This window comes from Nuphar pumila, chromosome 7 (genome assembly GCF_984573655.1).
Source record: "Nuphar pumila chromosome 7, dmNupPumi1.hap1.1, whole genome shotgun sequence".
Taxonomy (NCBI): Eukaryota; Viridiplantae; Streptophyta; class Magnoliopsida; order Nymphaeales; family Nymphaeaceae; genus Nuphar; species Nuphar pumila.
This window is the reverse complement of record NC_143255.1, coordinates 24,673,375-24,745,463: the sequence shown is the minus strand read 5'-3', so window position 1 is coordinate 24,745,463 and position 72,089 is coordinate 24,673,375. Positions and strand designations below refer to the sequence as shown.

The 72,089-nt window shown below is 36.8% G+C and overlaps 1 protein-coding gene across 13 annotated transcripts; it reads left to right on the top strand.

Annotated features, from left to right (window-relative positions):
* The first annotated feature begins 30,014 nt into the window (after positions 1-30,014).
* On the top strand, positions 30,015-59,129 carry LOC149831566 (uncharacterized). Of its 13 annotated transcripts, XR_016433299.1 has the most exons (13): positions 45,308-45,620; positions 45,737-48,664; positions 48,752-48,859; positions 48,937-49,037; positions 49,239-49,329; positions 49,643-49,753; positions 49,851-49,916; positions 53,661-53,720; positions 53,858-54,412; positions 55,098-55,217; positions 55,325-55,444; positions 58,213-58,377; positions 58,882-59,129. XR_016433299.1 is itself a non-coding variant. In XM_090013971.1 (12 exons), the coding sequence occupies exons 3-12, from the start codon at positions 45,761-45,763 to the stop codon at positions 55,583-55,585; spliced, it is 4,377 nt and encodes a 1,458-aa protein (XP_089870097.1). In that variant the 5' UTR covers positions 39,744-39,809; positions 39,906-40,268; positions 45,737-45,760; the 3' UTR covers positions 55,586-55,785. The 13 variants fall into 13 exon arrangements, 12 of the variants coding, with proteins under 12 accessions (XP_089870101.1, XP_089870102.1, XP_089870093.1 ...); XM_090013971.1 differs by lacking the exons at positions 45,308-45,620; positions 58,213-58,377; positions 58,882-59,129 and adding exons at positions 39,744-39,809; positions 39,906-40,268 and having other exon boundaries at positions 55,325-55,785; XM_090013972.1 differs by lacking the exons at positions 45,308-45,620; positions 58,213-58,377; positions 58,882-59,129 and adding exons at positions 39,744-39,809; positions 39,906-40,268 and having other exon boundaries at positions 45,713-48,664; positions 55,325-55,785.
* The last annotated feature ends 12,960 nt before the right edge of the window (positions 59,130-72,089 follow it).

The window sequence follows — 72,089 nt, the reverse complement described above, 5'->3', positions numbered from 1 at the left end:
GAAAATGACAAAACTGCCCTCCATCGATATCGCGGGAAAACGTTCCGCAGGTGGTTGTAATGTATCATTGAAGTTAAAATGGGGAATAAAATGACAATAGAAATCACTGAAAATTTACAGAAATAAATGCCCTTCTTCTAGAAAACTGAATCGTCGGTTCCTCTTCCTCGGACGGACATAAATGCCCTCCTTCTAGAAAACTGAATCGTCGGTTCCTGAAAATGACAAAACTGCCCTCCATCGATATCGCGGGAAAACGTTCCGCAGAATGGTTGTAATGTATCGTTGAAGTTAAAATGGGGAATGAAATGACAATAGAAATCGCTGAAAATTTACAGAAATAAATGCCCTCCTTCTAGAAAACTGAATCGTCGGTTCCTCTTCCTCGGACGGACATAAATGCCCTCCTTCTAGAAAACTGAATCGTCGGTTCGTGAAAATGACAAAACTGCCTTCCATCGATATCGCGGGAAAACGTTCCGCAGAGTGGTTGTAATGTATCGTTGAAGTTAAAATGGGGAATGAAATGACAATAGAAATCGCTGAAAATTTACAAAAATAAATGCCCTCCTTCTAGAAAATTGAATCGTCGGTTCCTCTTCCTCGGACGGACATAAATGCCCTCCTTCTAGAAAACTGAATCGTCGGTTCGTGAAAATGACAAAACTGCCCTCCATCGATATCACGGGAAAACGTTCCGCAGGTGGTTGTAATGTATCGTTGAAGTTAAAATGGGGAATGAAATGACAATAGAAATCGCTGAAAATTTACAGAAATAAATGCCCTCCTTCTAGAAAACTGAATCGTCGGTTCCTCTTCCTCGGACGGACATAAATGCCCTCCTTCTAGAAAACTGAATCGTCGGTTCGTGAAAATGACAAAATTGCCCTCCATCGATATCGCGGGAAAATGTTCCGCAGAGTTTGCGTATGTAGCAAGCGTTATGTTGTATGATACAAATAGTTCAAAAAAATCCTTTCTCGCTCTAAGCACTCTACCGGAGATTCTTTGCTTTCATCTCGAGTGGCAGGAGCATCCTTTCCTTTTTACCAGAGCATCTGTTTCCGTCTTACGCGCAGTCGCAGCATCGTTGCCACCTTCTGTTGCATATTAGTTGTTACTGTTGCTTACTCTACAGTTGGAATATCCAAATTCCCATCGTTTCGGTGAGTTTCGTGTAAGTTTTCTTTCTTCAATCTGAAGATTGGTTCTTATACAAGGATTTGTATTATGAACTCAAATATTCTGACGATTTCTAATGATGATGATCGTGTATTGTGTTGTACAGGTTAGCAATGTCTGCGCCTCATCAGATTAGAGATACCCCGTCGTTCTATGGGTTGTCTATTAGAGAAGTGATCCGCCAGTCCCATCTATCTAAAGTTTTTGAAAGATACCAAAATATACTTAAGATTGAGAACGATGAAGACAGGGAAAAAGCCTTGGAATCCTATTTTGCGGAGGATTATCCATCAGATATCGAGGCTGCGGACCAAAGGAAGAACTCTGAAGAACGAAAGATGCAAAACAAGGATGACGAAGAGAAGGCAAAGGCCAGAAATATTGATGAGAATATAAATAGAAGGCGGAGGATTAACGCACAGCAGATGGAAAAGAGGAAGAAGAAGGCGGAGGAGTGGGAAAGGGATGTTAGCAATATGATGGCGGAGGCTCATAGGAGAAACTTTGAGAGTAGAGCAATGCGACACAAGGCAAGGCTACTGAAGGAGGCGGAGGAGAGGCGAAGGCAAATGAATAAGGAGGAGGAAGAGAAGGAACAGAATATTCCTCAGTTTGAGGAAGAAAAGGAAAGGCGAAGGAGGGAGTTGGAGTTCGAGGAAGCTAAGGAAATGCAAAGGCAGCAGAAGGAGAATGAGGAAAAGAAGGAAAGGCAACGGAAGGAGAAGGAGGAGGAGGTAGAGAAGGAAAGAGAAAGGAAGAAGCAGGAGGAAGAATTGCAGGAAAGAAGGAAACAACAACTGCAAGAGAAAGAAAGGCGGCGGAAGGAGGAGGAAGAAAAGGAAAGGGAAAGGAAGAAGCAGGTGGAAGAACTGCGGCAAAGAAGGAAACAAGAAATCGAAGAGAAAGAAAGGCGGTTGAAGGAGAAGGAGGAGGAAGAAAAGGAAAGGGAAAGGAAGAAGCAGGAGGAAGAGGCGAAAAGGGAGAGACAAAGGAAGCAGAAGGAGGAGGAGATAAAAGAGAGAGAAAGGAAGGAGAAGGAGGAGAATGCGAAAAAGGAGAGAGAAAGGATGTAATAGGAGAAAAGGGAGAGAGAAAGGAAGGAGAAGGAGGAGGAGAAAAGGCAGAGAGAAAGGAAGCAGAAGGAGGAGAAGGAGAAAAGGGAGAGAGAAAGGAAGGAGAAGGAGGAGGAGAAAAGGCAGAGAGAAAGGAAGCAGAAGGAGGAGGAGGAGAAAAGGGAGAGAGAAAGGAAGGAGGAGGAGGAGAAAAGGGAGAGAGAAATGAATCAGAAGGAGCAGGCGGAAAAGGAGAGAGAAAGGAAGCAGAAGGAGAAGGAGGAGAATAGGGACAGAGAAAGGAAGCAGAAGGAGGGCGAGAGAAAGGAAGGCGACGGTGGAGCCGGTAGAGATGGAGATTGAAAGGCAGTTCGAGGCAGTGGACCCACCAGAAAGTCCCAGGTTGGAGCGAGAACAACAGAAAATAGCAACCAAGGTAAATATATCTGTCCTGTCTGCGAAGATTTAATAATATGTTTAGCGATTTTGGTATAGCGATTACTGTGTTAGGTATTGATATTTATAGCGATTACTGCGATAGTATGTCTGCAACCGATATTATTTATAGCGGTTAGTAGAATAGTATTTATAAGTACAAATGGAAGTAATTTATAATTTGTAGGAATAATATGTTATTTTGTGTTACAAGGAGGTCACAGGAGAAGTAGAGCACCAGGTGAAAAGCTCGGAGGTCGCTGTCAATGGCCTGTAGTTCTGTCTTGATATGGTCAACTGAGTGCATATCAGAAGAACCGACTACGAAATATGCACTTCGGTGGTCTTTTGGACCAGCAATATTTTGAAACTTGCTGGAATACCATGACTCACCTGGTAAATAAGTGGAATGATAAGACTAACACATTCCAGTTTGATTCTTTTGAGATCACCATGACTCTAGAAGATGTGGCGAGGATCACTGGCCTTAAGTGCGATGGCAGTGTTGTCCTATTACGGCATTCAAACTATAACGCAAGGGAAAACTGCACTGCCCTTTTAGGAATGTCGATGGACGAATGGAGTCAATGTATTTCTGGTGGAAGCAATTCCACATCAATGAAGGTCTCAGTTTTTCGTAATAAATGGGAAGGCCACTCCGCTACTTGTGCATCTGAAATAGCTGACCAAGAGTTGCGCGGCTTCCTTCTATATTTTTTTGCTCTTACATTATTTTCCGATTGTTCTGGTTCGAGAATAGGTTCCATGTGGCTGCAGTACGTGGCAGACTTAGACGAAGTCGACAACTATGCTTGGGGTGCCGCTATGCTCGCACACCTGTACAGTCAACTCCACCGTGCGAGTAATGGTACGAAAACAGTTGGCGGATGTATTTGTTGATTACATACTTAGTATTTGTAGACAAATCTCATTGCAGTCTGTGGCGTTGCTAATAATATTTTTTTTGTTAGGCCTGGGCGTTGGAACATATTATCCCATTGCGTCCACGGTGTGGCCCTCCGATTTGTGGTTTTCCAAAGATCGGTCGCTGGGCCAGAATAAACGTCGCAGTTTATAATGCTAAGTCCATTTTTGATGGGCTGCAATTAAACGAGGTAAACGTTCTAAAATTGTTTATAATCGCGTCAGCATTTACCATTGAGTATTATAAGTCGTTGTAATGTTCAGCATTCTTAAGTATACATCGCTGCAGGATTGTCTTCTGTAGTGCATATCGTTGTTGCTATATCATGCGTAAATAAATTTTAATATATTTGTCATTCGTTATTAAAAAGAATTACCAATGTACAGGTTTTGTGAAGACCTTATGGAGATGGGGGCGATGATGAAGACGTTGTTGCGGAGGCTTCCAGATTGTTTAACCGCGATTTGTGGCTATTCTGTAATTTTGAAGCCGAGTTGCAGCAAGGTAGTCGAGTTCTCCTACATTCTGGCTTGGGGCAGTCTATCCCAAATAAGCCTTTGGAGGTGAGAAGGAAGATGAATATTGGTGGGGGCAGGCACGTGAATTGGAGCGATCGCTACAGGGATGAATTATTAAATTGAAACTCAAGTGGTGTCCCTGCCGTACCGTATGATCATGAAGGACGACAATTTGATCCCTTCTATTTCGAAAGCTATTGGGAACCAATGCGGCGAAATCGGAAGATTGAGAAAATTGTCAACCCATGCCTTCCAACTGTCCCTTCTCATGTTGTAGCCCAGCCTCTACAACCAAAACGTCGTCTCGCTCTGGTTAATACGACTAGTCCATCAGTAACAAATCACGAGGAAGACCGAACACTTGCTCCAAAAGAGAAGACTGTCTCTGCCGCAAGGTTCGAACTTATTGAGATGGAGAATAAGAAATTAAGGACAGAAGTAAGCACTATGGGGACCCAATTGAATGCAGTGGTGGACATGATGACCAGTCTTCTTAGGCAAGGTTTCGCAACGAGGAGGTCACCTAGGATAGACAGTCCACCAATAAAAAGTGAGAGACAAGTCTATGAAATTTTATCAGATTCGTCCAGTGACTCGGAATAAATCCTAGATTTTTCATTTTTATCACGCTATACATTTGTTGTAATTGTATAATGAGTTGCGGTAACGTGAAATTCTTTTACTGTTTAATTCTTTATTATTACATCTTTCCGACTTTGGGTCTTGGTAATAAATAAACTTTCCTCTATGAGAGGATTAGTAGGTTGATAAGAAGGATGGTTGTCTTCATCTATATTTTCTTTTTTACTAAACTAATTAAGTTCATCATCACTAAAAATATCATCATTTCTATATAGTAACTTAAACAAGAAAGAGTAATCCATATTCTCTTTATGGGATTCATCCTTCTCAAAACCACTAACGTTTCCTAAGAAAGTCACATTCCTAGAAACATATAGTTTGTCGTTCTTAACATCATAGCATGTAAATCTTTTTTGAGTTTCAGAATATCCAAGAAATGCATAAGGAATGACTTTTGGTGAGAGTTTGTCATTTTTGTCGGTAAGGACAAAACATTTACATCCAAAGATTCTTAACCTATTTTAGTCGGGTTCCTTTTGGTATAAAATTTTAAAAGCTGAAGTTTTGTTTAGATTTTTTGAAGAAAAGTGATTTATAAGATAAACGGATGTAAGAGCCGCCTCGGCCCAAAAACTTTTTGGAATGTTTTGAGAAATGAGTAAAGTTCTAGTTGTTTCAATAATATACCTATGTTTTCTTTCAGCTAGACTGTTTTGTTGTGGTGTTTTTGGACAAGATCTATGATGAACTATTCTATGGTTTTCAAGATAGTTTTTAAAATCATTTGAAAGATACTCTCCTCCGGAATCAACTCTAAAGATTTTTAAATTATCATTAAATTGATTTTTAATCATCATATGATATGTCTTAAACGATGCAAAGACTTCATGCTTATGTTTAAGGAAGTATATCCAACAAAATCTTGAATAATCATAAAAAAAATAACATAGTAAGCAAATCCTCCCTTAGATACTACGGGTGTCGGTCCCCATAAATCCGAGTGCACAAGTTCAAAAGATTTGTTTGTAAACGTAGATCTTTGTTCAAAAGTCAAGCTTCTCATTTTTCCAAAAATGCAATGATTACAATTGAAATTACTTTTACATAGATCTTTGTCTTCGCAATCGCTGTATTTGTCTTCGCCTTGAAAGAATAGCGCACAAAGTATTGGCGATCTAAGCCATAAACAATAATTTAACGAGTTCTGACGGCACAAAGGTTTGTATCCATATACGATAATCGTGAAAAGGTATTTGTGTTAAATAATCAATAGATAAGAAAAGGATTTGTTGCCATCGCTGGATACTTCGTGCTTTGAGTCGGAGAGCAATCTGTGCCATCACATCATAGTGATTTGTGGGTATTGTTTGAATGTCTAATCACACGTGGAAAACGTATTTTTGAATATTTAAAACTTAATGAGCGGCATGGAAAGACGTATTTTTGAATACTTCGAACGCAAGCATTTAATTTGGAGGCGGTTATCAAAAAAAGGCGGCATGCGAAAACCGTATTTATATTTTTTTTAAACGCAATCAATTAATTAGCTTCGTGCTTTGAGTCGGAGAGCGATCTATGGCATCGCAGCATAGTGATTTGTGGGTATTGTTTGAATGTCTAATCACACGTGGAAAACGTATTTTTGAATATTTAAAACTTAATGAGCGGCATGGAAAGACGTATTTTTGAATACTTCGAACGCAAGCATTTAATTTGGCGGCGGTTATAAAAAAAAGGCGGCATGCGAAAAGCCGTATTTATATTTTTTTTAAACGCAATCAATTAATTAGCGGGCTGTTTTCAAAAAATGGTTGCACGTTAAAGGACTTTACCTTTGTAGGTGAGGACGGCGTTTCAGTATCTCCGTTGCAAAGGTGCCATCGATATCTCCGTCCAGGCATGACGCCGAAGAAGGGGACAATCGGAGCAGTACGACCAGTCATGGCGGACAAGAAGAGGACTAGTGGAGCAATACGACCCGGCACGACGCCAAAGACGATGGGAGCACTACGACCGGGCACGGCGGCAACAGAGAGGACGATGGTAGCAAAACGACCAGGCACGACGCCAGAGGAGTGGACGAGGGGAGAAAAACGACCAGACACGTTGCCAATGGAGTGGACGATGGCAGCAAAACGGTCACGCACGGCTCTGAACAAGAAGACAACCACATCCACAGTACCAGGACTAGCGCTTAAGAGGTATATTCTTTGAAACGCCTGAGCGGTTTAGTGAACATTTGGCTTTTTCATGTCGTATTTGGACTAGTGTTGTTTACTGTAGACAATAATTTCAATGTCCAATCCTGAATACCACGCTCATGGTGCACTCAGTACAACATCCACAGTCTCGGGTGGGCGGCAACGCCTTGACGAGTTCGTAGATGACATCGAGCAGATGCAAGATGAATTTGCAGATGGGAACACTATTAGTAATTTTGTAAGTATTTGTCCACTATCAATTTCTAGGTCATCGGTTTGCATGTTCTGAAGTTCGTAACTTTGTGCAACCAGACAATGTATGATTTTGTCAATTACATTCAGAGCAACCCAACGAGAAATACAGTACGCATCATCAGCCCGTATTTCATGGTATGTTTGTGCCGCTGTTGTTCTGTTTGCTTTCATGACGTACTCACGTTTCTTGGTGGTTAAACCTTGCTATTTCGTGCAACAGATGTACGTCCGGCGAAAGCCATACAACATAGGATTCGAAGATGCACTACCTTGTTGGAACAGCGATGATGAGTGCATAGACATTTCGAAATTTGGAAAGGTAAGTGAACAAACCTCTTATCCAAGGTTTATTCGTAACATCCCCATCACGATAAGTCTCTTGAACGAAAAATGATTTTATCGATTCGCAGATTTTACTTCCTACACTCTGGCAACATCCAGACCATTGGGTCCTATACGAGATGAATTTTCAGCTAAAACAACTATGGTGCTACAACTCATTGGACTGCCACAGTGGCGTAGAACGCGATGCTATGCATTTGGTAAGCTTGTACCCAAAGGTGAAGTAGCTATTCGAGGTGGACCGGACTGTAATATATTATCCCTTTTTCACAGGCGGGATTCCTTAACGGGCAAATGGGTGTCGACATTGGTGAGTGGATGTTGCTCTGTGCTGACGATGCTCCGTTACAAAGTAATGGGGTCGATTGTGGCATATTCGTAATAAAGCATATTGAAGCAATATACAATGGAGAACAACCTTGTTTCAACGCTGTATGAGCTTCGTATCCGATGTTATTGGGTATCCCTGTTATATATTGGTTTCACATTACCTGTTTTGTTGCAGGAACATATGCCGGTAATACGCGACGAAATATGCGGAAAATTGATTGAGTTTAAAACGAACGGCAGACAGAATAGTATAAAGTGAAACCTATCGATTGCTCTGTCTGTACAACCTAACGAGGCCCTCCATCACCGTTCTCGCCGTCCTCCTCGACAGTAACCCAGTAGGTGCAGTCGCGCTGAGGGTGGCCAGCAGGAGCTCCGCCAAGTCCTCTTCCTCTCCCTAGCGAGGTCTAAGCGGATTTGTCATTCCGGTGACGGGTGTTCATCTCGTTCTGTTGACGGGTGTTCTATGAAAAGTAAATTGTATTCAGAAATAGTTTTCTGTTGTATACGCATAACCAATGCTGGTAAAGTTGTTCTTAAGCAATAAAGAATACTGTACGGCGAAAGATATTTCTAAATATCGCATTACGTGAACTTATCAATAAGAAAGGTTTGTTCTTAGAAATCGCTGTATTGATGAACCGACGGTAATGTACACCTAAGGCGATTTCTTTAGACGTACTTGTGGATTTATTTGAGACCCAAAGATTCGGTCCAATTGCATTGACTACCATTCAAAATAGCCCTCTGGCATGACATTGTTTTCATTAATGCGGAGTGCTTTTTTATTTAAGATTTGCTTTTGATTTAATGAAACTGACGTATATACTCGAAAACTGACGGAGGGTGATAGGACGTTTCATTAATATTTGAATGACACAACACACAATTCCACTTTGCTTCGCGAATAAGGAACCGACATAATCGACAATTCCTGCATACACGACTTATTCTTGAATCGAGTGCATAGGCGGCTTCGACGCAGTTGTCGTATCCGTCTATACCTTTTTCATAGGTCTGTAAGATCATAATTGAAGAAACCGTTGTTTAAAATTCAAGCAATTTTCAAATGCTGGCACAGGTTTTCATGGTCGTAGCACTGTAGTTTGTCGTTAGACCACCAAGCGTATCGCTTTGTACTATTCGTAAAATACGAACGCGACATTAAAGCGATGTTTAAGCATACAACATTTCATAGCGATGTTGAATATTATCATTTCGAACATTAGAAGTCTTTGTTCATTGCACACATCGCAGTCTCACCCTGCGACTGTCAATCACGCGGGTTGAGCGCACATCTTTTATCAATTACAAGCCTTTTAGATCCCCGCCTCCGTCAGTTTCTCCTTCGAAATTAGAAAGGACGTCAACTTTTTGCAGAGTTCTTCGCAGAATCCGGGTATATCAACCTGCAAAAACAAATTGTAAACTAGAAGCAATAGACATGCCCTTAATTCCCAATAACAGAGGCCAAGGAATGGCATACAGCGTCGAAATAGGGTTCTGCACCATTGTATATCGCTTCAATGTACTTCATTACAAATACGCCGCAATCAACGCCATTATCTTGTAAAGGAGCATGGTATGCCGTGCGATAGATCCACTCGCTGACATCGACTCCCAAAATGGCTATGAGGAAACCGATCTGAGAATAATGCGACCGAAAGTAAATTCATGACCCCAGTACACTACACGATACTCATATAGATGGAATCTTACGAGATGGGAAATGTCTAGCCGTAAACCACTGTCAACTTCCAACGAATTGTAATACCATAGTTGTTTTTCGTGTAAATCCATCACGTATAAGACCCAATGCTTTTCAGACTGCCAGAGTGTAGGAATCAGTATCTGCAAATAGATCGAAAAAATGTTGTTACCACTGTCATGCTGTAATATTGCACTGTAGGTTTGTTTGCTTACCTTTTCACTTGTCATAAGGTCTCTGCAGTGATTACCGTTAACCCAATAAGGTTTGCCGTCTTGAAATCCACTGGAGTATGGCAAACGACGTAATATAGTCTGCAAACCGAAAGAAACATTGCTAACACCAACGTTAACATACGAATCAATTGGACTAAATCAATAATGAAAAGCAACATAAAATACAACCGATATACCATGAAATATGGGCTGACGACGCTCACAGTCTGACTTGGTGCGTTGCTTTTAATATAATTTACGAAATCGAATATAGTCTGTTTGCAACAAATATGGTGTTGTATTGATCATACGTACACATGGCTTACGTTTATAGACAACTACTACTAGTTTCATACTAACAAAATTACTGATCATGTTGCATTGTGCGAATTCACTGCGCATTCGGTTGATGTCCTCTAGGAGTGATTGACTAAGTTTTCGCCCAACTTTGTCGGTGGATGTTCGACTGAAATGAATGCGGACATTGCAACGACCGATATTTAAATTACATTATATAGTACACAAAAACAAATCGCAAAAAACGCATGAAAGAGACGGATTTTGCTGAACATGTAGACTATGTGTAGACAATATACCCATGATTCGCCATTGTTGGTCGTGTAGCTGTCTTCGTCTGCCTCACCGACTATAATTTTCTATGTTCGAGGGCGGATCTCCAAGTTTATGAAGGAACCGTCGGTTTGGTTGTTGCTGGTTCACGAAGTAGAAGACAAACACACCTTCCAGTGCTTGTGCGACTATTTATGACCTAAAAGATGTACTGCTCAACCAACATGATCAATGAATACTGTACGACAACTCAAACATTTATGGGTATCCGTTGGAAAATACACATTGAGTAGCCTTTTATTTATAATATATGGATACAACTTTTCACAAGATAACAATAATGATTTCAAAAGGCAAGTGGAGGTGTCGGGAACGCGAAAGATTTGCTGGAGAAGAAGTTGACTGGAAGTGTATGGCGATTTGTGGTTATCGTTGAATAGCGATCTGTGGCATCGCAGCACAGTGATTGACAGTCCTACGCTGCGATGCCACACATCGCAGCACACTTGAACAATCCTTCGCATCACGCTAAGATTGACAGTCCAACAATAATCAACAACGTTCTACGCTGCGATGCCACATATCGCTATTCAACGATAACCACAAATCGCCATACAGTGATGTCATCAATCGCCTTCCTGTAGAAGCAAAACCCCGCTATCTATCGATTTGAACAAATTCAACCACGAACCGCAAGTCGTCAATGACAAACGACTATAAACTCTCAAAAAATCCGGCATTGTGGAGATCGGGTCATGCAAAGAGGCATGTCAACTAAGTTAATAGCCCACACGACATTCCTGTGTCCCAAACCTATCTGTCGACTGCATCATAGTCTGTCATGAAAGAGAAAATATTAGACACTGAATTAAGTTTCACAAGAAATGCATACCTCCTCGCAACATCGATTACATACCAAAAGCCTTGTAAAACTGTAGCGATCGTTGCCGGAAATCTGGTCGGGAGGAATGTAGGTTTGAACGTTTGCCGGTACTTCTGCAGGGTATTGCTGCATGATGGACATTACACGAGTTAGCTATTTGACAAGCTTCACGCAATGGGAATCAATATAATGTTTTACATACCTGTTCATTCGAAGGGCTTTGTTGTTTTTTATTACAGGTTGGTTGTTTCTTAGTCCTTTTCTTGCCAACCAATTCTAGTGCACCCTTTGCCCTCCGACGACTGCGATCAGAGGCAGGTTTTCTTTTGATACCCTTTGCTTCATGAATATGTCCATCATAATCAACAACGTTCACTACTGACTTGTTGAAGATAATGTTTACGCTTCGGCGCAACTTCTCGGGAGTGTCAAGCGAGACATGATTTTGACCTACGTTGTTCGATCCCATTATCTTCGGCTGGTATTCATTCGCTGCAACAGACTTGATGTGAATTAACTCCACGTTTTCAAGTAACTCTGTTGCAGCTTTTCTCACACATGCATAGCCTTCTTCGCTTCTCGATGCCAAATCAGCAATATGCATGAATGACCTACACAGTTGTTGGTAACGGGAGGCTATGTGGCACTTCTCGTCAACACCAGATTTACTCGCATTGTCCATAACGAGCATTTCAATCTTCGCGCGTCTCGTCCATCTTCGCATTACGTAAGACTCAGGTATTTCTTGTATCTTCTCTTGATTGAGTGCATTTAATGCATGACAGCATAGGATACCTTTGAATTCATACATTTTGCACGAACATTCTACCCTTCCGTTGTCGACATTGTACGTGACATGCGCTTCTTGCCTTTTCTGATATTTTTCACCCTGACAAAAAATATGGTATTTGTGCATATTCTCGGTTTGCACCAGTTCTTATATTTTGCAAATCATGATATGCAACACCTCTTTCTTGATCCATTCAAATACAGTTAGTGTATACAGAGTTGCAGGTCGCATCAATATTTTCATGCCAAAAGTTAGAGGTCGTGTATTGAAGCATTTCACGTCTTGTTCAAGCTCATTCTGTCTTAGATCGGCTACAAATAATTCATATTGTTCCATGAAACGAAACATTGTTAAACATGAATACAGGGTTTTCTTTAGCGTGGCATGCATAGATTCGGCTCTTTATGTGCTTATCATACCTGCACAAAAGTATTGTCTTCCATATGCCAATGCCCACTTCTCTTTTTCTGCATATAAATTTTGTAACCACAGACAGTCAACAAGGTCATATGTCTTAATCATTTTGTCCCAATCTGACTGAAAGGTGACCTCGTCTACGCTATGAAGTACACACCTTGTAAAATGTTTGTCAAACCTTGTATTCTGATTAAATATGTGTCCTATGTTCTTTGCTGCATTTTGAAAGATATGCCACAAACACAGGCGATGATGTGCATCTGGCCACACATGAAGCACTGCAGCCGCAATTGCGTGATCACCATCTGTAAGTACAGTTTCAGGATGCTTCCCGTTCATTGTCTGTGTAAATACTCTGAACAACCACTCAAAGGTTTCCTTGGTATGGTCATACACAAAAGCACCGCCTAATATACAACTCTGTGCATGATGGTTAACTCCCACAAACTGCGCAAATGGCCACTGTTCAGTGTTAATCTTTACTGTAGTATCAAACACAAGCACATCATTGAAGCATTCATAATCTAATCTAGACCTTGAATCTGACCAAAACATATTCACGGCATATCCATCTGCGTCCACTTGCATTGCACTAAAGAAACCATGTTCATTGCTTGATTTATTCTGTAAGTAACGAACCAAACAACATATTTCTCCGTTCTTCATGTTATCTGTCCTCTTCCTGCTCAAGTGGTTTCTAAGATCCAAACGTGTGAATGGCACATTTTCGCGACCACCATCAATGCGGGTAAACAAAGTGTATGTCTTCCTTGGTGCAATGTCGGCGCTATCGACTATTTCAGCCATTGCAGCATGAGCTACAGTTACTTTATGATGTGACCTTAGCATAGGAGTCATAAATGATGTAGATAAATCATGATTATGATCACTGATTAAAGTACGCACGACAAATTTCCCATTCGGATGTCTTCTCAAAACCAATCTCGCCTGACATCCACATCTTGATTCTGGCGTGCTCCTAGTTGGATTTCCCATTGATTTCTTCCAACCTTGCTTGGAACAGACATATGTCTTTCTAACCAAGAGACCCTGTGCATTTTTTGACCAAGAAAACCTTCTCACACTGAAGCAAACTTTTAAGGCATAATCATTGTAAAATTTATATGCATCTTCTTCGTTATTAAAATGCATTCCTTCTACAGGAACATAGTCAAGTGCAATTCCATGTACATTCCCAGTTCCTACGGTTTTATTAAGTGTACTGACATCAAAATCAGGATCATTATTGAATTGCATTTCTTCTCCTGGAACATTGAAGTCAGGTGTACTTCCGTGTATATTCTCTGTGCATACACTTTTATTATGTGCGTTGTCATGGTAGTCTACCTCATCATTGAATTGCATTTCTTCCACTGGAACATTTAAGTCAATAGTGGGTCTAATGCCTGCACCCTTCTTTTCATGTGCATCGTCAGTGAAGATGTTCAATTCTTCAGTTGGGTCATAAGTATAGATATTCAATTCTCCAGATCTTTCTATTGATTGAGCTACATCGTCTTTATTACAACCTGATGATAAGCTCAATAATGTTTTAAGCAATATATCAATTTGTGTTTGCAGTAACATGGCAAACAAGTCGATATTATCTCACAAAAATGAGAGTCTGTTACTAATACAGCGGTTTGAGATACAATGCATATGATGAGTGAATGTAGGATACCTGATGGGGTAGAGGCCCTTCCTAGCATCTGCAAACAAGCATTCCTGTCAACAGGTCCCAACGTCTTACAAATATTGATAAGTTTCCAACCTTCGTAAGAACAAGATATACCTGCAATAACCAAAAAAAAGCCTTAATGACACACAAGACGACATGCCTTCTTCATCGATAGCATGATGTTGGGAAGCTACTCACGCCGCCTTGATGGAACTGGTTGGAATGTTTGTGCATCATTGCTTTCTTCCTTAATGCCTAACAACAACGACAAATAAAAGAAGACAGTGGAATGTTTTGTAAGCAATATATCAATTTCCGTTAGCAAGCAGCATAGGTTTACTACGATTTAATCAGGATGCATATAAGAACGGATACCACTAGGGTTACGCAAGTCAAAGCAACGATTTAATGAATGAAAGTATCAAAGCAAGTGCGGTTTGATGTTTGCTTATGCTGAGCATCGACGTGTCGCTTACCATGCCAATAAAATAAACATGTCGTACATGTGTGTTGACGATAACGCTCTCATAATATCCACGAGGCTCTAAAGCGAGTTCAATAGAAGTCGCTGAGAGAGCAACGATATGCATGCGAAAATCGCCCCGCCATGCGTGTCAAGATGTGTTTCTGCACCCAAACGTTTTCAAAGTCTGTGTATAAATATCTTACAAATACATATTACAAAACATATAATATCTTACAAAACGATATGTATAGCGATTTGTCAGATATTGAAAATCGATACGGCAGTTCAGTATTTATAACTTATAACTCGACGATACAAAAACATACTATCTAAAAGGTCGATAAATATATCGCACAATAAATTACAAATCGATAAGGAAGAACTTGAACATAATAGCAAACAAATCGATATTAACTAACAAAAATGTATCTCACAAAAACGAGAGTCTGTTACTAATACAGCGGTTTGAGATACAATGCATATGATGAGTGACTGTAGGATACCTGATGGGGTAGAGGCCCTTCCTAGCATCTGCAAACAAGCGTTCTTGTCAACAGGTCCCAGCGTCTTACAAATATCGATAAGTTTTCAACCTTCGTAATAACAAGATCTACCTGCAATAACCAAACAATGCCTTAATGGCACACAAGACGCCATGCCTTCTTCATCGATAGCATGATGAGATGAAAAGCTACTCACGGTGCCTTAATGGCACTGGTTGGAATGTTTTTGAATCATTGCTTTCTTCCATGATGCCTAACGACAACAGAAATTAAGAGAAGACATTGGAATGTTTTGTAACACAAGGCAGGCACGAGAAGGCGACAGTGTGTTGTACAACAGGATAAAAAACAAGGCGGAAAGCTCGACTGGAGACGAAGGCAAAGTTTGCGTTGATAATGGGAGCACTGTTACAACAGATGGCGCAGGCGAACGTCTCCACTTTAAATGGTTAACATCAAACTTTCTGGAAGGACTTTTTTGTCCTTTTCCCCACCCGTCGTTTCACAACTTTTGAATGGAGGATATTTTTGTCATTTCCTCGAACCGTCATTTCAGGGCAAGAAAAGCAAGTAAGGGTGATTAAGTCTTTGCAACAACACCAGAGTCCGATGCAAAGTTATGTCAACATACACGGGAATACGAGCCCCATGTGCATGAATACATGGCGCTCATTCGATTCCCCGAACACGGACGTGGGATTCAGTGAATCATCGGGGGCGAACATACACAACCCTACCCGGAATGTTTGTTCCCCATTTGGTTGGCGCATTCACAATGTCAACTTGTGAAAAAAAATCCGTCAATATTAGACACCGTCCTACCCAAAACAACTGAAAAAAGGCTCTTTAAATCAAGGGATTAGTGAAAAACAAGAAGGCTGGATGGCCCATTTTTTTCATGTGGAAGACCCAGAATGATTTTCTTTTTTGGTTCATATCGCCGACCCCAATTGTTTTGGGATGAAGGGCCAATACAGTTGAATCGGTGTCCCAATGATTCAGGGCCGATACTGATACTGACAACATTGAAAAAATCTTCCATTAGCGACTGCACAATGGAAGGCCTCTGGTGCCCTTGAGGTTCCCCCCTACCAACATGGAAGGATGTAAACTGTTTGGATTCAGGTTTGGCGTTGCATATCCAACGGATTCCAATTTGGATTTACATATTTTTTCTCAGTGAACAGCTGATTCCATTAATTTACATATTTTTTTATTGGATTGAAAGATAATTAGGTTTATAATATGAATCATATGAATCAAGTTGAAATCCAAGCCCATTAGGACCCAAATTGATCATACCCAAACCCGTTAACCCATATGGGTCTACATTTTTCAATCATACCTAGATCTAAACCCCAAACCAAATGATAATGGGTTTGGGCCTGGGTCTAATTCTTATACCTAATTAAAAAATGAGTCTATCAAAGACCCAACCCAATACATACTTTAACACATATGGGTCTATAATTTCCAGTCATATCCGAACCCTAATTAGATTGGGTCAGGTTTAGATCTAACTTTTATACCGGATTTAGAATCAGGTCAGATAAGACCCGACCAAGTTACACCCCTAAGAATAAGGATATCTATCAAGTATTAGTAGTAAAATTCAAAACCCTGTTTGAATTAGATTATAATTGGATATAGTTTGGTCTACTAAATCTTGCTAAACGGTATTAGATTTTGCTGGATATCGAATAAAATCTGTGGCAAGGGATGGCTTTGGTGGGTTTCAACCGTGAGCATTCCATGCCAAGTGACAAACAACGGTCACCCATAACCAGAAAATCTCTCTCTCTCTCTCTCTCTCTCTCTCTCTCTCTCTCTCTCTCTCTCTCTGGGATTTTTGATGTTGGCGTGAGAGTTTAGTGACAGGGAAGGGATCTTGAGATTTTTCTGTGTTGGTTCGTAGGGTTTATGGCTTGGTTTAGCTGAATCTTGATGCCTCTTTCTTCTGCGGCATGGGGTTTATTTGGGGATGACGCTTTTTCGATTGTTATGAATGTTTGAAAAATTTTCAAGAAAATAAAAATAAAAGCGTGCTTGTGTGATAGCAGCACCGGCTACATACTTACAGACCGTCAAAATACAAGCTAAGATTCTATCACAAAATCAAACTTTTTTTGTATTAAGAAATAATTGACAAAGAAAATGACTCTTCTGGGGCACATTCTTCCTTCAAAAAAACGAAAAACAAATATCATCTTTCTTTTAAGCACCAACCTCATCACTCATAAACTGTGTGTATAATCTAAAGACCAGCAAAATAAAAAATCCGTTCACTGCCTAAAGAATAACACCATATACGCTGCCTTTTTAGTTTCTTCTTGTCGACGATCCACCTCTTTATAACGCCTTGCCGCATTCCAAGTAGAAAATGAAAAAACTCTCTCTCTCTCTCTCTCTCTCTCTCTCTCTCTCTCTCTCTCTCTCTCTCTCTCTCTCTCTATATATATATATATATATATATATATATATATATATATATATATATATATATATATATATATATATATATATATATATGCAATCTCCAACCTATACTTTCTGTTTTTTACTTTGGCATCAGAACCTTGATTTTGAAGAACTGAATAAATATAAAGGAGAAAAAAAATGAAAAGAAAGGAAGCTGTATTTGCTAGGGCCTTTGATATTGATGACCTTAATCTTTTTGCAGAGTATCAACATGGGCAGATAATGATAGCCTCAATTGGATACGTAGGCCTTAGGGAGGGGATTAATACTTGAGCCATGGACTACACGCCCACCAGCAAAGTTCATCTCTTTGAATGGGCATGGAGTTGGGACATTGGTGTTACATGAAGGCCCTGATGGAGTCATAGGTGCCTTCGGCAGCGACTCAAAAAGCAACCAACTTCTTTCAATCTCCTTCATATCTTCAAGTGGCCTGATGCTTTCAAGAGGCTGAACCCACACGCAGAAGAGTACGCAGATCATAGCGAACACTGCAAGCAATTTTCTCATTGATGCCTCCATTAATGAATCTCCACAAACAAACTGAAGATGAAGGAGATGGTTGAGAACTTAAGATTGTGAGTGGTGCATGGTATGATGTGGGGTTTAAGCATGGCATATATATAGGAGGGAGCACTGAGACTTTTTTGTTCATTAAATTCTTTTTCTCAATGAGTTTGTCTGTTTGTGTACAATGTTTGTTTATTGACTTTTTTTGTTGGTGGATTCACAGGAAATTAAGTTGGGTCCGCAACAGGTTTGACACGTAAAAACGCGTGGACGGACCCAGCCATTTTCATCCTTTGAATTCAAAATAATAAACCTGATACGTCCAAAAGACTAGAAATCTAAGTCTTAGGGGCTTTTAGTTTTAGTCTCTCTCCTTTAGGCAGTCTTTTTGCATTTAATTAATTGTATTCGACTTTGTCTCGCATTGCACTTAAATCCATGTCACAGATTTTTTTTTAACTTTCAATCAATAAAAAGAGATTTGTTGGTATTTTAGTGTTAAAAAACATTTTTTAATAACATGTTCTTAAAATATAATAAAAATTATTAAACAATGTTAGAATAATGACCATATGAATCAGTGTCTAAACCAGCGTGTCCAGTGGTGTCACCTCGGACACATGGCGATCAATTTGGCATGTCCTAATTGGAATATAGATTTAATTGCCATGAATCTTAAACTGTATGTCACGGGATACTCCGTGACATGATCGTACATGTGGACATGGATACGGACAAGTACAATTGTTATTTTAATTGTTAATAATTTTAATATTATATCAATAAAAATATTTTTAAATATTAAAATATCAATAAATAGTTTTTATTGATTCAAAAATTAAAAAATTCACACCTCACTAGCAAATTGCAAAACGTTTATAAAAAACGGGCAATTTTTAGTTATTGCTTTCAGCATTCACCTACTTTTTTTTCTTAATGCATTTCAAACACCACTTAATGAATAAAATGACCTAAATTTTTAATTTTGGTTTTTAAGTGCTGTGATAAAGGTGCCAGATCTAACCCCACTGGTGCATGGGTGTACTCGTAGCTTTTAGAAGTAGGCCACTTAAGGGGGGGGCGGTCGCGGCCCCCACCCCGGGTTTTCTTGGCTTGGGTGAGAGTTTCTAGTCATAAAAATTAACAAATCACAAAAAAAAAACTTGTCCCTCAAGTCACTCATTTGACATTGTTTAGACAAGCAAAATAATTAAAATTCCTTCAATATTTATCAATTCATCCCAAAAATTAATCCGCAGGAAACCTTTGGTGCTATACAGGCAAACAAAAACTCTACTGGTAGAGGTTTGTGAATTAGCAAAAAAAAAAAAACAGGTATGGTCTACCTAACCCCAGCGTATCAATCCAAATATATATATATACGGGCATGCACTTAATATTTTGGATATGGGGAGTAGGGGTAGATTAGATACCTACTCCAATCTGTGCCTACGGCTAGCCTACCAGGCTTTTGAAGTCTCTCTCTCAAATATGATGGTACAAATGTGTGTTCTACATGCTTGATTCTATAGGAATGGAGGGTGTCTGATTCCAACATATGTAAGTTTTTATAAGGATCGAAAATCAATGGTGATCTATAATTTTCACAAGTACTGAAGCTCAAGAATTCATGTTTTTTTTTTTTATCAAAACAACACGATCCATGTATTATTTTCTGGTAAATTGACCATGCAGAGCGCATTTTTAAGGTCAGATTTGTGAAAAACGCCTTGAAAAGCCTCATTCACCCGTGGTAGGCTCCTAACTTTGGTTGGCACCTACTCCCCACTCTGGAAATAGGTTCTCAAATATGGGGTAATGCAATTTTCTATGACCGAATCCTCCATGCTTTCATATGAACTGGGATTTGCAAGTCTGTTTTTTTTTCCTTCGAAAATCTGATTATATGAATACTTTCTACGTGTTTTGTTTTTTAGAGCTTAAAAATCAGCGGCTCAGAAGTTTGGATAATATTTAGACTTAGTACTTTTGGATATGGTGCAGATTTAGGAAGAAGTACGGAAAATGCCCAGTTTGTACGCAGTAGGCAGACTAATCCTAACCATCCAGATGCATTTAGTTGGACGGTTAAGATTGACATATGATGAGTGCCGTCATATAACCGAGGATAGAATCCTTTTACCAAACCCAACGACCATTTTTTTTTAATGTCCATATAGCGCAATAAAGCTATGCGGCATTGGTTCAAGGCTTGAACCAGCTGCAGCTGACTAGAGTCCAGTCAAGAGTTTCGAGTCTTTTGCATGACCTATGAGCCAAGTAAGTCAATTTTTGAAAATATTTATTGACTTTGACCAATTCTTGCATATGACAAACACTTTAATATTTTTTAAGACAATTTTTGACAAAAAATTAAAAATGGCAATTAAATTATGATATGTTAAAAGCAATGCTTGCTAAAATCGATTCAATAAATGAATCGATAAAAAAAAGGTTCAAATCGAGTCGAATTGGGGTATAACAAAGATTACTTTATTTTATTTTATTTTTTGTGAACACGCATAAACAAAAAAAACATGTGAATGAATTCAGGTAGAATTCAGGCTGATTCAACTAAAAATCTGCTAATTATTGAAGGCGGACTTTTTTAACCCTACATGTAATCCGCGAATTTAGGCAGATTTTAGCAACATTGATTAAAAGTATCATGATTAAAAGGCTTATGTCAAAAACAGAACACGATGCTTTCATTTTTATTAGCATTTTCTTAGGGAGAACTAGTGTTTGACATTTGTTTTTTTTTTCAAATTTAAAACATTTGTTTTCTTTTTATTTTATTTAAATAATCAATTTGTTTCTCCTTGATGAGATGGTTTTGAAAAACCATGATAAATTTCAGAATTTCAAGAATCTCCCAACAAATACATGGTTGATAAAATGGAGTTTTTCACTTTTGTCAAAGTGGGTAGCACTCGGCCAATTGAATGATTTTGCTATTTTCTAGACTTGGACTTGGGGGTGCGAATGGATCAGGTTTATTGGACCTTCAAAATCCAAATCCGACAATTTAGTTCCTGATATCGGTGCAATAAAGTAAGACTGAAAGGGGTATTTGGATCAGATTTGGATTTGCACATTTAATGCTGCTTGTATTTGAATCAGATGCATGTCAGTTATTTATATAACAACTATGTTTGTATTCAGATAATATCTGATTTATTTGCACATTTGACATGTAAAAGCCTTGATATCAGTCTTTTTTTATGGGGTCCAATGCCACCAAATAAATTTCAAATCCAGACACAATCTTGCATCGATCCATTGAATTTATTTGGATTCAGAATCCAATTCAGATAGACCTCACAAAATTTGGATCCAGATTAAGATCGATCAGGCTGCATCCAGCCTGAATTGAACGGTTTACATCCCTAACTTGGAGCAACATGTACAGAGTATTACTAGCAATTTCTGATTCTATAGAGCTTTGACACAAGCTTCAGTAGTCCCCTTATCTTTAAACAAGAACTATCTTAAGCCGCTTTACATAAAATGGGTGTTCGGGCCTTTGGATCAAGTTTCATGGATACAAGTCTTGGACTTATTTTACAGTGGTCCCACTCTGTTCTAATCAGGTTCACCAATTGGGTCTTTCTTGGGCTCATGAGGACCCTGCCTTCCTGGTTAAGGGTGACCATGGTCTGTCACTTAACATGCAAAGACCATGGTTTGAAACTCATGGGGGCATCTCTTGTCACAAGGTCAAAGCTAGGTGTACTCCCCTCAATATTCTCAGGTAATACTCTCTCTCTCTCTTTCTTATATTTGATGAAACGGAAGGCTCATGGTTTCTTTTTCAGAAGAGACTATTTCGTTTTTATTCTCTATTTTTTAAGTTTATAAGCGGATTGTGTGTGTTTTTTGTTACAAATAATGTCATTTTTTTATTTATTTTTTTCCTTACTTAATGTGCAATAGAACACATGATCAAATGACAAGGGTAAAACCAAGGAACATGACTGCAAACTTCCTTAGCCTTCTTTAAATCAATTCAATTGACATGATGCTCTAATTCATAGAAAACTACTAAAAGCCGAGAAAAACCAGAAAACATATCTTTTTCTCCCTAGAACCCAAAACCAATTAATATATAAAAATATAAAGAATAACATTTACATAACCCTCAACAATTCATACATTTATATCACCTTTTATACACAAACAGTTAATCAATGCATAAGTTCATCAGCATGATTAAATATCACTTTAATGCATGAGTAACTTCTCATCTTTTTTATTATCTTTTCTTACTTAGATGATGCATGCAATACTTTAACTACATACATAACACAAGATTGTTTCTCTATCTGCACAGTCTTCATCGAATAAGAAGGCAATGACTCAGGGTCTGTTTTCAACTAATTTGTGACTTATTAACTTGGCCTTGTATATATTCTCAGGTCCTGAGGTGGGGCGATCTAATGTTGAGAGATTCTCCAACACTTCAACCTGATATATCTCTATTCGTTTAGCGAAAGTACATACATACCACCCCGTAGTTGTAGTGGTAGTCTAGTCCATTCTCTATAGAAAAATAATATTTCATGCTATAAGTATTGCTTACACTTTCTTTGTAAGCCTCAAGAGAATTAATGCACATTTTACTTTATTTAATTAATTCTCTTGCCATGCATGCATAAACATAATTAACCACACAGAGTTAATTAATGCATGCATGCATAAACATAAATAGCCACCAATTAGAGCACAACATTAGCCACATTTTGAGCACAAACATTGCAACCTTTTTGGCACAAATATAGCCACTTTTTGAGCATAAACATAGCCATCTTCTGAGCACAAGCATGCATTAATTCAAACATAGCATCAACACGTAAGTCACCTAGTGTTTGCATTGCAACATTCATTCAACCATGAATTCATTACATATAAGCATATTATCATGCTTCATATATTTCATATTATGCTACATGTAAGCATATCATAACATTATGCATACATTCTATAACACTATGCAAGCATATCATAACATCATGTAAGCATATTAACATAACATGCAGTCCATTTTAGCATTGAATAGAAAATTACTGCTTAAAAATAAACACATGTTCATAAGTGAAGACACAATCATAGAGCTTCATTAGGCCCACACACTTTACACTAACAAGTCATGCGTTCAGCTTTGGAACCAAACCATGCCCAACTGGTTGACTTCCAAAACCATGACATACAAGAAAACACAAGTTCCAAATTCATAATTGTATTAACAGAATTTCTCAGTTAGTAAAAATTTTGTCATAACCTCTATAAAATGAATTTAAATCCAAAATTTTTACTGTATATGCAAACACATGCTAGCTATCTATAGGGTAAAACCAAGATCTCAACTCATTCAGAGAATAAAAATTTTGTAAGTGCAACCTATTTTCTATTTACACAACATTTCTAGCTATTATAGTCTTTTTGGAGAAACATCAATCATGTATTACATAGAATGAAATAAATTTTGATATTTTTGCGACGGGTAGCTTGACATGTCTGACATAAGCTCAAAAAAAACCTGAATGAAAACTCGTTTCTAATAGAGAATTAAAATCCATGCAACACAAGCTATACATGTTATTTAACAGACTATTTTTCAAAAATTATTGGTTCTAGAATGATATTGCATGATTTTTAGTTTCCAAACCATAAAGAATCAGACTACAAAACTTTTATCTTGGGTTCTTCAATATACAGACTAATACACATAAAAATATCAACCATAAATTTAAAATACTATGTGAGCAATAAATTTTATAAAATTATGCAGCTTACACAGATTTTTTATCAGAACAAAAATTTTATGTCGACTTATAGAGGTCGTATCTTCCAAGCAAGAATATAATTGAGCCTATTTTTTTCAAATTGCTTTCATATATCTGGAGCAACTTTCTAAATTTTTAAGATTTATGATTTCACCATTTTAGAGAGCAATTTTTTTCTTTAAGGCTGCTCAGAATAAAAATATAGAACAACATTCAGTTTTCAAGAAAACATATCAAGAACTTTATATTTTTCATCAAAAACACCAAGAACATGCATCCATTGATTTTGATTTATCAAAAACACATCATATTCATGTATATACGCATCTAAACATGTTGTAAATACAAAAACATCATACAAGTCATGAATCAAACTCAAAATATAATGTTTTTACATACAAAAACACATTTTTCTCAAAAGCAATTTCCAAAAAAGATTTTGGGTTTATGAAAACCTTCAACGAGATTTATAATTGATCAAAGCCATATTCAATCAAGATATAAACATTTTCAGCATTCTAAATACATAAAATAATACAAGATTCAAATTTAAGATAATCTGAAATCCCAAACTACATACCGTAATAGTGTCATTTTATATAGTTTCATGAAAACTGACGCAAAATCTACTCAAAGACTCAATTCAGGGTTGTAAACCATGAGCTTAAATCAAGATCTGAATTCACATAAATCAATTCTAAACCTGAATCTATTTGTATAGATTTCTCATACCTTTTTTACAAGAATCTACCAAAAACTCTACACTAAACGACTTCCTCCAATATACGTGCACCACCAAATGGATGCAACCACCACCAAGATCGGCTCTTTCTTCAAGAAGGGGCATGGGGGAGGAAGAAGGAGAATAGGGAGAGAGATATAAGTGATAAGGGTTTTAGAGAGAGAAATAAAGAAAACGATAGGGAATGTGGGTTAGAGAGAAAGAAGTAGGGAGAGATTATAGGGGGCGTGTGAGAGGAGGTTGGAATAATTCTCTTTTATAATCTCTTTCTTGAGTTTCTTATTTCCATTAGGAAACTCCACCTTAGTCTCATATTAATTTAAATTTTCTTATATTACTTGTGAACTTATTAAACCTAGGCTAATTAGGATTCCTACATGAAATAGGAAACAATTAAACCCATTAGCAACCAAGTCTCCTAAGAAATATGGAAACTATTGACTTTAGCTTAGGTAGAAGATGTTGGTAAGTAGGAGGGGCTCACATAGGGGGGGGGGGGCATCTCACCCTATGGCTCATATTTAATTGATAAATCCCCAAATTAAAATTCAATCCAAATTCAAATTCACATTCTATTAAATTCCCAAATTAAATTCAAATTAAAATCCAATCCAAATCAAATTCCAAATTCAAACTCAATTAAATTCTAAATTCAAATTTACATTCAATTCAAATATAAATTCAATTAAATCTCAAATTTAAATTCATATTGTAATTCAAATTCAAATTTAAATTAAATCTCTAATAAAATTCAACTCTAAATTGAAATCAAATCCCAAAATAAAATTCAAATTCAACCCAAATTCAAGACATAAAATTCATCTTTAATTATTAAATAAACACAAAAAGTTTACACATATTACATTAAAGATGCTAGAATAAATACATCTTTGTTTATCTATAAGATCCAAGAAAGTGAGATATTCATCTTGATTTATGTAGATGACATAATTACCCCAAAAAGTTCTTGTCAGGTTCAAAATCTTATTCATCAAGCAGAAACTGAATTTTCCATTAAAGATATGGGGTCTCTACATTAATTCTTGGTTGTAGATGTAATCCCCACTGAAGATAAACTTCTCCATCTCAGGGAAAATATGTTTGTACTATTGAAGTGTGTGAGGATGATATGGGCAAAACCAATTTTCACACCTATGTCAACATCAACTTCTTTGTCAAAGTACGTGGGAAATCCTGTTAAAAATGTAGCTTAATACAAAAAGTATTGTAGGGACTCTATAATACATTACAATAACTTGTCTAGATTTATGTTTTGTTGTAAATAAGGTTTTTAAATTCGTTCATGAACCAACAGAGTCTTATTGGACTGCAAAAAAGAGATTTTTGAGGTACTTAAAGAGTATAACTCATTATGGGCTTCTTATGAAGTTGTTTGCCTCAATGGACTTGATAGTTTATGCATAGATTGGTGGTTATGCAGTGTTTTTAGGAACAAATCTAATCTCTTGGAGTGTTTGAAAACAATCTATCATATCACGGTCCAATACTAGGGCTGCATACAGGGGTATTCTAATTCAATTGCAAAAATTATTTGGGTAAAATATTTATTACAAGAATTGGGTTTTAACTCAGCAAGGGTTCCACCTTTCTTATATGATAATGTTGGAGCTACTAATTTAGCAACTCATCCTATATTTCATAATCGAAATAATCACATTAAGATATGTCTTCATTTTTGTAGAAAGAAGCTTGCCAAAAAAGACTTGAAAATTGAATACATCTCTTTGAAGGGTCATATTGCTGAAATACTTACTAAACCATTAGCTATTTTGAGATATAATGAGTTATGCAGTAAGCTCAATGTCCTTTCAGGACCCTTGAGCATGAGGGAGGTTATTAGAACAAATGGTCAATCCAGGCATATTGTGAAAGAGTTCAAACTGAAACCAAAGTGCTAACCAAAACCGGTTTCCATGCAAGATGAGTCCTAGAAAATGAAGTATGTGTTAACAAGGATTCTCAAAATTCATAGACTAGGAGACACAGTCAATGAGGCCTTAATGAGCAAGAAGTCTATCTCAAAAAGAGGTGTATTACCTCCCATGTAAGTTGTTGATGATATATATGTATATATATATATATAGAGAGAGAGAGAGAGAAATAGAATAGAACATATTAGGCCTCATTTCTCATTCTGCCCCATTTTGCCTCATCGTTTTGAAGTGTTTTATGATAGATCTGAACCTTTAAATGTGTTTATCATGCTCAATTTAGTGGGAATTGACTCTTGGATCATGTTTTTTTAACGAAAAGCGTATTTTTATGAGCTGAAAAAAACTGGTACCTTCATATCTATTGATTTTGAATCACTAAAAAACTTGTATATAGGTCAGATTTCAGTGATCCAAAAACTGGTTCCCACTAAACAAAACCTATAGACTGGGCCCACTTGCCTCTTTGATATTTGAGGTGCAATGTCCATAAATGTTTTGGGCTTTTTAAGAAATAATAAGGGATTATTCTCAGTATTTTTATGACAAATTCATGTACAATGAATAATCAATAAACTTTTGGTTATTTACCAAATTATTTAACTTATATGAGATTTTTAGACACCTTTGGATCTGGATCATAATGGGGGATCCATGAGGATCGACCCCCCTATAAAAACCAATTCAAGTCATACATTTCACATTCATAGGATCCACTTAATCTTTTAATTAAATGTGTTTGGATCTAGTATATGAACCAAATTTGTGAAACATCATAACAAGGACTCAGATCCATTCAATGGACCCAGTTCGGGTTTAGAATAATTTAGAGCCGGATCTCAGAAAAGATCCAAATCACTCAAAACCTTCTATGTGTAGGATGGTATCCATTAGAAGGATCCATTCTCAAAACAAGTTGGATCCAAATGAGATCCATATTGATAAACACTATGGGTCTAGAATTGGATCCAAAGATATATACTAGTTCTCAACACTTGTAAAGACCTATATATATATATGTGTGTGTGTGTGTGTGTGTGTGTGTGTGTGTGTGTGTGTGTGTGAATGGATTATTTGGATATGAGATCCAAATAAAGCCCAAAGTGGGTCTCACATAAAATAGCTTAGAGTTTGCGTCCATTCATACCCAACCCAACAACAAACACAACACTATTGCATTAAAACTAGAATTGGATCCAAATTGGATCCCATTCAATCTCAATTCGATGCACTTACCTTAAAATAAGGTTGTGGAATGGATTTGGATTTTAAGGATCCAAATCCAAACCACACACACACACATATATATATATATATATATATATATATATATATATATATATATACATATTCTTGAGACTTTGTGATTAAAACCAAATTCAACCATTTGAAAGGTCAAAACTGCCGTCAATGTGAGTCCTACTTCCCATTCTTGAGACTTTGTGATTAAAACCAAATTCAACCATTTGTAAGGTCAAAACTGCCGTCAAAGTGAGTCCTACTTCCCAAACAAATCATTTTCGAAATCTAAAACCTTGTTTTGACTATAACTTTTTACATTGATTTCAGATCAAAGTGATTTTTGGCTCATTAAAAAGCTAAAAACCTCTACTTTTTTATTGAGTGGTTGAGGATGTTATTTTATAGATCAAAAGTTTGTAAAAACTGGATTACCTTTTGAAAATATCAAAAACCCTTAAAAATTATATTTTAAAATGCATTTTCTCAAATGGGATTTCCAATATACCCTTTTAAAAGGTTGGAGTGTGCTTAGTAGTAGTTGGGAGAATAGAAAATTCCTTCTTTTTGTAGAAAAATATTTTGTATTCTCGATGAACAATGAAGTATAAGCATTTTACACCTTGAAAATTGACACATGTGAACGAACATATCCCGAATACTGACGAGTCATGAGTTCAAGACTTGAACCTGAAGATGACTCGATATCGACCAAGAAGTCTTTGCATGACCATGCTCCCAAGGAAGTCGGTTCTTGATAATGTTGGCAGAATTTGACCAATTTTTGGCACATGTGACAAATACTTCAATATATTTCTAAGACGAAAGCATAAATTGGTGAACAAATTATGACATGTTAAAAGGTTTCATGGTTTGACCATAAAGAAAATTATCATGATTTCTTTATTAAAATGAATATATCTCAAAAAGACTACTGTATTTATTTCTATTAAGAATTTCTTAGGAAAAAATTACAGTTTGATATTTGATTTTTTTTACCACCACGAAAGCCGCATAGCAAGCAGCGTGGTTGAGATGGTAATGAGATGAAGTCACCATGCACCAGATCAAACCCTGCTGATACATGGGTGTGTCTGTAATTTTGATATTTGATATTTGATATCATACTTGAAGTATTTTTTGCTTTGGGAGGAAGGGCAAGTTGAGCCCTAGATATATTTGAACCTTTGAGGTGTTAGAGAGGAACAATGTGCTAGCTTAACGAGTGGCTTTGCCGCCACATTTCATACCAGTTCACAACATTTTTTACATCTCGATATTTATGAAGTATGTTAGTGATCCGTACCACATGATTCAACATAAGAAGATTGAAGTGCGAGAGAATTTGATAGTGAAAGACAACCCAATTGAGATTGTGGATCGTCAAGATAAGATCTTGAGGAACAAGGTGATTTGACACGTCAAAGTGAGATGCCAATACCATGGGATTGAAGGATGCACCTGGCAACCAGAAACCAATATGTGTAGTTGATACTCTTCATTGTTTGCTTGAATTTCGAGGACAAATTTTTTTGTATTAGGGTAGAATGTAATATTTGATATTTTTTTTATTTTTCTATTATTTAGATAATAAAAAATTTGACTTATTTTTAATGTCTTTTCTGTGTATGGTTGCAGTCTTACACATTTTTCAAGAGGAATGGACTTTGTTTTGTCAAAATCAGAGTTAAATTGAGCTTGAAGCATGCCTCACAAGTTTTAGACGCACTGTAATCATTTCATGAGTATTCTTGGAGCAATTGTGTCTCGAGGATCATGGTCGTATGACTCAGAGTTGACTTAGCTTAGTCAACTGTGAAAACGACATGACTAATAATTTTTTTGTTTAAGTGAGTGGCATTTCTATGATTTCTGGTTTGGGAGAAGACACAAATGGGTCCATAGGGCCCATTTGGGCTTTTCCCCCCAAGCAAAGGCAATTTCTTCCTTACACAGACTAGACTATAGCCCAATCTAGCCAACCGTAACAGGTCAAACCCTGCTAGGGTCAGCTAGACCCAGCCAAGTGGTAGGTTCTCTTGGGAGTTGGTTCCAACTCAGTTGAATCAATTAGGTTTGAACCTAGTTAGCCAACTAAGTTGGCGAACTAGGGTTCCACACCCCTCCTTGATTAGGATTCGGTTGGATCCTGGATCCGAACTTGGGCAGCATGGACCTGTACCTAGTTAACTCTTAAAACCCCCTATCTTCCATTTCTTTTTCCCTATTCACGAGTTCCCTTCCTCTCCCTCTCTCATGCCCTAATCCCCTCTCTCACCCACGCGCCTTCTTCTTCCCCATGCTCTCTCTCTGCTTGGGTGTCACTGGAGGGGGTGCTCCTCCTCCTCCTCCCATTCTTCTTCTTCCTCATGCTTCTTGGAGAGGACACCCTAGCCGTGGAATGCCCCTCCCCCCATCTTTGGCTGCTGCGTGGTGGAGCGCCCTGGCCATGGTTCACTGAGCGAGGACTGACCCTAGGTAGGCTGTCTCGACCCCCTTTTTCCTCTTCTCATTCTTGGTTCTTCTTCTTCCCTCTTTCTTTCTTTAGCTTTCCTTTTTTTTGTCTGGTTTTTCTGCGTTTTGAGTATCCTCAAGGAGGAGGATTAGCTGCAGCCTTGAGATTGCTTGGGAGGCTCAAAATTGTGTTCTTGGTCTTGTGCCTATTGGATTTTGCGATTCAAGGTAGGAACACGACCCTCTCTCGTGTTTAGCAACATGTGTTAGGTGCTTACATGGCTTGAATGTTGAATTTTTTTCTATTTTATGTCTATGAATTGTTGTATGTAGCTTGAATGTAAAGAAATTTTTTCGTTTTATGTTTATGAACTGTTGTGTGTAGCTTGTATGTTGAACAATTTTCTATTTTATATTTGAGCTATTGTATATTAAGAATTTTTTTGTTTTATGTTTATAAACTGTTGTGTGTAGCTTGTATGTTGAAAAATTTTCTGTTTTATATTTATGAGTTGTATGTAGCTTGTATGTACAAAAATTCTCTTTTATGTTTATGAACTCTTGTATGTAGCTTGTATATTGAAAAAAATTCTGTTTCATATTTCTGAGTTGTTGTATGTAAATAAAATTTTATGTTTTATGTTTATGAACTGCTCGATGTAGTTTAAATGTGTTTATGGTTTTGAAAAAAAATGTTGTAGTAAAGGTAATTATTGTCTATGTGTTTAGGTTTCAAAAAAAAAATTGTTATGAATGATCATGCTCCAAATGTATTTATGGTTTAAAAAAAATTTCGTAGTGAAGGTAATTGTTGTCTATGTGTTTAGGTTTTGAAAAAAAAAACTCTATTATGAATGTTTATGCTGCCCATGTGTCTTATTTGAGAAAAAAATTCTATATTTGAGATTATGATACCCATGTTTCTTAGTTAAAAAAAATGTATTTGTGATTATGCTTCCCATGTTTCTTAGTTTAAAAAAAAAGTTATGTATTTGAGATTATGCTACCCATGTGTCTTAGTTGAAAAAAAAATGGATATGTAGTATACTATGTCGTTCATGTGTTTGTTGATTTTTTTTTTGGATATGTAGTATACCATGTTGTTCATGTATTTGTTGAAAAAAAATTGTTTTGCATCCCTATGCTGCCAATGTGTTAGGCTTTGTAAAATTTTCTGTGTATGTGCAGATTCTTGGTAAAGCCATGAATCTAAAAAAAAAAAAATGTTGCATGTGTGTGTATGTGCATTGATTTTGACCAAAAAAATTATGGTTTGCATCTCTATGTTGTCGATGTGTTAGACTTTGTAAAATGTTTGTGTGTGTATGTGCAGATTTTTGTTAAAGTCATGAATCTGCAAAAAAATAAAGCTTGGTATGTGTGTGTATGTGCATTGGTTTTGACAAAAAAAATTGTATCGTACCTATGCTGCCTGTGTATTGGTTTGAAAAAAAATTTGTTATGAATGGGCTAGGATACCTATGTGTTTTAATTTTGAAAAAAAAGAATTTGTTATGTAGTTTTCTTAATTGCCCATGTGTATTAAACTTTTGGAGAAACTGGACATGAGGTTGTTTAGTTAACTATGTGTTTGATTTTAAATAAAAATATGTTATGTGCATGCTTAGTTAACTATGTGTTTGATTTTTGAATAAAATTTTGTTATTAGAATTCTTAGTTAACTATGTGTTTGATTTTGAAAAAAAAAAATGTTATGAGCATGTTTAGTGCCCATGTATATTGGTTTTTTAAAAGAAACTTGTTATGAGAAAGCTTAGTGCCCTTGTGTCTTGATTTTTTAAAAACAAATCTGTTATGAGATGCCCAGTGGTGCAATATTGTCCATGTTTGTTCTAGAATTGAGAATGTGCCTTATTCCTAGGAAGCATGTTATAGAAAATTTATGTTTTAAATATTGAAATGTTCCTTTATTTTTGGCGAATGTTACTTGTACTGAAGGCCATGAGATTGTGCATTAAATGAATAATAAACTATTATTGAACTGTTCTCTTATTTTTGTCGGATGTTAATTGAACTGAAGGCCCAGAGGTTATAGCATTAAATGAATAATAAATATTATTGAACTGTTCTTTTATTTTGGCGGACATTAATTGAACTGTAGGCCTAGAGGTTGTGCCATTAAATAAATAACGAGCATGTTTCTTATGTTTTGAATGGGGATTGAACATAGTCTAGAATTTTTGTGATTTTGATGCTTTTGGATGGATTTGGTTGATCTTTTGATACGTGAGCCTTAGTAGGCACGTGTGCTATATTGGAATTCATAAACTTGAGTTTTACGAGGTTTATCAAGTTTTCTCGTAGTATGGATATTGGAAAATGATTTTCTCAAGTATGAGCCTATTAAAGGATACAATGAGGCCTTAGTTGAACATGTTGCTTTTGGGGCACGTAGGTGACCCCATGTGTGCAATAAAGTGATTGCACCAGTTTGAAAAACAAATCTCATAAGTTAAAAAAACTTAATATAGCTTGTTGGGCAAGGCCTTGTGTATCTAGAAGGTGCATTGTGAATTAAAGTAACTACAAACTCCAATTAAATATGGAACAAGCTACACGGAGATGTTTCGTTACACCCTAAAAGATGAATTAACTTGTCACCTTGAGTGACTTTGTACTATTGTGAGCGAGTTTGCACCAATCCCGCGAGATGTACTGAGTTGTCGATAGACTCCTTCTTAGCTAATGGTGGTGTGTTGTTATTGTGGGCCCCATCTTGGTTAATATACTAGACCAGTCCCAACCACAGTAGCTTAGAGGACAATGACTCTTTTGTTTGAAAGGTCCAGCTATGTACACTGGCAGTAGTGCACTACGACCTTGTCCGGGGAAAGGAACGCCTTGACAAAGGGTTCTGGACCATAGTGTTGGTATAACCGAGTTTTTTTGAGGTTAATAAAAGATGTAAAATACCCATGTTCAAAAATGTATCCCCATGTAAACTGGTGAGCCTATAGTGGCCCGAGGCAGCGGTGCCCACATGAAAACAATAATTAATATCAAAACAAAAGTAATTGTGTGTGCATAAGCAAAATAATAACTTAAATGCAAAAAAAATTAAAATATATTTATGCATATAGGTTGTGCATGTGGTGTTGGGTTCCCTCTCGAGTTAGAGGTTGAGTCGAGTGTTGGACTTGTGTTGAAGTCCAGTTTGGCTCGTCGACCTATCCATGTTCGCTATCATGTGATGGGAGGTTGAGTTTTTTGGTGAGACGTGTTTGGTCTTACTCCTGCTTACATTATCTTTTTTAGGTGCCCACGGTTAGACATGCCTTAGTGGCGATAGATGCACTCATTCTAGTCTTGAGACTTTTGTGTGTTTTGGGACTATCATTGATATTACATGATTTGAAAATTTTATAAAAGAATATTTGTAGTTCACCCAATTTTGTAAATTGAACTTGAAAATCAATAGATATAATTGTTTTGATTCACTGTGTATGGTATTGTTCATTTTCATTGAAATTCCTTTTATATGGTTTTCAAAAAGATTCTAAAATAGTTTTTCTTCTGCTATGTGCTCATTTAAAAAAAAATGGCTCAAATTTTCGGTTATTTTCGATTCTTATAGGTGGTGCACTCTGAGAGAGAGAAAATAAGAAAGAGAGAAGATTCATGCGAGAGGCCACAACGAGGCTGCCCTCCCCATCACCTTCTTCTTCCTCATCTCATCTTCCCTTCCTCATCCTCTTTCATGGCGGAACAAAGGAGAGAGGAAGAGCAGAACCACGGTGAGAGAAAAGGGGGTTTTTGGTTGGTTCTCGTGAAAGGAGAAACAAGAGAGAGAAAGAACCAGACTTAGGTGGTGGTGGCCGAAGGAAGGTCCAACAGTTCAGTGGTGGTCGGCTGAAGAAGGGCCGCAAGTGGTGGTGGCTCTCATAAAAGGGAAACAAGGGAGAGAGAAGAAGGAGGTACTTAGGTGGTGGCCGGCATTGACTGGTGGCTCCTCGATATACGGTGGCCAACGAGTAAGATGGTATGCGATAGTGGTGTGGTGTGGTGTGGTGTTGGCTAACCCAAAAGAGAGAAAAGATGGTTTGTGAAAGAGAGAGCATGAGAGAGAGATGGAGAGAGAGAACGGAGAGTTCAAGAGAGGGGAGGGAGAATAGGGAAGACGAAGAGAGAGGGAAGGGGGTCGGGTGTCGACCCAAGGGAGAGGAGAGAAAGGGGGCTGCCACATGGCAGCCCCCATGGAGGGAGGGGTCCCCTCTATGGGAAATCCCCAATTTGTCCCTCTTCTTCAAAATTTTTTTTTTCTTCTTTCTTCCCAGAATACCCCTCCTACACTTCTTTCTTTTGTAAATACCCTTTTTGGACTTGAGTTATTCAAATTGAAGTTCAAATCTAAGTATGCAGTCAATCCTTTTTCTGTTAAACAAATTTTTTGGAGTCTCGGTAGATCCAAATCTAATTCAGATCGATTATCTCGATTCAGTATTTTCCTGACTATGGTTTAGACTGAATTTCTCAGGTTTGGATCATTACCAACTTGTATTTAAATCAGAATTTAATGGGTTTGGGTCGATTCCAGATTCAAACTTATGTAATTTTATGTAAATACCCCTGATTTTACATTAAAAATTTTAAGATATTATAGCTGATGTCATCTTTGCAGGAGACTCCACCTACATGGGCACAAATAGACTCTCTTTCATCTGCACAATCTTTTGGCAAGTAGCTTACACTTCTGCCGAAGATTTTGTGCTCATCGAGTGAGGGAAAGTGCAAATGTTTTTTTCAATATTTGTAGTGTTCAAGAGCCTCTTTCTAAGAGACCTTACCTTCTTAAAGTCCACTAAGGTCCATCCTTCTTCCACTTTCATGGTAAGAAAATACGTTTTCAACATTTTCTTTTAAACATAAGAAAAACCTTTCAACATCTCTTTCTTTGAAAATATATAGGAGGCTTTTGGCAATCTACTATTTACAGTGGTGGAGGAGCCTTCCAACATCCTCTTGACACAAGAGCCTTTCAACATCTTATATTTTGGTGAAAGAGGAGCCTTTCAACATCCTCTTTGCATGAGAGCCTTTCAACACCTCACTCTTGTTTGTGGTGAAGGAGCCTTTTGGCATCCTCTTTGTTGGAGAGACTTTCGTCATCTCACTCTTGTTTTGGGTGGAGTCTTTCAACATTGTTTTTAAGAGAATCATTGACTCAGAATGATGATTTTGAAGCTATCAAAGGATGTCGAGACAGCCCTTGTTTTGCCTATGGTGAAAGAACCCTTATATGCAGAAGCAAAAGAAGTACTGGTACCACTAAGTTGGCTTGCAAGAAGTATTGAAACCATTAAGTTGGTTCGCAAGAACCAACTTGGTCTTTGCAGTCTTGTTTCCTCTCCCTATAGTTGCAGCTCTTTAAGAGAAATGGAAAGCCAACAAAGGTTTCATCGGTCTTGCCAAACTGGAGTGTTAATTTTCTTTTTTAGATGCTCAAGTAGAGATTTGGAAGCTTGAATTTTTTTTATGGAGCTCTTTGCTTTTACAACGACTTCTAATTCTTGGAGCCTTGAGTACACAACGAGAAGGAAATTGAGAGAGAGAAGGGGAGAGGGAGAATGCTGGATGATCGGCTAGCTCCTTGTCTTCGGTTGCCTTCTATGCATGAGCACTTGAACAAGGTCACTCTTTTTTCGACTTGCACTTTATACCTTCAACCTTTGTAACCTTTCTTTTTTATAGGTATGCAAAGCTTCTTCCTTAATTTTAGCATCCCATGATATAAGTTATTTCAGTGTCGACGCTATCTTAGCTTGACAGTTGCCATGTGTCCCTCAGTCACACCACTATTCCATACATTTCTACTTTATGGAACCAGCCATAACATACTTGAAAGTTAGAGTGGGCAATCTATTCTTTGCCTTGCAAGCAAGGTAAAAGTCTCTTATTTTTCACCTTAATCAGCATGGTGCAAACGGAGGATAAAGTGAACTTTCACCTCAACTTGCATAAGTCGAGGTAAATATCTAATACTTGGGCAGTACAAGTTATGCTTAAATATCATTTTCCCTTTTACTTGACTTGCAGATAAGTTGAGATTTTTAGCCCAACTTGCATCGGTAGTGCAAGTGGGGTAAAGGCTCATGATAAAAAATGCAAAAGTTTTTACTTTTGATTGCAATTCGATGAAATTAATTAGAACATGATGCAAGTCATGTTAAAATCATTTTAGTCTTTACTGTATAACAAGGGTAAAAAAAATATTCCTTTTGCTATCACTTGCATAGGATGTGTAAGCTAACCTTTTTTGTTTTTATTATGTCATTTGCATCTGTGCAGATGAGTGTACACATTTGACGTGTTCAATTTATATAACCTTGTTATTTTTTTTTATTTAATTTTTTTACATGCAAACAATGTTGTATTTCCTTTCCAGCATTGTGATCACTATTAATTTGAGCACAAACACAATCTTGCTTGATAATGAGTGATTTCCCAATAAAAAAAAGTAGCCGATTCTCCATCAACATTCTCGTTCTTAAACAAAAGTGCAGGTTTCACAAAAGGTAAAGTTTCTTTATCCGAAAACAAGATGATGAGAAAAATATAAATTTTCAGAGGATATGTGCACTTAAAACCTTTCACACTATATCCAAGGAACACAACAATTATTTCGAATCCAATTTAGTTTTGTTACTTATCAAGCAAGTATGAAAAACAATGCCATCCAAAAACCCTCAAGAAGGAGCAATGATGATAATGGGGGTCTATTTATTAAAAACACTAGTACTTTTTGCCGTATTAGTCATATCTAGGGGTGTCAATGGGTCAAGGTTTGGTTCGGACCCAGGTAGAGGCAGACTTAGACCAGATCTTTGTGTATGATATCAGGTATGGACTCGAGTCTACTACAAGAGAAACCATACACCAACCCTATAAGAACTACATGAACCAGACCTGGAGCATATTACATTGAAAAATTGAGGGTCATAATCAAAACTCGGGTTAGGGTATGGTATAAAATTTTACAAACTATACCCAGATCTATGTATTAATCAGACCTTTGAATCTGGACCAGGGTCTTAATCAGGTCTTCTTATTTGTGATCTTACCCAGACCCTGAAGGGATTGGTAAACCCAACTCGTTAACACCCCTAGTCATATAGCTGATATTTTGAAAATGCTAATGTCTAGAGTTTACAACCAAAAGGTCAAAAGACTTTACAACTAAAATGCCAAAAATATTTTCATATGAAAATACAGAAAAAAAATAAATCATGACTTATAGGTCCCACTAAATTCCAAAATATTCGTTTAATGCTCAAACAACCGGTTCCATAGTAGCTCCCGCTAACACCATCTACGATAAAGTAAGGTCATCTTTCATTCAGGCCGTCATACGGTTCGACCAAGGGGAGCATAGACTTATCAACGTAATTACCAAATTAAAAAAAAAACTATTATAAATAGAAACTACCTTTCTCCCCCTTTTAGCTAATATCTATAACTAAAAAATTCAAAACTGATTCAGCCACGAAGGGTTGCTGGACCACATGATTCCAAATCAAATTTAATTCGAAATCATATTATTAAAAGCAACTCTCATTTTATAAAGGCAAATGAAAGTCCATTTCACACACACAAATTTTCTCATGTTTGTTTGGCTAGCTGATCCCAATGAGACTATTCTCTCATTTGCATGAGAGTCAAATTCTCATGATCAGGGGTGTCAATGTGTTGGGTTAATCCTAACCTGACCCAAACTAAACCTTATACGGCTTGGGTATGGTGATAAATAAGAAGACCCGATTAAGACCTTGGTCCGGATTTGAAAGTCCGATTAATACTTGGACGCTGTATAGTTTGTGAAATTTTATACCAGACCTGGGTCTAACACGAATTTTGATTAAAACCCATAAATTTTCAACGTAAAGATGATAAAAAATATTGTTTTACTGGGTATGATGTGGGCCTGGCTCATGTAGTTCTTATCGGGTCTGAGTATAGTTTATTAGACTCGAGTTCGGACCCTTACCATACCCAAAAATCAAGGCCAGGTCTGGTTCTACCTGGGTCCAAACCAAACCCGACCCGTTGACACTTACTCCTAAGACAACCAAACGTGATGGAAACGAAATTCAAGCTGAACCTTGTCTATTTAACGCCAAGCTTACACTTGACAAGTCCCTAGCGACGATTCGACTCTCTCACCTCTCCTCTAGCAGTAGCAGACGACTGCAAGAGCCCGCGACGACACTCTGGTGTTACAAGTATCTCTCTCTCTCTCTCTCTCTCTCTTGAACGCTTCCAGTCTCTCAGGCTCAGAGCTCTCTTTCTCCTGTCTTTACCAATTTTTAGGGTACCGATTTTGAGGACCTTGGATTCTGGGCATGGTTGAATGGTGAAACAATGATGGTTTGAGGGTAAATAACTTATATGCAACTCAGCCCTCTTAAAGGAAATAGGGAAAAAAATTAAGAATTTTGGAGAGGGTTAAGAAAGGAGAGAGCAAGAAGAAGAGCGCCACCACCGTTATTATCATAATATATGCTGTGTGGCCGCTTCAGCTTTTGGTGTCTAGCGGCAACCCAAAAGCTGCTCTCTGCTCTCTGTGAATTTGTTTGGTGATTGCCTCGACTTTCCTCTCCAACCTCATAGATTTAGGGTTTTGCAAATCAACATTCTCCTTTGACTGCATTTCTTTCAATGGGCAATCGGTAACGTTTTTCTTTTCTACTTGGACGATGATTTTAGATGTCTCCTTCCCTTTTCTTTTCTACACTTCTACATTGATTTCTGTGCGTCTCTAATTCATGACTCGTTCTTCCTCTCTCTCTCTCTCTCTCTTTGATTGAGTTTCTTTGCTTAAGAAGAATGGAGTGGTGAAGAGTTTCTCGCTTTTTCAGTGTTAATTTTGGTGTATCCATTTTTGTTGATCTCACAACAAATTTATGCTTGTGATTTGGTTGGTGCTTGTTTGATTCATTTCTGCTGGGTCTCAGTTCCCATAGAGTTGATTGTTTTGTCGTTGAGTTTGTTAGAAGGTATGATTGATGATGGTTTGGGTTAGTTTTTTCTTGTCCGATGCTTGTTTGTCTTTTGATTGACTTGCTGTTTTTAGCTGGTGAAGTTTTGCAGTTCTTGTTTCTAAGCAGGGGCGGTGGCCAGGGTGGGCAACGGAGCGGGGAGCGGCTATGTGCCATAGACAATGGCATAACAGCATTTTATGTGGGACCTGCACTGTGGGCCTTATGCATAGGTGTTGCCCATGCCCACGCTGACCCGAAGTTTGCCCACCCTGACCTCAAATTTCCCAATAGGGACTAGATCAACGTTGCCCGCCTTAGATTTTCGAAATTCTTGAGTTTTTTTCCGCAATATATATTTTAAAAGTTAAAAACGTCGTTTTTTCTCGCGATAATTACAAAATCTCGCGGTTTTATGGTTTGTTAAAATATATCTCGAAAGTAGCGCAATATTTTGTAAATATCGTGGCGTTTGTTTGAAACACTTCTCGTTTTTTTTTAGAAAAGGCCCCTTCTCGGCAGAGCCCTAACCCCTTTGTCTCTCAAACTCTCACAGACACTGATCCCTCTCACCGTGCCTGAAGGATTCCGGCCAATCAATCGGTGAGTCTCTCTCTCTCTCTCTCTTCCCTTCTCCTTCTCATTTTCGTCTTCTTCTTCTTCTTCATCTTCTTCTCATCTTTTTCGTTTTTTTAACAGAAGCCCTAAGGCTCCTCACCCCCTTCTCTCTCAGAATCTCACGGCATCACTCTCACCGTGCCTGAAGGATTCCGGCGTGCTGCTGCTGTCCGGTCAATCCATCGGGAAGTCTCTCTCTCGTTCTCCTCTTCTTCTAGCTTCCAATCTCCTCCTCCTCCTCCTCCTCCTCCTCCTTCTTCTTCTGTTCTGTCCTGTTTTTCTGTGTCCACAGGAAAAGGGCCTCAGGCTTGGCCCTTTTTTGGTCGGCTAGCTGTGTTATGGCCGGAAAAGGGCTTCCCTGAGGCCCTTTCGGTCATCTGTCAAATTTGGCCGGGAAAGGGCCAGATTAAATCCCTTTTCTGGCTATTTCTCTGCAATTGGACGGTAATGGGGATTTGCTTCTTATGTTATTGTTGTGTATAGAAAACCCAATTTTTTTTTCTTGTGTTTTGGTGTTCTCTGCTGACATTATTCTAGGATTTATATGGTTTGCAATTGCATAAATAAATTTTTGGATTTAGTAGAGAGACATAGGATGAAATTTGGTATATAGGAAGTAGAGTCGATTGATTGAGTGATTGGTATTTCTCTAGAACTTAAGATCTGTTATGGGACTTCTAGATTGGTCTACTTGTTTTATATTTTGTTTATCATGGAAACATAATATTCAATTTCTGTTCTAGTGTTCTTTTGCTGATACAATTTTGATATGTATTGTTTGTAATTGAGAAAGTAAATACATGGACTTGACATAGAGATTTATATTATTTTTATCCCTCTTGTGGTCAATGGTGCTATGTTTGATGGTTTAGTTGATACTTCTTGCATATTGGTGTTTGATACTTCCTAGATATGGTTAGTGGAATTAAAAATAGATTTTATATTTTTCATGTCAAATTGAATTGTGTAATTAGTTTATTTTATTTGACTTTTTAATTTTTTTAGATTTTTTATATTTTTCCCTGAGATTTTGCCCAAAAAAATTCAAGAAATATTCAAAAAGTTGAAAATCTCATGAGAAATTCACAGTCCAGAAATTGCCGTTTTAAACTTTTATCACTATGGCTGGTGCCCATCCTGACTCTATGCAATGTTAGGTAAGGGTGGGCACACCTAGACCCGACCCATTCCCCTTCCCCCTCCACATCCCTGACCCAACTCTCCTCTCTCTCTCTCTCCCCCCCCCCCCCCCCCTGAGATTCTCTCTCTCTCAACTTTGCTAGATTGGGTCTGGCCGACATTCGTCCGATGACCTTTCAGGCACACGACCCTTGCCATGGTAGTTGAGACGTTGAGTCTCCTTCTTCTTTTCAAACTTTTCTTTTTCAAAAGGCTAGATGGGGTTTTAATTTCAGGGTTTTGTTTTTTTAATTAGCATAATGTATTGTTAGAGTTTAGGTTTTTGATGTAGTTTTTTTTATTAGAAATACTATGAATGTTTAGATAGGGTTTTTTGTGATTTTTTTTCAATTAGCATTAGGCATCATTAATGAATGCTTATTTTGGTTAGAATATTAGGGATTTTTTTTTCAATTAGATTAAATCCATGATTTTTTTAAAACTTTGGGTGTTGATTTGTGTTTTTCAAAATGACACGAATATGTATTAATTCAGAGGCGAATCCAAAAATCAGAATTAAGGTGGGCACAAATGTGGAGAGAGAGAGCATTCTGTTAAGATTACTTTATCATTTTTATATGTATATAATATATTATATATACATACATATAAAAATATATATGTATATATATATATTTATATACATATATATTCATTGTAAAGTCAAATAAAGTTGACTTTACTATAGTTGTTGGGAACTCAGCCCAACAACTAGATTTGTGTTGGGAACTCAGCCCGACAACCAGATTTCTAGTCCAATGGCTAGAGAGGATTCTCTCTCCTCTTTTTACTCCTATCTCTTCCTCTCTTTTCTCTCTCTATATATGGTGTGTGTGCCTATTGTGTTGTGGGTGAGAGAGTAATGGATAGTTTTAGTTTTTTTTTGTGTTTTTGAGTGTATTGTAGTGAGGCTCTTATATATTTATTTCTTTTATGTAATTTTGTTTATTATGAATAAAATCATTTATTCATACAACTTGTATCAAGTTTTGCATATTGTTAGTATTCAAATATATTTTGATTGGCATTTGGACTATGATTTGGAATGTCTTGGGTTCTATCTATTTCGTGACATATTCATGTCAAGGTGGGCACTCCAGCCTGACCCAAACCCTCTTATTGGGAATTTTGGAGTCAAGGTGGGCACTTGCCCACCCTGGCAAGTATGTGGCTCCGCCGCTAATGTAATTAGGCTTTTAGGGTCTTTTTGTGCTATTTTCTTTTTTATTATCACTAAGCATGATTCCATTAATGAATGTTTAGTTTTTGGTTATCAAACCCCTGAAGTTTTTCATTTTGGTTTGTCAAATGACATAAATATTTAATTTAGGGTTTTACTTTTTTTTATAATTAGCATATTTATGAATGATGTTTGTTTGGATTTAAGGTTTTGATATGGTGTGTTTGGAATGACATAAATGGTTAGTTTATGGTTCTAAAGTTCTTTTTTTTGTGTTTTTTAATTACCATTAAGTATGAATCAATGAATATTGTGTGATTTGATTTTGGTTATAATATTAAAGTTTTTTATTAATTAACATAGATGCATAATTTTTTATGTTTGTTGGATTTATGGTTTTCTGTATTTTTTTTCTCATTACCATTAGGCATAAATCCATGAATATTGCATGATTTTATTTCTGTTAGAATATTAAGATTTTTTTTATCAATTAGCATAAATGTATAATTGTGATGTTTGTAGAAATCAGGGTTTTGATTTGATTTTTCTAGAATAACATAAATGTTTAATTACAAAATTACTATTAGGCATGAATCTATGAATATTGTGTGATTTGATTTTGGTTAGGATATTAGGATTTTTTTATCAATTAACATGAATGCATAATCTATAATGTTTTGTAGGAATTAGGATTTTGGTTTGTTTTTTTAAGGCATGAATATTTATTTGTGCTTTTAGTTTTTTTTTGTGTTTTTTCTAATTACCATTAGGCATGAATCCTTGGATATTGCTTAATTTGATTATGGTTAAATTTTTAGGTTTTTTTTATCAGTTAGCATAAATACATAATTTATGAAGCTTGTTGGATTAGAGTTTTGATTTTTTTTAGTGTTATCTATGTCACATAGACACAACAAACAGGCAGCCGTACTCGTGTCAACACGGCCTGACACGAGTACTGGTACCGAACGCAGCACGGGTATTCGCTGGTCCGGATCGGGTTGGGTCCAACTTCGACCCAACTCAAATTTTTTTTGTTTGCCCTCGGTGAAAGGCAGGGAGGAAGAAGAAAAAGGAGGAAGAAAAAGAAGAAAGAGGAAAAAGAAAAAGGAGGAGGAAGAAAAAGAAGAAAGAGGAAGAGGAAGAAGAAAAAGAAAAGGAGGAAGAAAAAGAAGAAAGAGGAAGAAGAAAAAGGAGGAAGAAAAAGAAGAAAGAGGAAGAAGAAAAAGAAAAAGGAGGAGAAGGAAGAAGAAGATGAAAGAAAAAAAAAGAAGGGGAGAAGAAGGAAGAAGAGGATGAAAGAGGAAGAGGAGGAGAAGGAAGAAGAAGATGAGAGAGAGAGAGAGAGAGAGAGAGAGAGAGAGAGAGAGAGAGCTTTTTATTAAAATGAAAATTTCATTCCTCCTCCCCCTTATTTTTAAAAATTACAGTCACTTCCTCCCTTGCAAACTTTTTCCTTCCCCTGCCCCTTTTTTCAAAACATTAGTCACACAAACTTTTTTAAAAAAATTTATGATATCGACCTTATTATAGATCCGGACCCAAACTCTCTTTCTTTAATTTATGATCCAGTCATATTTTTACACACACACAGGGTAACTGGAATATGTAAACCAGCGAAATATGTAAGCTGGTATGCACCGAGATTTTCATAGTTTTTTTTTCCTAAAATTTCACCATACAAATGCAATCTAGATGCTTGATTTTATAGAAATAGACTCTTAGGATGTATAAGAAGGATCTTTGAAGGCTTAAAAAATCAACGGCTCAAAATTTTCGTAAATATTCAAGCATACAAAATCACATTTCTTGATCCGATTATGATGATCCAATAGTCAATTCCAATCAAATGGACCATGCCGAATGCATTTGCAGGGTTAGATTTGCAAAAAACCCTATGAAAATCTTGGTTCATACTAGTTTACATATTTTGCTGGTTTACATATTCCAGTTCCCCTATATATGTATATATATACAGCCGTGTCCCCATACCCTTATTTTTTGAAATTTCCCTGTCGTACCCGTACCTACCCCTGTTTCTAAGTAGTTTATGTTTTGTTGACTTGATTGCTGGTATGTTTTATGATAATTAGGACTTTACACTTTGCTCTGCTTGTTGATGATAATCCGGTTGTGAAATTGTTTCATGATTTTTTTTTGTGCAAGAGGTAGTCATCTACTATTGCATTTTTTGGGGTTCTATTATTTCTTGCGATGTGATAAACTGTTGAAAACATTGACATGCTCTACCTTAGAGGCCATAGTAAGGGAGTGTTAAGATACTTTGCAGAAGAATTCTCAGGAAAATGAAAATTTTAATTCAGAACATTCTTAACAAAAAAATACTCTTGAGAATTCACTTTTGCATTTATCAAAAGTCTATGAGAGCCCAAAGGGGAAAGAATCACAGCCAGAAACATGAAAAAACCCTGCAGCAAGTCATTATGAGAGAACAAAGCAAATGTAGGTCTTTCTTCTCTGTATTATTTTCTTAAAAATGATCAAAGCAAATGTTGAAAGCCTCATAACACACCACAAAATGGAATAAAAGATCATCTGATTGGGGTTGCTGGAGGAAGGCAAAGGAGGTACCATTCTTGGCAAGCTTCCTGAGGCTGTGGGTGGCATGTCTGGCAGCACATCCACATTTTGTCCATAGGAAGGTATTGTTGATGATTTGGATCAGTGCCTTGACCTGAGAGGCTGAGAGACTCCAAATGATGATGATTGATGGGCTGCTTCCATGGTGATTGTGCTGCTTTTCAGATGTGATTGTTGTTTATTGTCCTCATCTTCTACTTTTCTCTCTTTCCCATTCCTTCCCAAAGCTTTCTGCTTCAAGCTAACAAGGTTGAAAGACTAGGAAGAAGATCGTGGACCCACCAAACTCCTTGGAACAATGAAATGGGACTGAAACCAAAGGATAGAAGGAGCGATGGGAGGGAAGGAGAGTCCAGATTTTCATGATTGCAGTTCCCACCTAAGGTGGCGGGAATTGAAAATTAGGAAGTGCGAACTTTTTTGGAACACCAAAAGAATCCTTTTATAACTCCAAACACTGGAATCTTACATTGTCAGAGTAGGTGAAGAATTCAAATTCTCATTTTTCTTTCTTCCATTCTATCTAAATGCGCCCTAAGGTTTCCATGGCATTTGTGTGTGTATGCTTTGATGGTGTATTGAGGTCTTGTTGCTTCTACATCAATTTTTCTTCTGGGATTTTTTTGGTTTCATGTTTTGTTCTCACTAAATTCTGTGTGAGGAAAAATGTGATTGGTTGTCAGTTTGGTGATGGCTGCTGACACGCACTGAAGCATTTTAGTGATTTGTTCAGTTGGAATATGGGCCAAGTGTTCTCTTATTCTTGTGTAATTGCCTGGATTTTGCTGTTGCTGATGAATTTCAATCGATTTGCTGAATTAGTTTGCCTTAGAAAGGTCGCCAATCCATATTCATTTTATCAGAGTTTTTTTTTGCTAAATTGAACCTAAAGACAGGTTGGTATTGTCTTTATCTCTAATGATTGCAGCTGAATTTTTTGTCTCTCGGTTAGTTGGTACAAGAGGACCTGTTTGCAATGGCTAGGAAAAAGCCTGCTGCTGGGCCTGATGAAGAAGAGCCTCCAGTCAGGAGTGCTGCTGTTGGCAAGAAAAACAGGAAGAAAGATCATGTAATTGATGATGATGAATACTCAATCACAACTGAATCCATAGATGATCAAGAAGATGGGATGATGGATAAAAAAACTGAAAATGGCAAGCATGAAGTTAATCAGAAAATTGAAGAATTAACTGGTTCAGTCGATGATGTGGTCTTCCCTAACAAGAATCAGAAAGATAAGAAAGGGAAGAAAGCGCCTATGGAGAACATTGAAGAGGCAAAGTCTGGGAAGAAAGGAAAGAAGGGGAAGAAGGATTTTAAGGTTGATGATGATGAATTTGATATTGGTGGTTCTGTTAAAAGCGAGTCAATACAAGGAGAAGAAGAAGACATGGAGGCTGCAGGTGCAGGGAAAAGGATGGGTGAAAAGTCAAAGGAAGTTGATGGTGATTTGCAAGAGAAAACAGATAATGTTGGTGCTCTGGATAATATAGATGCCGCTATGTTTGCTAAACCAATTAAGAAAAAATCATCAAAGAAGGCTTCACAAATTGATTCATTTTCCTTGTTGGCTTCATATGATGTTGGGGAAGCAAGTCTGCAGGAATCATCACAAACAGAAAAGGGTGCAGAAGTGGATGAAGAGACAGAAGGCATTGTTTTTACAGGAAAGAAAAAGAAGAAAGGTTCTAGAGCTAAAACTACTGAGACTCTAGGCGAAACTACCATGACCAAATCTCCTGCTAATGAATTTTCAAGCAGAGATGAAAAGTCAACTTCAATGGATGAAATACAACATGAAAATGACATCAGGAAAGATGCAGAAGCTTTGTTGGTGGGGAAGAAAAAGGGAAAGAAGGCCAGCGGTGGTGCCTTTCCTGAGTCAAGTGAAAAAATTGATGCACCTATTGGTGAAGAGAAATCCATTGAACAAGAAGACGATGAACCTACAATTGTTTTCTCTGGCAAAAAGAAGTCTAAGTCTAAGAAAAGTAGTTTGATCTCTTCCTCTGGTTATGGTATGATTCCTGTAGAAGAGGAGACTGCAGTTGCAGCTGATGTTCCTGCAAGTGATAGTAAGGGAGAGGATGACTTTGGCAGGGCAGTTGATGCACAGGGAAGCAGCGATCAACCTGACTCAGGTCTTGCAACTAAAAAGCAAAAGAAGAAGAAGAGTGGAAGAACAGTGCAAGAGGAGGAGGATCTTGACAAAATTCTTGCTGAACTTGGTGAGGGTCTGCCAGCTGCAAAACCCACTCCTGTGGTCACTAAAAATGTACCTGTTAGTGATGGCCTACCTTGTGCAAAACCTGATCCAGGGGATGTGGAAGTTCAGTTAGGAAGCATTGAACCTGTTGTAACGGTGGATGCTGAAGTTGAGGCTGAAGAATCTGCAGCTGCGAAAAAGAAAAAGAAGAAGAAAGAGAAGGAAAAGGAGAAAAAAGCAGCAGCAGCAGCAACAGCAGCTGGTGCAGATGAAAACCAAGGCACAGTAATAAAGGAAGAAACACAGGATAAGAAGAATAAGGTCTCAGATAAAAAGGTCCCCAAGCATGTTAGAGAAATGCAAGAAAGGCTGGCAAAGTTAAAAGAAGAAGAAGAGAAGAAGAAACGAGAGGAGGAGGAAAGATTGAGGAAGGAAGAAGAGGAACGGCTTCGCCTTGAAGAGCTTGAAAGGCAGAAGGAGGAGGCTAAGCGTCGGAAGAAAGAGAGAGAGAAGGAAAAACTTCAGAAGAAAAAGCAAGAAGGTAAGCTTTTGACAGGTAAGCAAAAGGAAGAAGCTCGCCGGTTGGCACTCATGAGAGAGCAGTTTCTGGCTCAAGGTGGGCTTCCCACTGATGGTGGTGGTGTAGCAAAAAAGCCAAAGTATGTGAACAAGAAGAAAAAACCTCCCTCTGCTCAAGTGGATGCCAGTAATTCTGAAAAGGTTGTAGAAGTAGAAGAAATGGTTGAAGATCAGCATGACATTGAGCCAATGTTGGAACAATTGGATGTTGAGAAGATTGTTGAAGATGAACAGTTGGATGTGGAAAATGTGAATGAGCTAGAAGTTGATCATGAACCTGAACAAGAAAGTGGTGCTGAAGAGGATGAGGATGAATGGGATGCAAAAAGCTGGGATTCAGATGTTGTCCTACCTGTTAAAAGTGCATTTTCAGAGGAGGAGGGTGATCCTGTGGTGAAGAAAGGCACAAAGCGTGTGATGGGTTCATCTGTGGATTCAGTATCTTCTTCCAAAGGGATGACTGTATCTAGTGCACATACGTCCAGTACAAAAGATGGTGTGTCTGCTGCTGCAGCTCCAGCAAAGCTTCCTGCTGCACCGGTGAGGCCTGTTGCTTCTGGCAAGGTTACAACTGCATCAAAGGTGAATGAAGGCAGTGAAAATGAAGAAGAGGAAAGTATTGGTGAAGCTGCTGAGGTCAATAAAAGGAAAGAAACAGCAAAGACAAGGGAGCAGCGGAAAGAAGAGGCTCTTGCCAAAAGGACTGCTAGTGATCTACGTTCTCCAATCTGTTGTATCCTTGGTCACGTTGATACTGGTAAGACTAAACTCCTTGATTGCATCCGGCACACAAATGTTCAGGAAGGTGAGGCTGGAGGCATTACACAACAGATTGGTGCGACCTATTTCCCGATGGAGAACATAAGGGAGAGGACCAAAGAGTTAAAAGCTAGTGCAGAGTTAAGGGTACCTGGTTTATTGGTAATTGACACTCCAGGGCATGAGTCCTTCACGAATTTGAGGTCACGTGGTACACATTTATGTGATATTGCAATTTTGGTTATTGACATAATGCACGGGCTTGAACCACAGACGCTCGAATCTCTGAATCTTTTAAAATTTCGCAAGACACCTTTTGTTGTTGCCTTGAATAAGGTAAATGTGCTTACTTTTTCAGGCTGATTAGATGTTTTTGCTCATGACTTTCTGTGATCTGTTGTAATACTTGCTTTGGATGTAAAGGTGGATAGGTTATATGGGTGGAAAAGTGTTCCTAATGGTCCAATTCAAAAAGTCCTGAAACAACAGTCCAAAGATGTGATGATAGAGTTTGAGACGAGGCTTAATCAGGTCAGTTCCTCATCTTTCTATAACTTTGATGATGTAAGTTGTGCATTCTTTTCAGCTACTTTTTTCTTTTCAATTAGATCATCACTCAATTAAAGGAGCAAGGATTGAACTCTGAGTTATACTACAAAAATAAAGAAGTTTCAAGATATGTCAGTATTGTGCCCACAAGTGCGATTAGGTATGTGCCATTGGTCCATAGCAGCCGTTATACTTGCTTGGATTCTCCTTAGATTCATCCGGCATTCTTGGAAGCAACTTGAGCTAAAAATATTTGAGGATGCAATTAAACACAAGCAAAACAAAAGTATGGAGGTAACTAGTATTTAAGATGCCACTATTTGTCTTAACTTATTCGTATTCAATATTTCTGGTGTTCCAGTGGTGAAGGCATTCCAGATCTTCTCATGTTGTTGGTTCAGCTGACACAGAAAAGGATGGAACAGAAGCTCATGTTCATCAGTGAAATAGAGGTATCCTTCAGTTTTTCGTATGAGTAAGAATGCTGTATTCAACAATTTAGTTTGTGAATTAGTGTTCATTAAAATGATTCTTACTGCTTGTTTTCAATTTCTTTATTTATTTGCATTGTGGTAATTTTCCCTTTTAAATCCAGAATTTCTATATCTGAAAACAAGAAAGTAAAATTCTGGGGCTCTTTTTGAGTATCATAGTCATTAGTACTCCTTATCATTTCTTGTCGTAGGCATCACACTCATCTTTGTTAGCTCTTATTTTTATATTCTAATTACTTCTTGATGTTGCTTTTGTGAAACTGTTCCACAGTGCACTGTCCTGGAGGTTAAGGTTATTGAAGGGTTAGGAACGACGATTGATGTTGTCTTAGTTAATGGTGTGCTTCATGAGGGACATCAGATTGTTGTGTGTGGTATGCAGGTAATCTTTGCACTCTGTTTGTCTTTGGTTTCATGATCATTTGTTAGTTTTGTGCTTCACTTTAGATCATGCATACCCCATTCTTTCTTATTATCAGGGTCCTATTGTAACGAATATTCGAGCTTTACTGACACCTCATCCAATGAAGGAGCTAAGAGTTAAGGTATGCAGAAGTTCTATGCATGCATTCTTTTTCTTTTGGGAGGCATTTTACAGACATCAATGAGCAGAAATCTTTCTATTCATTTGGAGGTATTCTGTCACTGTTATGGACATGTCAGACTGAGGGAGTTGGGTATGCAAGGAGTTGCTGAACTAAACTTAAATCAAGTCCATTTTATGTAAATTCCGTATATTTAAGTCCATTTTATGTAAAATTCCATAGGTTTAGAATTTCTTTAGAATCTAGCAGTATTATTTGTTTGATGATACACCATACCAAATCTTTCGATACTTCATTTTAGTTTTTGACTTAGGATGAAGTTGCTATCAAGTATCAACCCAACAGTATCACAATAATGAAATTTTCCTCTCAACATTATCACAAAATTTAGATTTTGTTTTAGTTATTTCTTTGCGCTTTAGTTCATTATTGCAATCTGATATACATGTGTGGGGACGATACCAAAAATTCCATGTTAAGATTTTAATGCGTGTATACTGGTTCCCTATGGGTACGTTTGATGGCTTGTCCAGGGTTGGACAAAATGAGCAAAAAGAACGGAACAGAACATTGGTTCTGTTCATTCTGTAATAACTGTTCCAAGTCCAATGTTTGTTTGGACCGTACTCAAATGCTATGTTCCAAATGTCCGTTGTTTGATAACAATGTGCGGACAGCTTGGACAGTCATGGATAATGGGTCAAATTACTTCATTTTTGGATCGTATGACCCGATTCGTTCACGATTTAACAAGTTTATTATGGTTTTTTGCCTGGATATGGTTCCAATTACGAAATTAGATCTAAACTCCAATTAAATATCTTATTATAACATAGTTATAGAGGGTCTATCCGACCATGCTCAAAGACAAGAATATTGTTCATATTTCTTTCTGCATGATAGAAATCAACTAAGAATGGAAAATAACTACTTCCCCAATCAAACGGAGTAGTTATTAACCCCAAATGATTTTCAAAGATTTGCCATAGTACCAACTCCCCCACACCACCCATTCATAAAAACAATAACACTCAAATATTAGTTATTTCAATGATGGCTCATTGGCATCTGTAAGAATGGCAAACAACCAACCTAATCAAACAGAGTTGTTATTAACCCCAAACGATTTCCAAAGGTTTGCCATAGCACCAACTCCCCACACCACCCATTTATAAAAAAACAATAACACTCAAATATTTGCTATTTCAATGATGGCTCATTGGCAGCGGTAAGAATGGCAAACAACCAACCTAATTAAACAGAGTTGTTATTAACCCCAAACAATTTCCAAAGGTTTGCCATAGCACCAACTCTCCACACCACCCATTTATAAAAAACAATAATACTCAAATATTAGTTATTTCAATGACGGTTCATTGGCAGCTATGCATTCTCATCCTGCTATTTTCAATGATACATCCTCAAAAAGTGACTCCTACAGTATCTCGCAATTCATTACAATGCCATTCACAACATTTTCCTACCACCAACACAGAATTGAAATTGATATTTTTAACCCTATCCTATGACCAAGATAAAGTATCAAATCCATCCACTAAACTCAAGGGCAGACATATCTGAAGCTTCTATTTTCCTGTTGAGGTGATAGATATCCATGTGTTCAAGAATTGGAAGCTCCCTGCAGCCTATTGCTGTAAGAAGGGTGGACTTCCCACATCCATTCAACCCAAGCAAACCATAGCCCCTGGAAACAAAATGACAGAAGAATCTCCATCAAAAGAACCTCCCGTGTTGATGATAGAGAATTGAAAAAACCAATCACATGATTCTAACCAAAACAAAACCCAACCAGAACACAAAATTTTCGATTGAAATGAACACAAAAAATTTTCCAATTAAACAAAGCATAAGAAAACTAACTACGTAGGAGCTCCTACGAGTACATCTGCCAAATGAAAAAAAAAAATCCAGAAGAGAACCCCCCAAAACAAAACCAACAATGCCTATTTACCAAGTGCTCTACCCACACAAAGAAAAACCCTCAAACATAGGGAAAATGACCTAAAACACTCAAATATAAAAAAGCACTCAAGGAAGAGGAGGAGCAGGGGAACCATTGTGCTTTCTCGTTCTCCTCACTTCGGAGTTCCTCTATCTTTTACGCTTGAGTAGCCAAGCTCCAACTCCTTGAATAGACGATCGGGCATGCTCCGCAGTGAGAGGTTGGGAAGCCGAACTCCATCGACCGAGCTCCACCGCAGTGAAGAGAGGGTCGGGCAGGCTCCGGACGTGGAGGGAGGGGCTGATGGGCGTCGATGGGGCGGCGGAGTCGCTGTGGCCAGCGACAGATGAGGAGCCACCCGGCGGAGCCCTTGCACAGAGAGAGAGAGAGAGAGAAACACACATCGACTGGCGCGGTGCGCCCGTCGATGCGTTTTTTTTTTTGTTTTTGTTTTCGCCCCCTCCGTTCCTGTTCTTTTTGTAACAGGGGGGTGTATAAAAAATTACATATGATTATGGACGTGGCGGACATGCAGAACACCGTCCGCCGCGTCCAACGTTTGTCTGATTTCGCTGTTCCTAGCGGGATTTCCGTCTGAATCTCGCTGGGAACGGCGCATCAAACATGCCCTATGCTTCCATGATCTGCAGGAATTCATTACTCTCAAGGTCCATCAGACACCACAATTTTTCTACTGCTGCTGTCAGTTTTGGTGCTTTGGAGATTGTCAAACAATACAAACAACCATGGAGACCGAGAAAATGACTTTTAGTTTCTATTTGTATTGTTGACTTGATTCCTGACTGTAGGCTGTTATTACACGCACGGCACAACCATGATGAGTTGTTGCTCATTCTGATCTTGTGACAATCTTTTGTTTTTTGTTTCATGTGAGTTGATTGTTTTTTCTTGAATGGTGATGTCTTCTCAGTTTAGTCTTTAAGGGTAGTTTGGGTACACCCAATGTTTTAAAACCCTGCAAACTAGTTGAATCATTTGATTTGGCCTGTCTTGTTCATTTACTAGGTTAACCGAGTGAATGGACTTGGGAGCCAGCAACACTATGTAGCACTTGGCCTAGTCAAGCTGCATCACACTGAGTTTTGTTGGTTTATTTTATATATATATATATATATAGCAGGAGGGTTGTAAAAATGTATGTATATACACATACATACATTTTTGCAATCCTCCTGCTACATATATTAATGTTATGTATAAAAGATATATACATACATTGATAACATAATATGTAGCAACCATACTATATGTATTTACATATTATGTAAATTACAAATTTTGAAATTCTCATGACTTGGCCAATTCATGAGTCAACCCATGCTGAGACAAGTTGCGACCTTTGGGTTTTAAACACTGGGTACACCTCAATATGATAAAATGTTCCATACTGTGATCTTGTCCTCTTCTTTTGTTTTTTCTTTTTTAAGCATATTTGGTTATCCCGTTGCAATATATCAAAACTTAAGTTTATGGTTTAGTGAAAATGCATAGATAGAACCCAAGTATTTGAAATGTGATGTTACAATATAGGGGGACCCCTTACGCATCATAATATTGGAACATCGTGACAAATGGAAATTGTTTCAGAAATAACAAAATCACAGTTATAAAATATTGTTAGATTATATGTTAATGAACAGCTGAGGTTCCCTGAACCTCTTTTTATTATTTTGTATTAAGGTTTCTATCATCTTTGGCTCAAAATGGAGAAAAAGGAAGACTAATAGTTTATTTTCATCACATTTGTCTCTAAACCGCAGGGAACATATCAGCATCACAAAGAGCTCAAAGCTGCACAAGGAATCAAGATTACTGCACCGGTGACTTCCTTTTCTCTTTTCTGCTTTCCTCTTCATAGTTGTCAATGCTATCATGCATAGTGTTCAACGTGGTACAATCTTGAAATGCTTAACACTCTATGTTACTAAAGTATATATACAATTCCTATGTCTTGCAGGGCCTTGAACATGCTATTGCAGGTACCCAATTGTATGTGGTAGGGCCTGATGATGATTTGGAGGAAATAAAAGAAGAAGCAATGGCGGATATGGAGAATATCATGAAAAGGATTGACAAAAGTGGTGAGGGTGTGTGTGTGCAAGCCTCAACTCTTGGTTCATTGGAAGCTTTATTAGAATTTTTAAAGAGTGTTAAGATTCCGGTTAGTGGTATAAATATTGGTCCAGTACACAAGAAGGATGTTATGAGAGCCAGTGTTATGCTGGAAAGGAAGAAGAAGGAATATGCTATTATTTTGGCATTTGATGTCAAAGTAACGCCAGAGGCTAAGGAACTTGCAGATGAGACTGGTGTCAAGATATTTATGGCAGATATTATCTATCACTTGTTTGACCAGTTCACAGCATACATCAACAACCTTAAAGAGGAGAGGAAGAAGGAGGCAGCTGATGAAGCAGTTTTTCCATGTGTTCTTAAAATTGTGCCGAATTGTGTTTTTAACTCAAAGGATCCAATTGTCTTGGGGGTTGATGTTCTTGAAGGAATTTTAAAGGTTTGTGTTCTCCATTTTCTCAAAAACCTGTTGTGCTTTTAACGCCTCTATCCATTATGACCTTTATGAGAAGTATCATATAAGTTTGAAAACATTAACTGGAATGTTGAGCCATAAATTGGAAAGAAGAGACTTTAAGTTTGATTTTTAGCTACTTATGAATTTAGAGACATAGCTTATACATACAAACCGGTTAATTCTACTTGCAACTTTCTAATCTAAATGTATGAACAATGCTATGTTTGATGACTACGTCTATGTGTTGGATTTGGAAGACCTATCAAAGTATCCGAAAACAAAAGAGAGTTCCACCAACGGTGAAAATGTCATCTTGCTTGTAGATTATTACCCTGCCTCAAATCAAACTCATTAAGAAACTTAACACGGTTCTGCGAAGGATAAAACCTCAATGGTAACAGTCCTTTGGCCCTACTCCAGTTTGTCAAGAGACTTTGTTTCCATCGGAAGAATTGCTTCTATGAGAAGCATCATATAAGTTTGAAATATTAACTGAAATGTTGAGCCATAAATTGGAAAATAGAGGCGTTAAGGCAGATTGTGAACTACTCATGAATTTAGAAACCATAGCTTATACAAACAAACCAGTAAATTGGACTTGCAACTTTCTAATCTAAATGTATGAGCAATACTATGTTTGCTAACTACGTCTATGTGTTGGATTTAGGTCGGTACTCCAATTTGTATACCTTCAAGAGACTTTATTACCATCGGAAGAATTGCTTCTATTGAGGATAACCACAAACATGCTGAGATTGCCAAGAAAGGCCAAAAGGTTGCTGTGAAGGTAAAGTGCAGCATTGTAGATGCATTAATATGATTTGGTCTAAATTCGATTTCCATTTCTTTTTCTTTTATTTGTCTGATCATATGCAGGCTACATTTTGTTTGCAGATTGTTGGAAGCAACCCTGAGGAAGCTCAGAAGATGTTTGGTAGACATTTCTTCATTGAGGATGAACTTGTTAGTCAGATCTCGAGGAGGTCTATTGATGTGCTCAAAGAGAACTATAGAGTATGGTTTTCTGTCAATCCTTCTGGCACAAGTTTTTTACTTAATATTTTTGTCCATTGTCTTCATCATGGCTACAAGTTGGACTACATAGTTATGATATTGCATGAGCACATGAATGACATCCATAGGAGCCATATGTAGTTTGACAATGTCAATGACTTGATTAATTAGGATATGTTGGATCTTAATTCAAGAAATATTGGAAGGTTGGTAGGTCTGTTCCTTTGCTAGAACCAGTTCCAACTTTGCCAAGTTGGTTATGTTTTCCACTGAAATTGATCAGTATCAGTTTCATGTTTCCCAACACTATTTATTAATTCTCTAAAATGATTCTTTCAGAATCCCGTAATTAACAATATCATCTATTTTATTGTTAAATTAATACTAAAAACTTTGAGATTAGGGAAGTGACCGAGTCAACTGTACTATTTTTTTTTTCAGATAATTAATCATACTTGCTGCTTCATAAATTTGTTTCAATTCTGTTTTTCTGGTTTTAATCATTTTTTTGTACTCTGATTTCCAGAAATGGAAAAAGCTTGAATGAAAACCCTAACATATATATATATATATATATATATATATATATATATATATATATATTATATGTGTGTGTGTGTGTGAATAGTGTTTAAAGTGAGTAATTCCAGGTTTTCCGAAAATTATCTTGTACTTGGTTTACTGGTGGGTGCCTGTTGATTTGTCGGATCATTAAGAAACATGGAACTGGAAAAATTAGTGTAAATCTGGAAGTGAGAGGGGGGTGATTGCAAGTTTGCCAAAATGATCTTGTACTGTTTTCTTGGATCACTATGAAACATGGAACTGAAATTTTTGTGTAAAACTGGAAGTATATGGTTGATAAGTCTGACAAGTCTGGTTGGTGGTGTCCTAAATTGTTTAGAGACTACACTATAACACTTATACCCTTTCTGACCCTTAGGATATCCACAGCCCTGGGGAGAGATTGTCCATTTGATGTTTTAGGTAGGAGAACAAAACATGTGGAATCAAATGTTCTGAAGAAAGAAGTCAAATGAGAGATGCTTGACAGAATAGTAGAAAACGTATAGTTGATTAACAACTCCTTAACAGACAGGCATGAGAGGTTCACGCTTGTGTCACACCTACATAAGGGGCTACCAGAGTCGATTCACCTGAAGGTCCTAAAGCACTTGGTTTATAAACAAGTAGACTAGGAAAGAGCTCCATTTAAGTTTCTGATTTCTTGTGGGCATGGACACTGACTTCTCCAAAAGAAAGATGGTAGTTCAAGATGCAAGAAGAAACCTGTAGGCTTGCATAGCAGTTGTAAGCGTCATAGCAGAAGTTTGCACTAGCCACTAGTGCATTTATGAAGTATTTTCGGGTTCTTCCTGTAAGCTGGCATGCATACAAAGTGAACGAAGGGAAGACCCTTAAGAAAGTTCTATATTTGTATACCAGTATAGTAGTATGCTTTTCCATGAATCTATGTAGAATTTTGAATTTGGCAGAGAATTTTCAACATTGTAGACTATATCACGACACATTAAAAACGATACAGAGCACACAGTTCGTGTTATTTTCCATTAAGAATAGTATATAAACACAACATGGGAGCGAATATCCCTGTAACATAGACTGGATATGTAGGAGTCTGTTAGTTTGAGCGAGAAACAGGAGAAAAACTGGAAGAAAAAGCTGAAGAAAAGAAAAAGAAAAGAGTAGAGCAAATGATGAAAAGAAAAAAGAATAGGGCTTGATACTCCCTCCTCATGTTCAAAGGCATATATTACAAGTAAAACACTTCTATGACAAAGTTAACCCTATAGAATACAAGAAATGATATATGCATATAAAGTGCCGAAAGATGAAATTGCCGCTAAATAGTAACATTAAGGATATATGAAATGATATTCTTTGTGATACAATTTTTTGCAAACACTGGTCAGTTTTGCCTTAGTGTCTATGTGAGGTGGGAACATTGACTGTTCTGCTCATTGGATTGGTTGGACCATTCTAGTATACTGTAAGCCATGTGGGACATGAGAGTCTTGAGCATGCTTTGATAGTGGGATCATCTGGAGGTTTCTCGCCTATGTGTGCTTCAGGTTTGTGCATTTGGTTTTTGAGTAATCTTGTATAAATCTGGCTTGGTTCACCACAATTTCAGCAGCCTTTAGCAGCTGATGATGTTGGCTCTATTGGCTAAGTAATCTTGTATAAATCTGGCTTGGTTCACCACAATTTCAGCAGCCTTTAGCAGCTGATGATGTTGACTCTATTGGCTGTTTATTTTTTAATAGCTGAATTGTTATTCTTCTCACCAATCTGAATCTATCATGGTAGATAACCTTTTTCTTTTCCCTTCTCATTCTCGGCTGCACAATCCACTTTGATGTGAAACAGGGCTTCTGCTTCCTATGAGTTATTGGGCAGTCCTTCTATATCCATACCCTTAAAGTTTAGGTTCTTGCTGTCCTTTTTGTAGACCTCGTGTGTGAATAATAAAACCAGCATCATGATTCTCTAATGAAAGAGGGGAATGTCTGTACTCAGTTCAGGAAACACCTGCATGTTCATTTACCTACTTCCCCGTACACATTCCAGGAAACACATGCATGCTCATTTTGATTTTTTTCTTCCATATCTGTGATTTCTTTCTTTTAAATGTGTCCGGGCTTCGTTGATGCTTTTATTTTCTTATGCAGTTGCTGTACTCTTTCCGAATTGTGATTATTCTAGAGTACACCATGACGTCTTTGTTGGTTTAATGGAATATGCAGGAAGATTTGACTAATGATGAGTGGAAGCTGGTTGTGAAACTAAAAAATCTCTTCAAAATACAATGACTTGTAAATATTAAGGCTGTCATTCTGGAAGCTGTAAGGTTATGCGTGCGTCTATCCAGTGAAATCCCATTTCAGGATGTGACCTTTCCAGGAATGCAGGTATTAGCATCCTCTTCTTTAGTTCTTTATTTGGTTAGACATCATGTCCGCCTGAATTGTTAGCAAGGCGGCAATTATAAAAGCTTGATGAGCTTGGATCTCTTTCAACAATGAATATAATGTACTAACCATGATCCCTCGCCTTGCAGTACCAATAAGTGTGTACCAATCTGGATTTTAGTAAAATTTCTTGTCTTGCAAAGAAAAATTTGTAAATTTGGTTTTAGAAAAACAAAAGCAAAAATTTCTAGCTGCTGTCTAGAGTTTGTGTTCAGAAACTCAAAAAATAATGCAATTTCCAGCCCTTCATCATGCTCATCTGTTTGCATTCTGAGAGTTTCACTGCGTAATGCTGCCTTGGGTATGAATAATTGAACGAGTGTTTTTTTTATGTCCGGAGAAAAGCCTTTTCTCTTAATTCATTTATGGCGTTTTTACTTATTTGCACTGCTTTTTTCCTATTAGAATTCTTATAAAGAGTTTTGCTTGCCTTTGTATTATCAGGAGTTCGGAGTCTCGCCAGTCACTTGATTATGCCTTTGTGCTTCGTTTTTGGTTCTCATTCGATTCCTCTAGGTGCCTGTTCTTGATTTCACTCACTTTTTTGCCTTGTTCCTTGTTCTTTTTTCCCTGTGGGAGCCGGTTTTGAATTTTTGTAATGTTTTTATGAGCAAATAAATGGTCTCATCTGTTACAATTGTTATATTATAATATTTTATGTTAATTATTTGAAAGTGGAGCGATTTGTGTTTCTTGACATGGTATCCTTGGAAATGAGCAAATAAATGATGTTTTCACTTTTTATTGTTGGACATGTTTTCTGTTTTTTTGTGTGGGGGTGGATGTAGTCGTCCCCGTGGGGCCCATGTGCACCCATGCGTACACAGGAACGAATGGGAAATACCCTCCCCTGAAACAGGGGAGAGGACAGCATACCCTGGACACTTTTGAAAAAAAACTAAAAAAGTGGTGTCCACTGTCCTTGTCCAGGACTGTTGCAGACAGGACAGCTGTTGTCCAGGCCTGCGTGAATCAAACGCCCCTTAAGGATGTCTTCCCCCCCCCCCCCCCCCCACCACACACACACACATGAGAATCATTCGCCCCCCACATGAGAATCATTCTCTCGCCATGGTGGGACAACGTTCTCATTCTCATGTGCAAATAAAGATGAAAAAATGTGGAGTGAGTTTTGAAATCACATTTAACCACGTTACTCATGCCATTCTGTCCATCACGTGGCATGGAACCATAATGGAGGCATGCTTTGCCTAAAAACTAATTCACCATACTTTTGCTTTCCTTAGCTTCTTACATTTTGGAACCTCAACCATCATCTACTGCAAATATAATGCATTTTCTTAAGTTTTTAAATTTTTTTGAAATTGGCCCGCTGTCTAAAACAGTAAATAAAAAAAGTTTTAGGATACTTTTACCCTTCGCACAAGTGAACCGTACGAAGTTTTCAGGATATATCGTTCTGTTAGTCAACTATAGCAAAACCTTACTTAAATCTATATTCATACATTTTTTTATTGTCAAGAAGTGCATAAAAAATTATGTTATTTATGTGGTCTTCTTTGTTAATTGTTAAATCATAAATACCTTAATAAAATTATATATTTTATACCAAAGTTGGTATACCATGCGAACCTCCTTTCTCCTTTTTTTAACCATTATTTAAGTATATGTTTATACCTATTTTTTTGTGATCTTCACGAAGTACATAAAAACAAGTTTTATGAACCTTCTTATGATGGTAGCTTCACAAATACATTAGTAAAATCATATATTTTTTTATCAAAGTCGTTATATATCATACAAACTTCCTTTTCTCTTTTCTTTAATCGTTACTTAAATGTATACACTTATTTTTTCCAGGCTTCACAAAGTATGCAAAAACAAGTTTTTTGAACCACCTTATGAACGTAACTTCACAAATACCGTAGTAAAATCATATATTTTATACCGAAGTCATTGAATACCATGTAAACCTCTTTTTTGTAACATTCACTTGCATCTTGTTTTTTGCCGTCCTCACGAAGTGTGCAAATATAATTATTATGAATCTCCTTTAATCGTAGCTTCATAGATAATAGAGTAAAATCATCTCATATATAATTGTGCATAGGGACACAAATATGTTACTACCTACAGAGTAAAATCACATATTTTTTTTTATTTGTTGCAAAATTCCAAAAAATCACAACTCTTTATTATTGTTCACAACAAATTATTTACGGATTTTCCTAAAATCACAAATCTATCATTTTGTGTTATAATTTAGTAGACAACAATTCAATAGACATTTCCTGTTATAATTCAACAAACATTTACAATTCAACAAACAATTTCTATTATAATTCAGCAGACAATTACAAAATGTTTTAAAGCTATATACAATTCACCTATAATATTCAAAAGTACAAATATTCATTTTCAACATACATTTAAACTGTTATAGCTATTCAAAGTTAAATTGTGAAATAAAAAATTAATTATAATTCAATTTACAAACATTTACAGAATATTGTTTACTTAATTACAATGATTTACAATTACAAAACACGGTTCACTTTGTATATGCCTGAGACACACTTATAGCTCCTCATTGACCCTAGCATAGTTATCAATAAGCTCATCTTAATTTCAGATAATAATTTTTTTTGCAGCAAACATATCCTTCAACATGCAGATTTCGTCTTGGGCAAGAGCCAACTCTACATTTGCCCCACTTGAAGTCCTTTTGTGCTTTTGACTCATCGGCCTACGTTTCTCCTCCTCAATGACCCTCTTTTCAGAGGGACTGCCTATAAAATATTGGGATTGAGCAGCTACATCCTCGTCATCATCGATAAGTACTATAGTGGACAAGCCGATGTCTTCACTGTCATCATGCTAGTTTTTAAGTTCAAAGAAGAATAAGATGGGGTAATCCTTTGTCCTATTCTTTATTGTCAGTGAAACGATTTTACTAACTGTGCCAGAGTGGCTGGTTGGTTGTTGAACATAGTTAAATTGTCGGACTACTTGGTTGGCCATTTGACACTTAACTTCATTCATATTGTGCAACCAAATATCTGTCATCACGATGGCCTTTGTTTGTACCACCACATCCCAATTCTCTTTCTCCACGTCTTCGTAGGGGCATTACTTTACATATATAACGAAGTTTCATTCATGGTTAATCCTATATTGTATTACTTATAAACAAGTATAAAATATTATAAAAAAATACTTACATTTGCCTTAGTCAGACTTGACAATAATTTTAAGTAATGGATACTATTGGGAATGTGATGATCAGATGCTCTTCGACCAGTTCTATGTTCGTTGCTTGACTGATTCTACATTAGGACATATAGAAATACAGAAAGAATGTGGCCTCTCAAGGGTCTTCCAATAGATGTGCTCCTATATCCAAGCCTGCATAGATTCATACAAGGATTGAAACATATTAATACACAATATATTATATCATTCATGTTAAATAATATTTTAGTTTAAATCAATAGTTTATGAACAAATGAAGGAATAACTACATCCAATAATACCAACATTCTAATGATGTTTATTCTTTCAGTCATCACGCTACTCAAACCTCCATAAAGGTGTACAAGTGCGGTTGCTCTTCATGCATATTGGCCAACAAGATTCAAGTCTCCCACCAATTCATTATACAAACTATGGATCAACTTCTCACCATTGTCGATGAATACACATATGCCTAAGAAGTAGAGCAGGAATGCTTCAAATCCTTATCCCATCGGTATTGGCATTCCTTCCAACACATGGTAGTTTCTCCTTCATTATCTTCTCCTTGTTGGGGTTAAAGTGATAACTTCACCAATTTTCCTAGAAACGCATCATCCTTCGCTCTAAAATAAATATTACACATGTGCTTGAAATCTTTTCATCGATGTCCACTCAGTGGTTTTTTATGACACTTAAATTCAATGATTCATGCCACATGTTAGAACCTTCAGAACTTCCAAAGTTGATGGTTTTAAAGAAGGCTCAGAAGGTAGTCTGAATTTTCAATAAACGAATTTTGCAATTTGAGCCTGATGGACTCAAGAAGAGTGAACCCGAGATTCTTAGAACGTGGAACCTTGGGTATACATGTTGAGGGTGCAAAACCCTGATGAACATAAAGGTCTGAGGTTTTTCATGGTTACGAATTAGGCAAAACAATTAAAAATGGTTAAATGACTAAATCGGGTAAGAGTAGTTTAAACCCAATAAGTGTTTCAGTTGTAGTTTCGGTCAAGAACTGAAAGACTCTAGTCCATAGATTTTAGGGACACCTAGGGACATGCGTGAGGGCTTGGGATATGACTTAAATAAAGGGAGATTCTGCTGCTAGTCAAGGGTTATTGGTTTAAAGAATTCAAGGGTTTCAAGTACCTGACAAAATATAGTTTTGGGTTTCGAGACTTTGAAAGTCAACAAAAGCTAATAGCCCCTTACACCCTCACTCACTCTCAAGTCTCTCTCTCTCTCTCTCTCCCTTAACACCTCCTCTCACTTGTGTTACATTGATGTTCACCACCTTCACCACCACCAGCCTCACCACTACCACTCTCACTCCCTCTCTCTCTTTTGAGTTAGGTTAGGCCCAGTCGAGTGGTGCTCAGGCGAGTCGAGCCCTTGTGTTCGGTTGTTCACTGCTCTCTCTTGTACTTCTTTCTGCCTTTCACCGTGATCTCCGCTACCACCTTCATCGTTGAACCCACTTAGAAGTGCGGTAGACCACATGCATTTTTGTGCTTGTGACACGAAACTCGAGGCATGTGTAAGACCGTGCTCACTTTTGCTTAGTCAGCAAGCGCGATTCATGTTGCGCGTTTCTGTAGAAAAATCCCTACAAATATTTTTGAGATTTTTCACTTCTCGTAAAACTATATAGATTACGAGGTAGGTTTGCTTTGACTTAGTATGTATACATAGATGCGCATTTTATGTATAAAATTCATATGCATAAATGAATTATTAATGCATGTTTTGGATTTTGTAGAAATATGTATACATGAATCCTAAATATTTCAACATGTTGTTTAGCATATTCCACATTTTAAATGATATGAGATATTAACTATGCATGTTTTCAAACTATAAGTTTTTCAAAGAAATGAGTTTTGATGCAGATTTGCTTAGTTGACTGTGGTTGTATAATCATATTTGTTTTAAGCATGTGTATGAATAAAAAACCATATTGATAATGCATGAGTATAGTTGTAAAAATTGAGATTTATGAAGTGTGTTAGCATGATGATTATGCCTATGACATAAAGTAGTGTATAATGAATCATGTAATGCATGTATGTGTTGCATAATGATTAAACTTCATCATGATGAAATTGTAATTAATACGCAACTGTTTTCTTTTAACTGAATGCTCGAGCCCAAATAGGTGACTGCTGATCTTGTGTATGGTTGACTGGATTGATATGGGTTGGTGCCCCAAAGTCGTGGTCGATAACCTTGTGATTGGTTAATTAAAATTATACGTGCTTGTGTCCTCTGGAGGCCATTGATATTATAAGTGATTAATTATGTTTAAGCATGTATGTCAAGAGAATTAATTAAATAATGAATGATATGCATGTTAATTCTCTTGTAGCTTATAATGAAAAGGTAAGTTCTACACTAGGTTTTATGGGGTTGTACACTAGGTTTTATGGGGTTTTGTTAAGCACAAAAGGTTGCTTCCCCAATCATGGAGATAGGGGATAACTACCAATGATGTCACGAGGTAGTAGTGAGATTGTTTCAGTTGAAATTAAATTCTGATATAGCAGGTTGAGGGTGTTGCGATCTCTCTCTCGATAGGTTCGTCTCTCACTTAGAAATGAAAAAGATGTGCAAGGCCTTGGTAATAAGACACAATTTGATTGAATATACCCTAGGTTGTGCGTCTAATTTGGATATTTTCTGTATTGTATTCACAAAATATTATGAAAGATAAACGAAAGTATATTGTGTATGTAGTGAAGCATGACATGCATTATCTAGGAAAGAAAAATATAAATAAATGAATTATAAGTTACCCATGCCTAAGGTGAATGCTCTGCTTGCATTGGTAAGTCATGTATAAATTGAATGATCATGCATGGGTGAGATTATTGCATATGATATTGAATTATTGTATTACAATTATTTCTCAATCAGTTATGCATTGATAATTGTTTATTTATCATGTGTACACGAAAATAATGTTGTTTCATGTATGCTTGTTTCTATGCATATATATTTTGTTATTATATTCCTACTGGGGGGCTTATGAATATTTGACCCCTAAAAATTTTCAGGTAATGAATAGTCTATTGGAACGGTTGCGAAAAGCTGTGCCGGCATTGAGAGCTAGTCATTTTTCTTTCTCGAGAATTGAATTTTGGATACATATTATTATTGGATTCGTGAGATTAAGTGCATTTCTTGCCTGCTTTAAGTCCCAAAAGTGCATCAAGTGGATTTTGGCACTTATCGAATGAAGGATCATGCCAAGCGTTGGTGGGAGACAGTCTACCAGGTAAACTTTGGGAACCAGCCCATCACTTGGGCTCAATTTATCGAAGTCTTCTTCAAAGCTTATTTTTCCAAGCATGAGAGATCAAAGAAAATGCAATAGTTCTTGGATCTTCAGCTTCATCGGCTAGAAAGGTTTTGCCTGAATGTGTATGTGACTAAGGAAGAGTGGGTTATGAAATTTGCCTGAGGTTTGAAGCCTGTGCTTCGAACCAAGGTTTTCACCCGAGGTCCCAAGACCCTCGAGTGAAAACCAACTCTATTTACTAGAACTGCATTATTTTAGAAATGTTATCAACATTAAAATCCAGTCTTATAGTTATTGTATGATCTGTAACCCGCTTAAGGTTTTAGACCAAAGTTAAAAAGGTTTCCGCTTATGAAAAAAAATCACATGTTTTTCGGGTTTTAAAGTCTTGGGGTGTTGAAAGTGCTTATAGCCATCACTAAGGTGTGGCTAACTCGTTGTCTCATTGTAGAAGTAAGAACCTCAAGCCATTAAACCAAGCAGTTGAACCACTATTCAATGGTGCCAATAAAGCCCAATGTTTAGGAAGGTATACTAATACTGTGATAGTTTCTTACATTTTTCAATGTATTAATTGTAGGCATATTTTTGTATAAAGGATAACAAAGTGGTACAAGAGAGGAGATGCAACAATATAGAAAAATGTTGAATTGTGTAGGCTCAGTGTTCTTGATATTTTATAAACATTAAAGAAAAAAGTTACCAAAAACTCATCAAAAATATTGTGCTTACCGAAAAAACTCGTTATTAATAATTAATGTGCTTAATGAAAAAACTTGCCGTTAAGAATATGCTCACCAAAAAACTCATTGTCAATGAATCTGGAAAACTCAATGATAAAGTGTCATCGATGAATCACCAAAAACAGTTGTTGAAAAAGTTGCCAAATTTTTTCATAGAAGATGACAAAAGTTAGAGATCACAAAGAAATCCTAGAATATGCAAAAATAGCCCTGGGGTGAAAATAATCACTTTTTATACCCTCGAAGAGTCGTATTTATTCCAGTAGGAAAACTACAATCATGAAATAACATCACACATTTAGATATGTGTTCTTACTGTGGTATTTGCGTAGTTAATAACATATTTGTGTCTCTGCACAATTATATATGTGATCTTCTTGTAAAATATGCGATTTTATTTTGTTATTTGTGAAGTTATGATTAAAGAAGGTTTGTATAAGTTACATTTGTGCACTTCGTGAGAACCGCAAAAAAATAAGGTGTAAATATATATATAAAATCTAATTTCTTTATTAACTATGTGAACCAAGCTTAATTGGGTTTATCGAGCCTATCCGAGTTGGCCTACCTGTTCATGCTCAGCTCGTTTACGTGTACCGAGCCTAAACCCTTGTTTAAGCTCGGCTCATTTATTTTTTGAATGAGCTTGAGCCTAGCTTAAATGGGTTGAGCTCGAGCTAGCTCGGCTTATTGTGCATCCCTATATTTAACTACGATTAAAGAAAGGAGAAAGGAGGTTTGCATGATAAGCAATTTTGGTAAAAGTATACAATTTTATTAAGGTGTTTGCAGAGGTACGATTATAAGTTTGCAAAACTTGTTTATGCTGGTTTCATGAAGACCACAAAAAAATATGCGCGAACATACATTTAAGTGATGATTAAGAAAGGTGAAAGGAGGTTCACACACTTTTTTCGTGACTTTGGTATGGAATATGTGATTTTACTAAGGTATTTACAATTTTATAATTAACAGAGATCACATAAATAACAATTTTTTATGAGCTTCTTATTGATCGCAAAAAAATATGTTTGAATATATATTTAAGTGAGGTTTTGCCTTAGCTGACATGTGGAATGATATATCACACGAACTTCGTGAGATTTACTTGTGCGAAAGGTAAAAAGGTCCTAAAAAGTTATCTATTTACAGTTTTAGACAACAAGCAAATTTTGAAAATTTTAGGGCATTTGGAAAAATACCTCATATTTATCATACAATACAATCATTTTTCGATCTCCATTTCTAACTCTAGAATTTCTTCTTATCATCATCATTGAAAGGGTGTTTCTTTATTTTATTTTAGGGTGGCCTTAGCCTTACACTCTTTGCCAACTTTCTTGTTGTCGTTATCATTGGTGTCTTTACTTTTATTATTCTTTTGCTTAGATTCATCGACCTTTTGTTTGAGAGTCGACGTCGTTTCAACAACATTACAATGTCTATTACCCTTATAGGGTATTTTTTCTTCTTTCATTAGGGTTTGATTTTGACCAATTATAAGTCTTTTTAATGTGTTGATCAATATCTGACAATTGATTAATTGCCTTTGGCTCCATCGATAGCATCTAACGTGAGATAGATGGCCGTAAGTTTTTCATGCACATCTTTACGGCTCACACTTTCGTTATTTGTTCATCACATAACATGATCATGTCTCTCCATCTAGATATAAAGTTCATGACTGATTCATTTGGTCTTGTCTTGGTTTATACAAGTCGTCTGAGGTAGTGATAATTGATTTTTTGACTATAGAACCTAACAAAATACTTGTTTTGCATTTTTTTCCAAACTCATTATTGAGCGAGGAATTAAATGACTATACCATGTGTACGGTTCCTTCTAGTAACAAGACAAATTGTCTCAAACAGTAATCACCGTGGTGAGAGAATGTTCTCATTTGCGCCCATTCACATGTGCAAATATACAAGAAAGAATGGGACTGAGTTTTGAGATCACACTTAAAGCCTTTTTTACTCGTTATTCAAGTTGTCCACCACTTAACTTGGAGCAATAATGCCGGCACACTTTTTTTTTTTTTGACGAAGAAAGCTGAGGTTAGGCAGACCCCCACCAGTTATACAAATCATACAATTGGGTTTTGAACTTGCAACGTCCCGATACAAGTTGGCATGCACTAACTGCTCCTACCAAACAAGCTGAGCCCCAAGTTGGCTCAGCGTGCCATACTTACAACCATCTTGCTGGCAGTTTAAAACTCCAAGGCTAGGACCCTGGACCCCCATGGGCATCGGCTTGCGCAGAGAGGAGACACCCATGGGAATCAAACCTTAACCACCTGTTTGGTGGCCAAGGCCCTGTCCCACTATGCCAACCCCCTTTGGGGCCATTAGAGCTTATTGCTTGAGAATATTGCTTAGGGCAAAAGCCTTGGTGGATGGCATATGGGAAGAAGCACTACACCTACATGAAAGTTGTATAATTCCTCTTTCTTCTTCTTATTAGGGCTGGGACTACCAAGAATGGTTAGGACAACAAACATCTATCTTGTTCACACTTGGATATCTGTACGAGAAATGGGTACATGTACATAAGGGTTCAAAAAGTCTTTGGTATATTCTTATTTGAAAGACATTACGGTTTCAAAAAATATCAATACCAGTTTCTAGTAAACATTAATATGTTCCTAAAAGAATCGATGCAAGTTTCTAAAAACTTTATATGAAGTATGTATTTTTACAAAGATACTTATAAAATGATTAAGCATAATAAGCAAATCAAACAATATTTTTATTTAAATCAGTCATTATTTTTTAATCAAACATTATTTGGAGACGACTTTCGTACTTTGTACCTGTATCTGTTACTTGTATTCCTGACACATGATACACTTAGGATGTACTGAGTAACAAATGCATATATAGCCATAAAAGATACTTGATGTTCCTCAAAGTATGCGGCTTTGAAAACAAACAAATTACTGAAGTCACAATTTCTATATGAGAATCTCAAGCCATCTCTACTAGAAACTCATTTCTATTACTTTGAGTGTCAAATTTGCTTCTATTAAAATATTTGCATAAAAACAATGTCATTTTATAAAACTATAGTTGTTAAGACTTTCAAATATTACGGGTATATGATTTATCAAAAGTGTATATTCAACTATTCTAATTACTAGGTATCTTATAAAATATATACTTTATATTTTATATTAATTTCTTAAAAAGTCATAAATATTTATCAGGACCACATATTTGACTTCTATTGTAAATTCTATAGATTCAACAACTTTATTCTCAAATTAGGAAATAAGCTAGCTAGGTTCCTTGCATTGTAAATACATTTTGATGTACAGATTTTGATATGCAATACATTGGTAGGGGTCTGCCTAACCCAGCTTGCTTTTCAAAAAAGAAAAAATGGAAGTTTTATCAATGTGTTACAAATAAAATTGTCTCCTAAAACTTCTTAAACACTGATGTACCAATAATTTTTTTGGCAGCTAGGGTACCAGTAACGTTATATGGAAGTTATCTTAAACCACAACGTAGGCTTGATAATCCACTTAGCCTAGCTAAAAATATATAATCTGGATGAAGGCAATGAGATTCCTTATACACGCTTGCCCTATACCCCCATAAAAAGATGTTGCTTTTAAAGCAATTTTGTACATCTTATTTTTTTATTATACTAGTAACATGTTTACCCATCCACGTGCAGTTAAGCATTAGTGAATGGAACAATAAATAAGATCAGTATAAAATCCTCGTTAGGATGAAAAAAAAAGAAAAAATCAAAGATATATTTGTTTAGCATGAATATATTGTACCAGAAAAGACTGCACAATCTTTAAAAAAATGGCACATTTTTGCAAAATGCCCAAAAAACAAGTCAAAATCCTTCACATACCCAAAATTGCTGATTCCGAACTTATTTAGGGTCATTTTACCCTTCGCATGTAACTTGTCTTGATGTATGGACATTCAAAAAAATATCTTGTAAACTTTTAAAAGATTAAAATCAAATTAAAGATATTTGCATGATATTTGCACAGACTTCCTAACATTTGCACAAATATCTTGCAAACCTTCAAAAGATTAAAAGGAGATTTACATGATATTTGTGTGGACCTTTCAATATTTGCATAAATATCATGCAATACTTCAAAAGATTAAAATCAGAATAAAGAGATTTGCACAATATTTGGGCCGACCTCTTGACATTCATACAAATATTTTGTAAACCACAGAAAGATTGAAATGAGATTCACATGATATTTGCACGGACTTCTTGACATTCATACAAATATCGACATCAACACAAATATCTTATGAATTTCTAAAAATTTCAAATCAAACTATAGGGATTGACATGATATTTACATGACCTATTGGAATTCAAACAAATATTTTGCAATCCTTTAAAAGAGTAAAATCAAACTAAGAAAATTCATATGACATTTGCACGGACTTCCAAACATTTGAACAAATATCTTGCAGATTTATGTGAAAGCTAAAAAGGAGATTCACATGATATTTATGCAAACATGTTGATATTCACATCTAAAGCAAAATGGGGGTAAGTATCAAAACATATTGTTAAGTGTGCTCTCTATTGTGGCCAATCTAAGAAGAGATACTCTACTTGCTAGAGGTTTGGAAGTATTTTGTGCAAATGTAGTAGGTTCGTGCAAATATCATGCAAATCTCTTTATTTTGTGATTTTAATCTTTTGACGGTTTGCAAGATATGCATTTTGTCTAAATGTCAGGAGGTCTATACAAATATCATGTGAATGCCCTTAGCTGAATTTTATTTTTTGCAGATTCACAAGATATTTGTACAAATGATAAGAGGTTTGCACAAATATCATGTGAATATCCTTAGTTTGATTTTAATCTTCCAGTGATTCGCAAGATATTATGTAAATGTCATGCGGTCCATGCAAATCTTCTTAAATTTGATATTAATCTTTTGAAGGTTTGCAAGATATTTGTACTAATGTAAGCATGAAATTTTCACAAACATCTTGTGAATCTCCTTAATTTGATTTTAATATTTCAAAGGCTCACAAGATATTGATATAAATGTCAGTAGGTCAGCACAAATATCATAAGAACATCCTTGATTGAATTTTAATATTTCAGAGGCTCAAAGATATTTGTGTGAATGTTGGGAGATTTGCGTAAATATTATGCAAATTTTCTTAATTTGATTTTAATCTTTTAGAGGTTTGTGAGATATTTATGTGAATGTTAGGAGGTCCACACAAATATAATAAGAATCCTCCTTAGTTTTATTTTAATCTTTTGGTTGTTTGCAGATATTTGTATGTTGGGATATTCAAGCAAATATCATGTAAATCTCCTTAATTTGATTTTAATCTTTTAGAGGTTCACAAGATATTTGTGCGAATGTCATGAGGCCCACACAAATTACATGCTATTTTGAAAAATAGTCATAAATAAGTAAAAAATTAATGATTTTCGATATGCGAAGAATTTTGACATATTTCTAGGCATTTGCAAAACATACCATTTTTGGAGGACAATACAATCACTTTCTTCATATTGTAGAGCAAATGAATACCTTTATACCTTTTGAATTTGAAGAAGAAAACAGTAAAATAGACAATTGATCAGAATATGAATAGATGAATATGGTGCCGTCATATTGTAAGAGATCACGTTTATCAAATGCCACCTATTTTGGAGAGAGATTTTTAATTCTCGTCTTCATGTATATATAAGTTTGTATTCTTTAGGACAATGTTTAGCCATTATTAGCAAAAAAATAAAAAGAAAAAAGCCTGGTCTATGAGAAACTTATAGATAAATGCACCCTTTTGAAATATTATATAATAACATAAACATAGTTATTGAATATTAGGTGTGAACCATAAATATCTATTTGCGAAGGTGCATTGAACTTATTGTATAAACCATAATTGCATTGGTACTAGATACATCCCAGGGTATCACATTTAACCAGTACTAAGCTCATTTTTGAAGCCACGTATAAAATAATCAAGTGTTTAAGAAACTCATTTCAATTACTTAAGAAACACATACCATCCTTTTATAGACATGTCTTTATTATATTATAAATGAGTATCAAGTTTGCTTATACTAGCATTCCTGCATACTATGGGCGTCAACGGGTCGGGTTTGGTTTGGACCCAGGTAGTAACAGACTTGGACCCGGTTTTGGGTATGGTATCGGGTCCAGACCTGGGTCTAATTGGGTCCATTATAAGAAAAACCATACTCGGATCCAATAAGAACTACATGAACCAGACCCGGACTATACCCGGTAAACCATATTTTTTTTTATCATTTTTACATTGAAAAATTGCTGGTCTTAATCGGAACTCGGGTTGGGTCCGGTATAAAATTTCACAAACTATACCTGGGTCCATGTATTAATCAGACCTTCAGGTCTAGACCCAGG

What these genes read in the sequence shown, in the direction of transcription:
- LOC149831566 (XM_090013966.1), top strand. Translation starts at nt 45,525, where the DNA reads ATGGGCCAAGTGTTCTCTTATTCTTGTGTAATTGCCTGGATTTTGCTG. An exon ending in TTGTTGTTGCCTTGAATAAG is followed by an intron (nt 48,665 to 48,751) that starts GTAAATGTGCTT and finishes TTGGATGTAAAG; the next exon opens with GTGGATAGGTTATATGGGTG. An exon ending in TGTTCATCAGTGAAATAGAG is followed by an intron (nt 49,330 to 49,642) that starts GTATCCTTCAGT and finishes ACTGTTCCACAG; the next exon opens with TGCACTGTCCTGGAGGTTAA.